At 38.9% G+C, this 72,089-nt stretch overlaps 1 protein-coding gene and 1 pseudogene across 1 annotated transcript; one reads left to right on the forward strand and one right to left on the reverse strand.

Moving 5' to 3' along the window:
• Window positions 1-15,353: 15,353 nt before the first annotated feature.
• LOC137815886 (uncharacterized) lies at window positions 15,354-15,839 on the reverse strand. Its single transcript, XM_068618994.1, has one exon. It carries the CDS (start codon window positions 15,837-15,839, stop codon window positions 15,354-15,356), a length of 486 nt encoding a protein of 161 aa, XP_068475095.1.
• Window positions 15,840-29,214: 13,375 nt separating this feature from the next.
• On the forward strand, window positions 29,215-29,320 carry LOC137816794 (small nucleolar RNA R71; annotated as a pseudogene).
• The last annotated feature ends 42,769 nt before the right edge of the window (window positions 29,321-72,089 follow it).

Raw genomic sequence — 72,089 nt, forward strand, 5'->3', positions numbered from 1 at the left:
AATTTGTTCAAATTATTTTTTTCTATTGTAATGTGTTTGTTATGGCAAAAATTTATTCATTCCTTTTTATTTATAATTAATTTGTGGACTACTAATCTATATAGCATAGATACTGACACGGGGACACAGAGACACAAATCTATATATTATATAATTATGAATTATATAAATTGACAATAAAGATTTATGTGCACAAGTATTAATTTATATGACAAAATGTGACTTCATAATTTAATATGATTTTTGCCTACAATATGTTTCTGGAAGAAACACACATCTTTTTATTACTTTTATTATAACTGTACTTGGTATAATATAATGAATTAATTTTTTATTTGCAATAATTATTCTTTCTGAGAGATTTTTGCATATTAACTTAGCATGAAGTTGGTGAAGAATACTTCATTTTCTTCGTAAATATCTTATGGGAACATAATATTAGATAATTATTTATATAATGTAAATTTGTTTAAATTATTTATAATTGTTACTTTTTTTTATCTAGAAACCTGATAATGTATATATGTTTATTATTGTTGTGTGGTTTTTAAGATCTTTAGTTATTTATATAATAGTATTTCATTGTATTTATATTTCATTATGTTTTATTTGTATTATATTACATTACATTTTAATTTAATTTATATCATAAAAGGTGAATTCATAATTTAATATGATTTTGCCTACAATCTGTTACGAGAAGAAACACACATTTACTGATAGTTTTTTTTGTAATAATTGTACTTGGTATAATCTATTGAATTATATTTTTTAATTGCAAAGATTTTTTGGAAAGTTTTTTTTGCAGATTAAATTATAGTATGAAGATAGCATGAGGTTGGTGAAGAGGACTTCACCATAAATACGTAATAGATACATAGTATTAGATAATTGTTTATATAATAATGTATTTGTTCAAATTATTTTATTATATTGATATTGTATTGTATTTATTATGACAAAAATATATTCATGAATTTTTTATTATTTATGTTATATTATATTAAATTTATTAATATACTAAAAGAAACTTATACTATTGCAATATATTTAATTTCATTTCATCAACTTAATAATTTATATATATTTAAATAAATTTATTATTTTTAATATTAATATTTAAATATAAAATATTAGAAAAATTCACGTGCGTTGCACGGGTCAACGTACTAGTAGTCTAAAAATTCTAGGGAGGCTAACTTTACCTTTTGGTCATCTTGGAAGAAGAAAAGACAAACAAGAAAAGGTGTAAAAAGGAAATAGCTAAACCAAAGTGGAAGTAAGAGATATAACAAAACTTGGAAAAGAATATTGAATGAAAAAGACAATCAAGAAAATAAGGCACTCAATAAAAGATAGTACACAAAGGGAACCTAGAGAATAGGACTAGAATTGGATGAAGAAAACTAAAAAAACAGTACTACTGGAATTTTGGTATAAAATGTGCGTGACTTTAAAGATTTATGCTAAACTGAATAAGGCAAACTGGAAGTTGAAATTCAAACCACAGAAAGTTCAAGATCTTATCTCAAATTTGGCACTGGAATTACACCAAAACAGTGCGCCAATTAATTGTGATAAATTTTTCAAAATCACTGCCGCTTCATTGTTTTTCCAGAGTCAGAATTTTACACTCTGTACGTATTTCATTTACCTTTTTTTTTGTATTTTGAGTTTTTCTATACTTCATTTTTTAACTCTTTTGTAACACTTCAAGCTACTCAAATCCAGAGTTTTAAAATTTTTCGCCAACAAAATAAATTTGCTTAAACCATTTCAGTCAGCACAGATTCACGAAAAACAGAGGAAATCTATTCTGGAATTAAAAAAACAGCATTGAGAACTTCAAAAGACACAATAGAATTGATGTTTATGAACTTGTATGGATCTAACACACAAGTATGAACTAAAATCTAAAAAGAAAAATGCACCAAAGGATCAAAAACAGAACTATAAAACTGCACTCAAATAAAATCAATCAACCAAAATTATCAAGAAAAGTACTATATAGAATTGATGACATTTTGGGAGAAACATGACTTGACAAAACTTATGTGGATTCAAAAATCAAAATGACTCAAACACAATTAATTTGTAGCAATTAAAAACAGCAAGAAAGACTTAAATACAGTAAAAACAGAACAACACACACAAAAAGGAACCTAAAAAAAATTCTGCACAAAATAAGGTGTTGGAAAATAAATTGCTTCAATTAAATGTGTCAAATCAACTCAAAACAAGAACAAACCCATGGCTCATGATACCACATGATGTGAGTTGGTATATGAAAAGACAAGGTAAATGCCACCCCTTTTCAAGTCACTTCTTTATTCTAGAAAAGTGACTTTTCCTACTACTTCCATTTTAATGGTCTATCTTGAAACTATTCTAAAAATATTAGAAAAGATATTAATTGGCTTGGACCTCATCTTTTGAGAAGACTAATAAGAAGAACTTCAAATGCTTTGGGCTTTGTCCATTTCTCATATTAATGAAGTCTTTATTTGCTTGTTGAGATGACCCTTCAAGTGTAGCATCCTTGGTCATCTTTATGTATTTTTGGATCACATCACTAACTTCAGCAAGTGTGGCAGTGCATGTAAGTGCTCCTTTACACAAAAGGAGGTTTGAAGGTTGTTCAAATAGAAGTGTCTTTTCAACTTCAGTTTTTTCAAAAAAAAAATTCTATCCAAATGACCTTGTGGGAAGGAGCACTCTTCTCCCACGCCTCAACATTGTCCTTTAGGACTTTCTCTCAACTATCTAATATTTTTTTTTTCATTTTCTCTCTTTTGTTTCATTTGTACTTGGTCCTTTACCATTTATGAAGGTGTTAAAGCATAAAGTACAAACTTTTTTTTCCTATGGGTAAAAGTAATCTTGTTGATAAGACCATTATGGATAGTTTTCTTGTCAAATTGCCATGGTCTTCCCAATAAGATGTGGCAGGCTTCCATGGGTACTGCATCACATAAAAATTTCATCTTTATAAATCCCCACATAAACTTTTACCAGCTTATCTACAATTAAGTCCTCATCTTCATTTATCCAATGAAGTTTGTATGGTTTTGGGTGGTGTATAACTCTTAGATCAAGCTTTTCAACCAACCTATGCTACAACAATTGTAGCAAGATCCACTATCCACAATGAGAGGACAAGTATTTTCTAAAACTTTACACCTTGTATGAAAGATGTTCTCTCTTTGTGTTTCATGGTTCATGCTAGGTTGATTGTTGAGGGTTTTTCTAATCACCAATAATTCCTCCTCACATGGATATGCCCCCTTACTTTCTTCTTTTTCTTCTCCCCCACTAGACTCATCATCTTGGCTGCTATATTCATCCCTCCCTCTTAAGATCATGGTTCTCCTATTTGGGCATTGGGATGCTATGTGACCTCTACCAAGACACTTAAAACATTGTATGTCTCTACTGTGGGTTTGTGGGGTAGACACATATTTTCCTAAACTTTTGAGAGTTTCTTTTGGATTTATCTTTTGAGACACTATACTTCCTTTCTCTTTTATACTCTTTCTTGGGGTAAGAGTTAGAGTAAGAACTCTCCTTGCAACTTGACCCTTTTCCCAAAATTTGTTGTTCAAATTTTATGCAAAGTTGGATCAAGTCATTCAAATCCATTTATGGCAAGAGTTTCACTTTATCTCTTATCTCAAGATTAAGAACACTAAGGAACCTAGCTATGGTGGCAGTTTCTTCCTCCCTAATAGAGGTTCTCAGAATGTAAAGCTCCATATTTTGCCTATACTCCTCTACATTCATATTCTTTTGTTGGAGTCTTTGGAGCTTGTCCATCAACTTCCTATTGTAGTAAGAAGGAATATGGTAGCATCTCAAGGCTCCCCTAAGATCATTCCAATATTCTATGGGAGGGTTTTTGTGGAGGCACCTATCTCTCTCCAATACATAGCATTTGCTTGAAAGCTTAAAGTGGCTAGGGGTACCTTCCTTTGCAAGCAAAAAGTTGTTCTACTTTCATTTCCCAATCTAAGTAAGCCTCAACATTTTTTTTCCATAAAAATAAGGTAGGTATACCCTAGTATCTTTAGGTTGACTTTCTCTTCTAGTTCTTCTAGGAGGAGGTTGATAATATTCATTAACTTTAAGACTCCCTTCAGCATGTGAGTCCCTCGACCTAGAACACGATGCATGTGATTTTTTAGTTTTCTAATGTATTCATCTTTTTCTCTAATAATTTTCAACTCTTCTTCCAAGATTGAAAGATGGGCATCTTTTTCTTTCTTTTCTTCCAAAATTTGAGCCTCGTGTTGCAATTGTCTAAGTGATAGTGATTGAAAATTTCTAGCCAATTGTTTCAAAAGAGATTTTGTGGATTCCTATTACTTTCACTATGACTTGAAGAATGAGTAGATAAGTTTAAAGCTATGTGATAAAAGTAATTTCCAAAGAGAAAGATAGATGGAGTGAAGTAGGTAAGTTCCCAGGAAAGAGAGGTGGATCACTAGGATCTCTTAAGTACCAAGCCTTTCCTTGCCAGATACTATCCCACAACACTTTCACAAACCTTTCTCTAAGCAATTTACTTTGAGCACAATCAAAGATGAAAAAAAAAGTTTATGCAAGAAAAATGCAAAGCAATAAAAGACACAAATGAAATTTGCTATCTAGAAAGCTTTTAAGCTAGGCATTTCCTAAGGTGAGGCTTCTTGACACTTTGAACCTTGAAGACACACTCACTGACTAAGACGAATTTAAGACACTAATTAATCAAATTTTTTCAAATTACAACTTAAAGAAATACAAAGAAATTTTTGGTCAACAATTTTTTTTATGCACAAAAATTAAAGGCCTATTCTATGCACTCCTTCACTTGTAGCTCCTTTTGGTATTTTTGGTAGGTTGTTGTTGTCCCTTGCTTTGCCTCTTTAGGATATTAAACCTTAGATATTTTGTTTTTACCTGTTTAGTGAAGTCGCTTGCACCAAAAATTTTCAGCTCTACAATCACCAAAGCACATTAGGTCACTTCCACCAAAAGAGGTTAAACAATTTCAAAGCAACAAAACTCAAATTTAAAATTGAGGACTACTGCAAATGGAGTTGGTAATTGACATGACTTGAAAGAGTGTTCAAGAAATTGACAAGCAAAAATTAAAGCTCACAAGAAAAGGTAGCACACAAATTGAATCCTAGAGAATGACACTAGAATAGATGAATAAAACCAAAATAGCACTATAGAATTTTGTGTAAATTTTCTTTTAACTTGTCGAATTTATGTTGGACAGATTACATAAAATTTAAATTTGAATTTTTAACCACAGAAACTTCAATGTTTAAGCTTAATGTAGGCATTGGAATTTCACAAAAACAGTGCGCCAAATAATTGCAATAATGTTTTCAAATTCACGGCCAATTCAAATTTTCCAGAGTCAGATTTTTTTGCACTTTGTCCATTTTTCATTTACCATTTTTTTTTCTATTTTTAATTTTGATATACAATTTTTTTAAAACATAAAAGTTCTCAAATCCAGAATTTCATAATTTTTCACCGAAAAAATTAATTTTGATAAACGTTTTCAACCAAAAACAGAAACTGTAAAACAGGGAAAACCTAAACTGGAATTAAAAACAACATTGGAAACTTAAAAAACATAATGGAATTGAATGGAAAATGAACTTGTATGGAATTAACTACAAGTATGAACTTAAATCTGGAAAATTTAAAAGGCACCAAAGCTTCAACTTCAAAAGTGCTCAAATTATACTCAAATAGCTTGTACTCAAATTAAAAACAAGAAACCAAAATTAACAACAAAAGTGCTACATATAATTGATGACAATTTTGGATGAACATGACATTGACAATACTTGAATGGATTCAAAAATTAAACTGATTCAAATAAAATGTGAATGCACTGATTAAAATAACAAGAACAACTCAAATAAAGTAAAAAAAGAACAACTTAGTCAATGGAAACCTATGCACATTGAAATGGACGGTTAAAGAATTTGGAAGAGTTTGAACCGATTAAAATCGCAAAAAACATCATAAAATGATTTGTAACTTGAATTGAAAACACAAGACAACCAAAACAACATATGAACAACATGGAAATGAAGAAAACATTTATCTCTTGAAGAACCAAAGCTCATGATACCAAAGGATGGTGTTACCTTCATAGCAGATTGATTTCCTTGGAATTTTGAGATGAATGGCTGAAGTAAATGGATGAAGTGAACAAGGATGATTGGTTGGGGCATATCACTTGGAGAGGTGAAAGAGAAGATCAAGATGTCTATCCTGGACAAGGGAGTGAAAAAGCTTGGAAACTTGGGCAACAATTCACTCATATTGATCTTAGAAATTCATGAGCCAAGCACCTCAATATATAGTGATGATGTTAGGCCATTGTACAAAAAAAAATGGGTGGGAAAATTCAAAAGCAACAGGTTTAAAATTGGCGCGTATTTTGGAGTCAGAAGGCAAGCATGATCGAGGTGGGCTTCATGTGACTCTTTTTAGGTGTATGACCGGCCTAGGTTAAGTTAGGAGTCTTCTAGAAACCATAATTTAGCGTAAGTTGGTTTTAGGTTCCTCATTCAACCCTAATTACAATTAAAAAAATTACAAGTAAAATTCCTATTTTACTTTTGGTAAGAAAATAAATTCTTACTCTAAAACTCTACACCAGGTTATGGCATTTTTGAACATGTATAAGAGAGTGTCTTTTGCCATCAGTAGTAGAGTCCCAGTCTTCTTGTATCTTCCTTGCCATGAACCTCGTGATTGGGCCTGAGCTTGGCCTTCTTTCATAAAAAACTGTAAATTATATGAAGATAACAAGTATTTGTAAAAAAAACTCGAGGCTATCAACACAAAGTTTTGTTAAGTCAGTGGACAAATCAGTACCCATAAGACAATCTCATGATATGCACGTTTATATGTTTTGATGATAAAAAATATTATAAGATTTGTTATAAAATGACAAAAGACACTCATGTGTAGTAAAAGATAAGAAAAAATAATAATAGAACAAATGAGTAATACTCATTAGATGATACAATAACAAAAATGGTTGTCAGATGAAATAATAACACATTTTAGTAACGTCAGACAATCCAGTCTTTGTATTTATGATACATAAATATTCTAAGTAGCCAAAAGATTCATAGAGAACTTTGAAATAAAGAAGTTGGGTAGATAAGATCAATCAGATGAAAATACCACATTAGACAAAGCGCTCGCCAGACAAAGGACGTATCAAACAAAGCTCGTGAAAAGCTCACATAAGATGATGAATCAAACGATACAATTAAGAAAGACCCTATTAGACGATCCTCGTGTTGATGAACTTATGAGAAGATAAAATCAATCACACGTTGAAGATTGTACAAATCAGAAGATACAAACACCGTCAACACATAAGATGAATCACTACGTCAGGGAAGTGTTCATTTTAATCTTCTTATTATTTGAATGATCCATGACACAACCCATTCGATTATAAATCTTATTTGATATTATTTTTTTATATTTTTCAAATAAGATTATAGGGATTAAATAATTTTGGGAAGAACTTAAACATTATTTTAGTGATACCCATGATTTAATTTATAAATTATATTGTTCATTGATACTTATTTCGTTTCCATAAGTAATCGAAGGGACCTAAAGACGCGTATAAAGCTGAAAAAAGTGTTTCCTTTCTCAACGTCTGATAGAATGATGATGAAGCTAATGGGTGAGATTTTTGCTAATCAAGAGTGAAACAACATTAAGAGGATTTAAATAATGGAATACATCAAGAGAAATACTCTGAAGATTTTACAAGAGAAGAAACTGCATTAAAGATGCACATGTGAACTTTCCTTTTTCAGCATCTAATACTAAAAAGAATATGAACAATGCAAAATCGAAAATATCCAAGTCCAGAGATGATCAAAGCTTAACCGAAAAAGTTCATACATATTGAGAAAGTATTTGAAAAGTAAATACATGTTAAAGACGCATAAGATCTTATCAAAGCCAAAATTTTCATATTGAACGTCTAACATGAGAAAGTTGATGAATAAAGAATAAGAAGAAATTGAGTTAGGATTAATTAGAGCCTTAATGTTTAAATTAAATAATGATAAGGAGACATTTTGAAATGTTTATGAAGTCTCGAGAACATGCAAATCTCTTCAGAGTATAAATTTCTATATTCAGCGTTTAACGCATTGAAGAGAAAGAACAACATGACATATTGAGCTGATACTCAAAGTAATGAAGATTAAAGTGACAACATTCATATAGAGGAAGATAAAGAAAGTTTTTTGAAAAGCCTTACACGCGAAGATCAATTAGAGCAATAATTTCCGTATCAAGTGTCTAGTGGTTACATGAAGATTGAAGAATCCTAAAGCTACAACGTTCACATTTCAGAAGTGTATATAAAGACCTCAAGGGTGAAGAACACAACAACAAAGTACATAAAAATGTTATACGAAAACATTCAATCTACAAAGAATCCTTTTTCAAGTATGGTTGGAATTGTGCTTATAAATTTTCATATCTGCTAGTGAAAAGTGAACTTATGAAAATTGAGTTTTGAGTGTAACCATTATAAATCCTTCACTATTACCCTATGAGCCTTAATTGTTATCTCTGAACGAGAGTTTTCTCATTATATTGAGAGTTCCTGGATCTTAGGGGGAGATTAGGACATTGTACCTGGAGGGTCAAAATACTTGGAGAACCTACAAAGATTTAGAATACTGGGAGAACTTATAGAGGTTAAGAATACCGTGTGAACCTGAAGAGATTGAGAATACTTGTGTACCTAAAGAGGTGTAAGAATATTGTGTTTGTGAAAAACTCTTGAATGGGTTTCTCAAGGGGATTGGACAATATAATTTTTTTGTGTATCACTTTTTCTATACTCCTTTTGATTATTAGTTTTGTTGGTTAATATTTTGCAAATCGATTTAGGCTCCATTCAAGCCCTTTCTTGAGCCAATTGAACCATCAAGTTTGAAAACCTAAAGAAATAAATGCTGATTAAAACTAAGAGTAATGGAAAAGGCCTAAAGCAGAAGACGATAACAAGACTATAGAAAATTTACTATCTGAGAACATTTATTTGAGAAGGATCCTATCTTAATTTGTTATAGGTGGAACATATCTGGATCTTATAATAAAAAAGTAAAAAAGATCTTATGTCAAAATAGGGATCAAATTTGAAGGAAATCTTACTAGAGTTTTTCAAATTACAATGTCTAGTGGAACTTCAAAAAAATAACTTCCTCATCTAGCAGCCTTTATAAGTTCATCTTTGAGGGAAGACAAATAGAGAAGATTGAAGATAAACAAAACAAACAGACTGAAAATAACAAGAGAATGAAGCCTGCCACTACTGGAAGTGATGGGTTTCACTTCATGACTGATTGTTCTGCTTGGAGATTTGAAAAGGGTGGCAGAAGCAATGGATGTGATGGATAAAGGAGGGCTCATATAGAGAGAGCTATGGGTTCTGTTGATTTTTCTCGGCAAGTGTACCGAATCAACTGTAATATAGTACTCTTTAAAGTACGAATATTGAACCCACAGGGAACAATTCTAATTAAGATGATCTAGTATAAAACTCATCAAGTATAGAAAATAACTTTGAGAACTTTTTCATAACAAAATTAAAGATTGCACAAGAAGGAACTCAAAGGTTTAAGATTTGATTCAAGATGTAACAAAACTAACTTATCAAATATAGATAAAGATACTTTGATGGAAGAGGGCCAAGCACCACTTCAAAGGAGAGCCAAACACAAAGACATATTGGGCCAACTACAAGGGCAATGGCTAAGAGGCTTGATAAGGATTGGGACACTGCCACTGATGGCAGAGAAACTTACCTCTACATGTTCCAAGAGGTCCAAAATCAAGCGTAGCATAGTCTTTAAATTCTTGTCAAAGTAGTATAGGAAATTTTCTTTTGTAAAATTGTTTAAATTGTAAGTAGGATGAATTTTGGCTCCTAAAAACCAACCTAAGTTAGATTAAGGTTTCTAGAACCTCCTAATCTAACTTAGGCCGATCATTTTTGGCGCTAGAAGCATCACAATAGTCACTTTTGGTTCACGCTTGCCATGTGAACTCCTTAGACGTCACATTTGCATTTCATTTGGCTAGCATTCCATTTTCATTGACTCTTCATTTCCGGTTCTCCAAGCCTATATAAGGAGGAGCCTACCTCATGTATTCACAAGATTATTTTGAGTAATGAAATGCTGCCAAAATGTGCCATTCTTACTCCTTGCCTAAACTCTCTTAGGATTTAGGCCTTTAATCTTCCAAAACCGCAACCTCCAAAGAGAGTAGGCCTCACCTCTCTCACTTTCATACTTCTCATGCACCTCCAAGGCTACCATAACTCCTAGGAGAGCCTTGTCCACCAACAATCCAAGGATGCTTCTGCCAATTCCACATAAAAAACGCAAAGATGAAGAGCTCAAGCTATCATACTTGGGATTGAATCAAGTCTATTTCAATCATCTATATTTTGGAATAATACAACACATAATACTCAAAACTACTTATTCTTGATGCTTAATTTAAAGTCATTCACCTTGATTCCTCACAGATGAATATCATAAGATAATTTCTCAAATACTGATTCCTCAGATATCTAACAAATCATCCAACTTTATGAACAAAATTATGATGCAATTAATAACTTGAAATCTATTCCTAGCATTACAAGTTATTAAGTATTTTCATCTATTTCAGATCCTTAAAAGTACTTTCCAGTTAAATTTAAGGATCAAAATCAAGACTCCATTGATCAGATAGAATCAAGCAATAAGCATGAAACGAAAATACCAAGAACAAGTAGAAAAGAGAATATTATATATATATATATATATCACCAAGAATACATTTGATCAAAGTATATTACATTCAATCCCAAGTTAGAAAGCACTTAGCCACTCATGATAGCTCCTCCAATCTTCATTCTTGACCTGGATTGCATAAGAAGGGTTGATCTGAGCAAGTTCTTCTTCTAAGAACAAAGGTTTTCTTCTCCTTCTCTCACTAACTTCTCTCAATCACTTCTTTATTCCACCGCCCCTATTTTAGTTGTGTTTCAAAATTTATATAATGAACTTTAGCTCAAGCGAGCCAATTTAGCTTAAGCTAGATCTTTCGGTGCTTTTTTAGCTTGAGCTAGCAATTCTAGCCTGAGCTAGATTAATACTGCACCATTAATCAAATTTGGACAATTTTAGGTTGAGCTAAATCTTTTTGTGATCCAATTAAGTTTTTGCTTTCTTTCTTTCAATGCTTCATATTCATCTGCAATTTACACAAAAATTGAGATTAAATTTCTTCATTTGTTTCTTGGTTCAAAATATATAATCGGTTTCAATAATTCTCAGATGAGGGTAATTTTCTTAAATTAAGCAACAATTAAGTTCCAAAGTGTTCAATTTTTTTCAATCATAAAAACTACACATTGGCACTTATCAATTTCCCCCCAACCTAGAATCTTGCTTGTCCTCAAGGAAAGTAATTGAATCCAAAAAATAAGAGTTCATTCCTCCCAAAAATCCTTAGAAATCAAATCTACAGTTAAATATCAGAACAACTTCATGAAAAGAGCACACGATAATTCAACAAAAAATTATGGTGTTTCCTATCAATTCAAACCAAGACAGGATAAGAATGTATTCAATTTCCAAGGTAAACAATTGTTACTCTTTACTGAGAATCAAACTAAGGAATTTCTCTCTTCATTCCTCACTCCTGAGTGGTTTTTCTCTCTTTTCACTGATTTCCAAGCTAATTTAAGGTTGCCCTTCATTTCCAGTTAATTACAAACATAGATCTTGAGGTCTTTTTCAGGTTGTAATGAGGTTGGGTTTCAAAGAAAATTTTGTTTTTCCAGGATAACAAAATGCACACTTAACAAAAGATTAACATATTTGCAATTCAATTTCTAATTGTGTTATTCATTACCCCTTCCATAAGATTCATCCACATTGCTTCCCTTTTTATTCTTGTAATCCCCTTTTCTTTTCTTTTACTTTCTCCTTTTTTTTTTCTTTTTTTTAGAATAGAGAATGAGAATGTGGATTATTTTGTAATCCTTTTTTTGTTCATTCTCAAGATCCCAACAGCCACACCAAACTCAATTCTTCTAATTATAGAAATTTGAATAGCACCTATGCTCTCCTTTTGTTAGCATACCACATGGTATGACAAAATATGTATATCAGAAACTAGGGTGCAATAAAACCAATTTCAGCTAAGAAAGGGTTATTTTTCTACACATTTCATTATATATTGCATAGGTTAGCTGTTTGACCCTGGTTTTCTCACATTCAACTCTATTAAACATGCCTCAATCATCTCCATGTTTGGTTTTGTGATGCAATTTGACTAGAAAATTGGGCAACCTTAATTAAATCTTCACTAGTGAAAGTCTATCAAATTGTTTAAAGGTTTCACACTCTCACTTGGTTGGCTAATTTCAATTCCTCATTTGTTCTCAGTCATTGTTTTCAACCGTTTACCTTGTTCTAACTTTTACACATTACCATCCTTTTTCAATTTGAGTGATGGTTTTAGCCACAAATTTTTTTCAAATTGAGTCCTTGATCAATCCAATTGGTTGTTCTAATTTAGAACTATGGTTTGATTTCTTTTTCCAAAAAAATTATACCATCATCTATCTATATACAAGATTTCACAAAATATGCAAACATCAACCACTATACTAACTTAAGCTTGCCATCAACAAATGCTAAAGTAAGAAATATTAAACTAAACTGCTAAAGTCAACTTACTAAACTAAACTACTTAAACTAAATTAGCACTGAAATTAAAGTTAAACAAAAAGATAAAACCAATTTTCTGTTCATTGTGCATGAGAAGTATCAATCTCATCTTGTGATTTTGTTCTGCTCTGTGCCAACATCATCATTCTGAACTTGGTTTGCATCTTCATCTGCTGATGCTCTTGATCGTCCAACTCCCATTTCTTGTGTATCCTCTGCTCTAGTCCCAACTCCAAACACTCCTGCCTCCCTTGAAAAATTGTGCTTGTCTCCAGGCCAAGATAGATAATCATCAAATTCAGTGGGTGTCAACAACAAATTATTTAATACCAGATGTGGATTTGGTGTGACTCATTTTTCTGCACATGTAAGAATAAACATTTCTCAAACCAAAGTGTTTTATTTGATTGGCATTTTAACAAACACTTGGTATGCATGATATAGAATGACATTGAATGAGTAATTTTTGGTATTTAATCCATGGAAGACAATGCTTAACTTTGGATAAACTCAAAATAACAATCATATTCAACATCAAACATTCAAATATTAACAAGATTGAATCTTTGAGTTTATAGTAATTTAGCAATGAAATCTTAAAATGAATGGATGGCTATAGAGATGATAGATTTATACATAGAGCACTTACCTTGATAATAGAAATGTAAATGAAATGATTGAATGAATATGAAAGCTTTGGGAAAGAAGTTTTAAAACTGGATAGCAGGGGTTTTGAATGGGATTTTAAAATGGTGCAGGTTTTTTTTTAAACCCTAGCCTAGGCTAGGTCTTTTTAGCTCAAGCTAAAATTTGACAGAGAACAACACATTTGTCTAGCTCAAGCAGGATCAGTTTAGCTCAGGCTAAATTTTGCTGAGAGCAACAATTTTGTTTAGCTCAAGTTAGGCCTTTTTAGCTCAAGCTAAAATTTGGCCGAAAGCAACAAATTTGTTTAGCTCAAACTAAATCATTTTAACTCAGGCTTAAATTTGGCCGAGAGCAACAAAGTGGTTTAGCTCAGGCTAGCTCATTTTAGCTCAAGCTAAAGTTGCATAACATAATTTCTTTATTTTTCTGCATATCTAGCTTAGGCTAAAAGTTCTAGCTTAATCTAAAATTACCATGCAATGAATTTTTCTTTGAAAATTTTCATTTTGTCTTTGCCAATAGTTTCAAACCTTTTTAGGCTTTCTTTCATCCATTCATTTCACCAAACATTTCAATCCAACATGACCATTTCACATATCAAACTAGTTTTAAAGACATCAAATATTAAAATGTACTACTAAATCAAAACAAAAATTAAAGACACACTTCAAAACAAAACACCGGGTTGCCTCCCAGCAAGCGCTCGTTTAACGTCATATAGCTTGACACCTGATTTATGTCATTAAAGGTTCAATAGCAATTGTACCGACCAGGTCGTAAGGTGTGATGACGTGTCTTGCACGTGACTATGTGGGTTGGCGTTCTGCAATGAGCATGGCCGGTTGTCGCCGGGTTTGCTTGTCATCGACGTGTTTGGCGATTGACGATCAGGTAGCTTGATATTGCCGCAGGAAGCACGTCGTCGGATTTCCCGACAAGCTCAGATTGAAGCTGATGAAGGCCCAGAAGTGTAAGTTTAAGTGTACAACTCCAGTGAGGCGATTGTTGCGCCTGCATAGGGCGTGAAGGGCGTTTGGGTTGAGGGGACAACTTGCCTATCAGCGACAGGATTCCCAGAGTGGACATTCATTGAAGGCAAGGTTTCCTCAGCCAGAACATGCATGGCGCTGCGATAAGGAGGGATCATCAAGCGACAAGCGATATCACAGAGATGGTGCACTTTGCTGCACCCGATACTCGCCTTGTCAGGTGGTGTTCTAGAGCATGTCGCGTGCTAGTTCACTCCTTGAGTAGAGAACTTAGCCGCGCGACTAGTTACTACACAGAAATGACATTCAAGTTGCCCCAACCCAGATGACGACACGTGTAGGGTTGGATGCTATCAGTTACTCCAACCCAGGTGATGACACGTGTAGGGCTGGGTACAACCTGCGACCCCAGCCCAGATGGTGACACGTGCAGGGTTGGATGCAAGCCACGCGTCCAAAAGCATAACGGCCTGGAGAGAGATGAAACCTAGCTATAAAGGTAAACTTAACAGAATTTGCAGAGGTACGTTTTTCATTACGGCTCATTCTGCTAGGGTTGTGTGCTTTTAGTACGGTCCTACAGAGCATATTTTCTCTCAGTTTCTTGGGTGTTCTTGTCACTGACTTGAGCGTCGGAGCGGCACCGGCCGCAGAGGTGCCACCTTGTATTTTTTAGGTTCTTAGAGAGGCTATCTGTGGTGTGGATTTGAAGGGCACGTGGTGTCAAGCTGGTGAGGAAGATCGTGACGAGGCAACGCTCTTGCGCTAGGTCAACCGGCAGGATAAACAATCACATCCACTCTGAAACACTCTTTTTCATTATTTGAATATTTCATTGCTTCAAAAACATTAAAGCTTACTTCTTCATCTTGAGCACAAACCTTCAATCTTCCTTTGTCTACATCAATTATAACTTTGACAGTTTTCATGAATGGTCTTCCCAATATAAAGGTCCTTCAACATCTTCTTCAATATCCATAACAACAAAATCAACTAGGAATAGAAATTTATCCACCTTTACCAATAGATCTTCAACTATTCCATGTGGATATTTGATTGATCTATCAGCCAACTCCAAAGTCATTCTTGTTGGGCTCACTTCTACATCTCCAATTTTCTTCAGCGTTGATAAAGGCATCAAATTAATACTAGCTCCAAGATCCAATAATGCCTTTCCAACAGTGAGATTTCCTATGGTAATTGGCAAAGTGGAACTCCCAGGATCTCTAGATTTCTGTGGTAATGATTTTTGAATTATAGCACTGCATCCAGCTTCCAATTCAATTATCTCCTGGTCATTGAATTTTCTTTTCTTTGTCAGTAATTCCTTCATGAATTTAGCATATGTAGGCATCTGCTCTAAAGCCTTAGTAAATGGAATGCTAATTTTCAATCTTTTGAGAATATCCATAAATCTTGAAAATTGTCTTTCCTTGCATTTCTTTGTAGGAGCTTGAGGATAAGGTACATCTTTTATAGGAACACTCCTATCTTGTTTTTCACTTTTTTGATTTTTTTCTATTTTCTCTCCAATATCTACAACATCTTCCTTATTCCTTCTTTCTCCTCCCTCACACTCAATTGGTTGTTTTCACTCTCTCTATCTTTTAAAACTTCCTCAACAACTAAATTATCTCCAATTCCTTTTTCTATAACTTTCCCACTTCTGGTAGTGATAGACTTGCAATGCTCTTTGGGATTGGTTTGTGTATTGGCTGAAAATTGACTTCCTTGATTATTAGCCAACTGTTTAGCCAGCTGCCCCACTTGTGTCTCTAAATTTCTTATTGATGCTTCAGTATTTTGCTGATTTGATAGAGAGGCTTGCATGAACTTTTCAAAAGTATCCTCCAGTTTGGATCTTCTCTCATGAATGGAAGGATAATGTGGTTGCTGCTGATAAGGAGCTTGCCTGTTAGATGATCCAACCTCTTACTTCCACCCAAAACCTTTATTAGGATTATTCCTCCACCCATGAGCCATGTTATTTGGATAGTTAGATCAAAAGCCACCTTGCCCTCCTTGATTATTCATATACTGAACTTCTTCCTCTGATGGATTTTGGTAAGAGCATTGGCCATTAAGATGATCTCCCCCACAAAAATCACACTTCAAAGCTTGATTCTAAGTGTACCGCCCTGGTAGTCGGAAGTGATGACGTGGCATCCAGCTACAGTATAGGCGTGTTGACAAGGTGCCAGGTTGGCAGAAGGGAAGGAAGTCGGGGGGCTCGTGAAGTCGCCAGTTATTAAGTTGGCGTGTTCCGATCTCCAGCATACCAGAATCGGCGATCACCGGGTTAAAGATGAAGTCGCCAGATGTAAACTCAGGCGACCTAGTGATTGGAGATCGCCAGAGCAAGCACATCGCCAAAGATGAAGGTGGTGCAGATTATGAAGGCGGCCGGCGAGACCACAGGGAAGGTGTACGAAGGCACCCTAACTCGCCAATTCCAGTAGAGATCGCGCTCCCAAGTTAGCTATGCACTGGGCAGTACCATGCATAAGTAACTTAGCAAAATGAGAGTAGAAGCAGCGCCCAAGTCAAGGAGGCTCCAGATGAAGGCACGTGTACGACTAGATGCGAGCCACGTGTCCAAGTCTGTAACTGCCAGGAGAGAGAAAGTAACCAGGTATATAAGAGTTCTCAACGAACTTTCTGAGGTACGCGCGTTTAGATTACACTCTTTACGCTTGCGAGTTATAGAGCTTACTGTGAGAGAGAATTTGCACGGTTCCTGTTCTCTTAGTATTTGGTGATTCGGTCACTGACTTGGGCGTTGGAGTGCGATCGGCCGCAGCGGCGCCGTTCTATTCCTTTGCAGGTTCTTGAGGTGGATCTCGAAGAAGAACGGAGGTTTGAAGCAGTGCGCACGTCGATCCTTTGACGAGGCAGTTTCCAGCGTTCCGGTCAACAGGCAGGATCATCAGGCGCCCACCGTGGGGCCGTGTAAAACTTGCTCCCATCCACAGCGTGAGTTCTTGAAGGTTTTCGAAGTTTTCTGCGTGGTTGTGTGCTGGTGCAACCATCGTTCGCTGTTTGCTTGAAATTTGTTCGGTGAATTCGCGTTTTATACCGTTCGTTTGGGTTTTCGATCGGTGAAGGGAGGTTTTCCTGCTGTTTACGCATAATTTGTTCGGTGGAGTTGAGTTCTTTCGCTCGATTAGTTATCCGTGGGAAGAGCAGTGGTTTCTGGTGGAGTTGCAGGTTTCTTTGGAGGTTGCGGTGTTCTTGAATTTTCTTGCGGAGTTTCGCACAGTTTTTTCCGATTGATCGCTGAGTCAATCGTAGCTGAAGTAAGTGTTGTTCGCTGCATTCTGTGATTCGCTGAGTTTCATGAGAAAAATGAGAAGCAATCGTTCAAGTCCAGTTGCGCCCGTCGCTGCTGAAGGCGCCGCTGCCATGACCATGGCGTAGATGGCAGAGATGATGCGTTCGTTGCAGGCAACTGTGGAAGCCTCGCGCATAGAGCAGGCGAGAATGCATGAGGACCTGGTCGCCTCTCGCGCCAGGGAGGAGGAGCTCAGCAAGGTGACTGAGGAGCTGCGTCAAGCTCTTCAGGAGCAGCAAGGGCGTTCTTCTGCTGAAGAGGTTGCGCCGTCGTCGCCACCTCGTGTTTTTCCTATGCCTTTCACTCAGGCGATTACTGACACGCCTATTCCTACGAGCGTGGTCCCTGTCAAGGCTGTCTTTACCGGCGTGGAGGATCCAGAGGCTCATCTAACCACGTTCCATACGTAGATGATGCTGTCGGGAGGGTCAGACGCCGTGTATTGCAAGATGTTCGTGAGCACGCTCCAGGGAACGGCGTTGGAATGGTTTGTGAGCCTACCTAACGGTCACATAACCAATTTTCAGCAGTTCTCGAAGGTTTTCGTCGAGCAATACATCGTGAACAAGGCACCGCCCAGGGTGTCTTATGATTTGTTTGATATAAGGCAGTACCAGGGAGAGTCCCTCAGAGACTACCTGAATCGCTTTGGAGCGCAGATGGTCAGATCGTCGGCTAAAGATGAAGAAATGCTGGTCTATGCATTCAAGAAGGGCGTGCTGCCAGGACCATTCTGCGAGGCCTTGATCAGGGCTCACCCTGCAACGTTTGCTGAGGTCAGGCGACTTGCGGTGGCTCACATCGCCGACGAGAGTGAGGTCGCCGAGAAGAGAGGGAGCGTGGCTCCCGCTAGGCCACGCGCCCAGACCAGGATCCAGCCGCAAAGGGTGCTGGAGACAGCGGCGGCGGCCAGGAAGGACCAGAGGACTCGCCATCCTTATGATAGGAGGAACAAGGGGAGGGGCCAGGGACGCCAGCAACCAGCACGCCGGGAATACAATCGCCCGCCTAAGCACAAGTTTGTTATGGGATTGGCGGACCTGATCGCCATTCCCAATATATCTGCTAGGTTGAAAGCGCTTGAGAAGGTGGGCGACAAGGTGTTGGGACCAAAGCCAGACGCCTGGTGTGAGTTTCACCAGGGCTTTGGCCACACTTTGGACTCGTGTTTGTCCTTAGGGTATCAGCTCGATGATCTGGTTAAGAGCGGGTTCCTAAATGACTATCTGCTGGACATGAGGACGGGGGGAGCGTCGAGTTCCCAGTCAGCGGGTGGAGAAGCCCAGCAACACGAGATGCCTATCCACGGGGAAATCCACACCATTGCAGGAGGCTTCTCAGGTGGTGGATGCACCGCATCACAGAGGAAGAAGTACGCGCGGTCGGTGATGACAGTGGATATGTTTGAAGATCACTCGCCGGAGGTGGACATTACGTTCACCAAGCAGGATCTTCGGGACGTTGTGCCCCATGACAACGATCCCATAGTCATTTCGTTGATTACGGCGGGAAGGAAGGTCCACAGAGTTCTGGTGGACCAGGGAAGCTCGGCAGACGTGATGTTCTGGCCGACTTTCACGCAGCTGGAGTTGCCCCTTGACCAGCTAAGGCCCTATGGAGGGTGCCTATATGGGTTCGCTGGTGACCAGGTGGAGGTCAGGGGGTACATTGAGTTGAGAACCACGTTTACAGATGAGGCTGGTTCGAGGACTGAGAAAATCAAGTACCTCATTGTAAACGCTCCTTCAGCATACAACATCCTGTTGGGGAGGCCCACGCTTAACAGGATAGGCGCTATACCGTCGACTCGGCACATGAAGGTGAAGCTGCCGTCTATGGAGGGGGTGGTGATCACGATCAAGTCTGATCAGAAAGAAGCAAAAAAGTGCTATGAGAATAGCCTGAAAAACAAGAGATCAGTGAGTTATGTAACAACCACCCCACCTCCCGGTGTGAAGCCCAGATCGACGGTAACAGAAGAGACCGCCGGAAGGGACGTGGAGATGGTGGACGCTGAGCTGGGGGAGGGGAACGCTGGTCTGGAGGAGGAAGAGGCGCGGAATCGCCCTGAGGAAGCGAGAGAGCAGGGAATCGCCAGGGCGGTGATCGCCAGAGAATCCAGGCCAAAACCTGTCGAGCAGTGGCTCGAGAAAGAGATCGGGGGAAAGATCTTCAAGCTGGGAAGATCTCTGGGGGTCGAGCTCCAGGACCAGATCGCCAAGGTGATGTAGCGGCATCTGGACGCGTTTGCATGGTCCGCTTCGGACATGCCCGGGATTGATCCCGACTTCTTGTGCCATCATCTGGCGATGGACAACTTGGTGAGACCAGTGCGACAAAGAAGAAGAAAGTTCAACGAGGAAAGGAGGCAGGCGATTAGAGATGAAACACAGAAACTCCTTGCTGCAGGCCACATCAGGGAAGTCCAGTACCCTGAATGGCTGGCGAATGTTGTGCTGGTGAAGAAGAGTAACGGGAAATGGCGCATGTGCGTCGATTTCACCGACCTGAACAAAGCTTGCCCAAAGGATTCGTATCCTTTACCAAGCATAGACGCCCTGGTAGATAGTGCTGCAGGGTGTAAGTTGCTGAGTTTCCTGGATGCCTTCTCGGGGTATAACCAGATCAAGATGCATCCCATGGATGAAGAGAAGACAACCTTCATGACGGAGAGGTCGTGCTATTGCTATAAGGTGATGCTGTTTGGGCTGAAGAACGCGGGGCCACGTACCAGAGGCTGATGGATCGAGTGCTTGCACCGATGCTGGGAAGGAACGTGCAAGCGTATGTTGATGACATGGTCGTGACCTCGCCGGAAAAGAGCAAGCACGTCGCGGACTTGGAAGAATTATTCACGATGATCGCCAAGTTCAGATTAAAGCTTAATCCAGAGAAATGCATTTTCGGCGTGGAGGCTGGAAATTTTTTGGGTTTCCTCTTGACTGAAAGAGGCATAGAGGCCAACCCCGACAAGTGTGCTGCCATCTTGGCGATGAGGAGCCCAACTACGGTGAAAGAGGTCCAACAGCTAACAGGTCGGATGGCAGCCCTGTCTCGCTTCGTGTCAGCTAGCGGAGAGAAGGGACATCCCTATTTTCAGTGCTTGAGGCGCAATAACAAGTTTGCCTGGACGAAGGAGTGCGAGGAAGCCTTCGTCAAGCTGAAGGAGTATCTGGCGAGCCCGCCGGTTTTGTGCAAACCGCTGGTGGGAACCCCTCTCAGGTTGTATTTTGCTGTAACTGAGAGGGCGGTGAGTGCGGTGCTCGCCCAGGATCAAGATCAGGCTCAGAAGCCTATTTATTTTGTTAGTAAGGTGTTGCAGGGCCCCGAAACGAGATATCAGGCCCTGGAGAAGGCTGCGCTGGCTGTGGTGTTTTCGGCGAGGAGGTTGCGCCACTATTTCCATAGCTTCACCATATTGGTGATGACTGACCTGCCCATCCAGAAAGTTTTGAAGAAGCCTGACGTTGCGGGAAGGATGGTGAAATGGGCAGTGGAGCTGTCAGAGTTTGACATCAAGTATGAGCCCCGAGGCCCGATCAAGGGGCAAATCTTTGCAGATTTCGTGGTCGAGCTCTCGTCTGAGGCGACACGAGTTGAAGGGGACGGCTTCCGTTGGGTACTCTCGGTGGATGGATCTTCGAACCAGCAGGGTAGCGGTGCTGGAGTCATTTTAGAAGGGCCCAATGGCGTGCTGATCGAGCAATCTTTGAGGTTCGCCTTCAAAGCCAGTAACAATCAAGCAGAGTATGAGGCGCTGATCGCCGGAATTTTGCTGGCCAAGGAGATGGGAGCTAGGGTGCTGATGGCTAAGAGTGACTCGCTGCTAGTCACAGGGCAAGTAACGGGCGAGTTCCAGGCTAAAGATCCACAAATGGCGGCCTATCTGGAATATGTGCAGGAGTTGAAGAGTTCCTTTGCCTCCTTTGAAGTAGTGCATGTGCCCAGAGAGCAGAATGCCCGAGCTGACTTGCTAGCTAAGCTCGCCAGTTCAGGCAAGGGGGGTAGGCAGAGGACGGTGATTCAAGAAACTCTGAAGACGCCGAGAGCATTTGTGGCAGATCACCTGGTCCTTCAGATAAGCAAGTCGACGGAGAAAGCAGCGAGAAGCCATAAGTCCCTGACGCAAGAAACTCTGAGATCGCCGGGAATTAGAGCATGTCGGGGAGAGAAGGTAAACGTGATGCAGGTCTGCGCTACCCATGAGCCAGACACTTGGATAACACAATACAAGCGGTGCCTGGCAGATGGCCTTCTCCCACTGGATCCGACTGAGGCTAGGAAGGTAAAGAAGAATTCTAGCAAGTACACCCTGATTGATGGCGATCTGTACAGGTTTGGGTTCACTCACCCGCTCCTGGAATGTATACATGGCGAGAAGTGCACGAGAATCATGGCGGAGCTCCACGAAGGTATATGCGGAAGCCACGTCGGGGGTCGAGCTCTGGCCGCGAGGACTCTCCGTGCAGGCTACTACTGGCCAACGATGAGAGAAGACTGCAAGAAGTATGCGCAGTGTTGCAAACAGTGCCAACAGCATGCCGATTGGCACAAGGCGCCTCCTGAGGAGTTGAAGTCGATCTACAGCCCTTGGCCGTTTCATACCTGGGGAATCGACATCCTGGGACCTTTTCCGCTGGCGATCAGGCAGATGAAGTACTTGGTGGTGGCGATTGAATATTTCACCAAGTGGATCGAAGCAGAACCAGTGGCCCAGATCACCGCACACAAGATCGAAGGTTTCGTGTGGAAGAACATCGTGTGCCGGTTTGGAGTGCCTAAGCGCTTGGTGTCGGACAATGGGACTCAGTTTGCAAGCCACCTGTTGAAGAAGCTTTGCGAAGGGGTGGGAATTCAACAAGTGTTTGCATCCGTCGAGCACCCTCAGACAAATGGCCAGGTGGAGTCAGCTAATCGGGTGTTGTTGAGAGGTTTGAAGAGAAGGCTAGAAAAAGCCAAGGGAAGCTGGGCTGAGGAGGTGCCCCGTATAGTCTGGGCATACCACACCACCGAGCAGTCAGGAACCCATGAGACCCCGTTCAGTTTGGTCTATGGGTGTGATGCGATGATTCCAGTAGAGATCCAGGAGAGCTCGCCGAGATTCCAGAACTTTGTAGAGGAAGACTCGAATGAAGAGAGAAGGCTGAACCTGGACCTACTGGATGAGGTCAGGGAAGAGGCGAGACTGAAAGCTGAGGCGGTGAAGAGAAGGATTGAACGAAGGTACAACTCGAAGGTGATGCTAAGGCAATTTAGAGAAGGCGACCTGGTGATGAGAAAAGCCCACCAGTACGAGATGGAGAATAAGCTGTCACCCAAATGGACTGGACCGTTCAGAATAACCGAGGCGCTCGGGAACGGCGCCTACCGCTTAGAGACATTGGAAGGAGGGGCTATTCCTCGCACCTGGAACGCCACGCACCTGAAGTTGTATTACAGTTGAGAACTTTGTAAGTAAAGATAAACACAAAGTTACATTACAATGTCTCCGTTAAAACAGTTTGAAGGGGGCACTCTTTTTTCCCTAAGGAGAGTTTTTAATGAGGCCACCCAATAAAGAGAAGTTTTCAAAGTACAAGTTGTTTTAGATTGCGTGCCTATTGTTTTCAGAAAAGTTTTGAAGAAAGACCTTGTCACTTGTACGTGACTCAAGGCGAGTTAAAGATATATTGCATGCTTTCTAAAAAGTTTTAAGTCCTCATCGTTTTTCGGCGATCGGAGGCATCAGTTAAAGTTTTTAAGTCCTCATCGTTTTTCGGCGATTGGAGGCATCAGTTAAAGTTTTTAAGTCCTCATCGTCTTTCGGCGATCGGAGGCACCAGTTAAAAGACCTCAACGCCCTCGCGCGTCCTGAGGCGAGTTAAAGACCTCCTCGTCGCTGAGCGAGTGCAGGTAAGGAAGAGCGAAAAGTCCTCAGTGTTTCTGGGGGCGAGAAGATGTAACCCCTGGGGCATTGTAGAGGCAAGTAAAAGACCTCCTCACCGTCGAGCGAGTGCAGGCGAGAAAGAGTAAAAGTCCTCAGTGTTTTTGGGGGCGAGAAGATGTAACCCCTGGGGCAATGTAGAGGCACCAGTAAAAGTCCTCAGTGTTTTTGGGGGCGAGAAGATGTAAGCCCTGGGGCAATGTAGAGGCACCAGTAAAAGTCCTCAGTGTTTCTGGGGGCGAGAAGATGTAACCCCTGGGGCAATGTAGAGGCACCAGGAAAAGTCCTCAGTGTTTCTGGGGGCGAGAAGATGTAACCCCTGGGGCAATGTAGAGGCACCAGTGAAAAGTCCTCAGTGTTTCTGGGGGCGAGAAGATGTAACCCCTGGGGCAATGTAGAGGCACCAGTGAAAAGTCCTCAGTGTTTCTGGGGGGGGGAGGAGATGTAACCCCTGGGGCAATGTAGAGGCACGATTTAAAGACCTTCTCGCCTATGAGCGAGTTCAGGCGAGTTAAAGACCTTCTCGCCTATGAGCGAGTTCAGGCAAGATAAAATCCTTCTCGTCTCGAACGAGTTCAGGTATGGTGTAGAGGGTGGAAGAAGTTCTGAGGGTGGCTAAGGTAGGTTCGAAGAGAACGCCTAGCCACCCGGTCTCTTGCTCTGAATCACAAGGAGGTAGAGAAGGATCCGAAAGGCGCCTCTACCCCCAGATGAAAGAGCAATGGCCAAGGTGTGAAGGCAGGAAGAAGCTGGTGTCGCCAAGAGTCTCTGGCGACCAGGAAACGTTCAAGCAATGGCGAGAAGTCAAAGACCCGTTTGATGAAGCAGATCGGGTGTAACGACGTCATAAAGCCAGGGGTTGAGTTAAAGTCCATTGCTTGGAGTATCATTTTACGCTAAGGTTCATTGCCTTAAGTTTACGAGTTGATAAATGTGATTATTATTCGAAGTTGAGATGGTTTGAAACGGCTAAGTACAAGATCGTGCCTACGAGATTACTAAGTTATTTCTTCGACGTAAATCACGCAAGGAAAGTTAAAGGTAGACGAAGAGGTTACAAGAAGAAATGCAAAGGTAATTTCATTAAGTAAAGTATCAGCTCAAAAATACGTGTACAAGAAAATACGAGTTTATTACAGAATTATATACAAGGGAAAGGCACGAAGTTAGCAGATGGAGAGAATCGATTAGTCTTCAGCGGGAACCACTTTTCCATCCACTACCTCGTTATCAAGAGACACCATGCTGAGGTCCAGGTCGGGGAACAAGCAGGCAAATTGTTCCCGCGCAGCTTCGAATCCAGCAGCCAGAATTTGAGCAGAATTCAGCTTGAGTTCTTCAATCTGCTTCTGAAGTTCCTCAATCCGTTTCTTGAGATCTTCAGTCTGTTCTTTCAGCTCCTTATTCTGCTGCTCCAGCTCTTCAACTTGCTTCTTGAGTTGTTCATTGGTTTCTTGAGCCTGGAGAAGGTCTTCAGCAACCTTCTTGGATTCTGCTTGCGCTTGTCCCAATTCGGCAGCGAGCTCAGCCATGGCGTCATCCCTCGCCTTTTCCACCTTTCCAAGGAGGGTCTCTCGGTCGGCTGACCTTTGCTCCAATTTCTTCACCCTGGCGGCGTCAGTTTTTATGAGAGCCTCCAGGTCAGCCACCTTGACGCGATAAGGCACAATCTTGCTCTCCAGTTCAATCTTTTCTTGAGCCAGTTGCTGCACCTTATGGCGGAGATCAGTGGCCTCCTTGCGCGCCAATCTGAGCTCGGTGCTCATTGCGTCTTCTACTCGGGAGTGTTCAATCTCCGCGAGCGTCAGATTAAAGGACAACTTCTCCACCTCAACCTTCATGGTGCTGTTCTCTGTTAAAAGGTTGAAGAGGTCGTCCTGGAGCTTCCTGGTGGAGCTCTGCACCGCCCTAGTTATGATGGCAGGAATGTCTTCTGCTATCGTCTTCAGCTTAGCAGATAAAGGCTCCCACATCCTCGTGACCTCGAGAGGGAGGTTTGCTGCTTGGAGAGGCGCTGGTGGGGCCTGTTGTTGGTTTCCGTTGCCACCCTCTTTAGTTGGTTCTTCAGTGGGTGTTTCTGCTCGTGGTGGCGACGTCGGGGACTCTGTGATCAGAATCGGAGAGGTGTGGGCAACCTCATCCCCGATTGGAGCGACATTTGCAGTTGAGGCGTTAGAAGGAGGACCCCCTCCAGCTGATACATATGGCGTGGAGGCGCTTGGGGGGTCCTCGAAGAAATTGTCTTCGGCGGCCTCGACCGCGGGTGGCGCAGTTGCCAACGGAATGGCTTGGACTGGGGAAGCGGGAGCTGGTGGAGATGGCATTGTTGGAGGTGGAGCAGGCGTGGATGGCGGTGTTGAGATTGGAAGAGGGGGTGGGGCAGGTGGTGAAGAAGGTGCCACCCTCTTCCTCTTTGTAACGAGGCCATCTTCGGTGACCTCGTCATCTTCTTCCTCCTCCTCGTGGACTATCTGGGGAGCTTTCCTCTTAGGCCTTTTGAGGACAAGCTTCTTACGTTGGGCGGCGGGCTGGACATCGGAGGGAGCTGGGCCCTTAGGTGGCGATCGACCCTGGGCGACGGCGATCTCCACCACCGAATTCGGTACTGTTTGAGAGCCCGTCGCCAGCCCGTGGGTTCGGGCGAGCGCCCTCAATTCAGCGAGCATACCCTTGCCCAACATGTTATCTGCATAGAACGAAAATGCATGGGTTAACTCAGAGAGAAAATAAGTGCATAAGGCAGTATGCAGCAAAGCAGATGATCGGTGCAGAAAAATAAAACCAAAGTCTTGCGCATAACGCACAAGACGCCCAGAAACAGTTAAACAGAAGCAGCATTAAAACAACAGTTTAAATGTTCTAACTTATTCGAATTTCGAGTTGGTCCTCGTAGAATTCGAAGCAGATCAGGGTGGTGGTAAGGAAAGTGATGTTGGCATCCGCCACCCTTTTCCAGAAAAAGCAGAGATCTCTGTCTAACGCTCCCATGCTATCAGGACTTCTGGGTCTCCTGAAGCAGCTCTTGGACTCTTTCTTCCCCTTGTCCACCCAGTACAAGGGGAAGCCGTCGAGTAGGGAGGCGTCCTTGTCGTTAGGGCGCACTTGGACGAACTTCCCTTTCCAGTCTTTATAGGATTGCTGGAAGATGGCGAAGATTGACCTCCCAGCAATCCCATTCAAGCTAACCCACAGGCGGTCTCTTGGGTGCTTGGCTTCGAAGAGAAATAGAAATACGTCTACGGATGCGGGCAACCCCAGATGGTCGCACATCACTTGGAACGCTCGCACAAACGCCCAGCTGTTGGGATGGAGCTGGGCGGCGGCGATGTTGAGCTCGGTAAGGAGCTCCCTTTCGAAACGGGTGAAAGGGAACTTGAGCTTCACCTTCTTGAATAAGGTTGTGTAGACGAAGCAGAAAGGCCCGTCAGCGCTCACCTTATCGTCGGCACAAACGGGCAGATCGGGGGGGGGGGGGGGGCAAGGTAGCACTATCATCTTTTCATCGTGCTCCTTATGAAATGTTTGGTGAGGCTCATCCCCCTTTGTCAATCGCAAGACTGCTCCAGCAGTGTTCACGGAAGACGTTTCCCTCAACAGGGTCGAGTTGGCCCAGGGGTAGAGTTTTTTGAAGTCTGGCAGGGGAACGGGGGCTCCTCCGGCGATAGGTGGAGTCGCCTGGGCCAGGTTGGGGCGGGAAGGTGCAGGCCTCTCAGCCTGGGAAGATGAAGCACCGCGTGCTCGCGGTGGGATGAGTGCTTGAGAAGAGGGGTGTCGCGATGAAGGAGGAGGATTCGGGGTGATCTTTGAGCAGCTCATTCTCGAAGCTGCAAAGGAAGAAGAAAAGGAAAAATGGTCAGGGTTCGCAGAGGCTGACTCGATCGTGGGAGAAGGGTGAAAAGCGAATGAACGAAGGTTCGTTGCGACGATTGACGAAGCCCTAAGTTACGCAGAAGGAGAAATGGAAAAAGCAACCCACAGCGTATGCACCAGACAGTTACAGGATGATGCGAAACGGTTAAAATGCAAGAAAAACCAGTAGAAGAAGGAAAGTAGGTACCTTTTGATGATCAGGAAGACGACGAAGGATGATGGTGATTCAGAATGTTGGAGAGCGCTGAGAGTTTTTTGCAGGAGGAAGTTAGAGCGTTTGTGAATATGAAGAAAAGTGATGGAACATTGTGGAGTGAAAATGGGTTTAAGAGTTTTTTCGAAATGGGTTTGGGAAGCGCAAACGGTAACTGAAGGTAACCGTTGATGAAGCCACGTGTCGAACGATGGGTGAGGGGTTTGGTGGAGCGTCAGAGAAGCAGAAGGTACAACCGCTTGGAATTCTGCGTCAGTGCCACGTAGACCGGTGTTGACGTGACTCTTCTAGTCTTTTCGCTGGACAAGTCTTCGCTTAAGACTGGGGGGCTTGTGTACCGCCCTGGTAGTCGGAAGTGATGACGTGGCATCCAGCTACAGTATAGGCGTGTTGACAAGGCGCCAGGTTGGCAGAAGGGAAGGAAGTCGGGGGGCTCGTGAAGTCGCCAGTTATTAAGTTGGCGTGTTCCGATCTCCAGCATACCAGAATCGGCGATCACCGGGTTAAAGATGAAGTCGCCAGATGTAAACTCAGGCGACCTAGTGATTGGAGATCGCAAGAGCAAGCACATCGCCAGAGATGAAGGTGGTGCAGATTATGAAGGCGGCCGGCGAGACCACAGGGAAGGTGTACGAAGGCACCCTAACTCGCCAATTCCAGTAGAGATCGCGCTCCCAAGTTAGCTATGCACTGGGCAGTACCATGCATAAGTAACTTAGCAAAATGATAGTAGAAGCAGCGCCCAAGTCAAGGAGGCTCCAGATGAAGGCACGTGTACGACTAGATGCGAGCCACGTGTCCAAGTCTGTAACTGCCAGGAGAGAGAAAGTAACCAGGTATATAAGAGTTCTCAACGAACTTTCTGAGGTACGCGCGTTCAGATTACACTCTTTACGCTTGCGAGTTATAGAGCTTACTGTGAGAGAGAATTTGCACGGTTCCTGTTCTCTTAGTATTTGGTGATTCGATCACTGACTTGGGCGTTGAAGTGCGATCGGCCGCAGCGGCGCCGTTCTGTTCCTTTGCAGGTTCTTGAGGTGGATCTCGAAGAAGAACGGAGGTTTGAAACGGTGCGCACGTCGATCCTTTGACGAGGCAGTTTCCAGCGTTCCGGTCAACAGGCAGGATCACTAAGTTAAAGGAAAATTTACTGCATGTAATTGTTGAGCCAGTTTTGACATTTGCTTGGTTAATGCCTCAATTTTTGGAGTTTAAATCTTATTTTGTGCTAAAATTTTATCTAAAGTACAAAGATCCAACACCCCTTCTTTTGCATTGTATATCTATCGTGTTGAGCTTGGTAATCCGTTGAGGCTAAGGCATCAATGATTCTTAAAGCTTGTTCTACATCAAGAGTCATCATTGTCCCTCCTGCTACAACATCCAAGATCATTTTAGTATCAGGCCTCAAACCATTATGGAATATGTTCAACTGAGCAATATCCTCAAAGCCATGATTAGGACACCTTCTTAACATTACTTTAAAACGTTCCCAAGTTTCACAAAAAATTTCATCTGGCCCTTGCCTGAATGTGGAGATATCAGACTTAGCCTTGATATATCGAGAGAGTGGGAAAAATCTATGTAGGAATTTCTCTTCTACATCATTCCAACTACTTAGACTCTGGTTTGGATGCGACTTTAACCATTCTTTTGCTTTGCTTGCAAGTGAGAAAGGAAATAGATGCAAATAAATAGATTCAATATCATTTTCCTCGAAGCCCATGGTTCCAACCAACTGATAGAATGTGGATAGATGAGTATAAGGGTCTTCATGATCCATTCCAGTGAATTGATGAGTACTGATTAACCTAAGAAAAGCTGGCTTCATTTCTAATGATTTTGTGGCAGGAGGTATGGCTATGGTGGAGAAATGCCTTGGTTCTTGTTTCATGGCATAGTCTCCAAATGCCCTTTTAGGTGGATTTTTTCAATTATCAGCCATTTGTAACTCTGTTCGATTGTGTGAGTTGAGAGTGTTGGAAGATTCTCCTTTTGCTTGTCCTTGCTTCTTCTTTTTTTCTCTCTTCTTGCTATGATTTTTTCTAGTTGTCTTCTTAATTTCTGGATCAAATTCCAATTGATCTTCAGGAACCTGTCCTTTTAATAACATGTATCTAAGACAACTCAAGCAAGGATTAGCACATGATAAAAAAAAAAGATCTAAACAAGTGTCTATTAAAAAAGAAAACAAACTATTCATAATACTCAATAAGTTATACTTCAGAAATTCCTAAAAGAAATTGTTCCCCGACAATGATGCCAAAAACTTGTTGATTTTTCTCGGCAAGTATACCGAATCAACTGTAATATAGTACTCTTTAAAGTACGAATGTCGAGCCCATAGGGAACAACTCTAATTAAGATATTCTATTATAAAACTCATCAAGTATAGAAAATAACTTTGAGAACTTTTTCATAACCAAATTAAAGATTGCACAAGAAGTAACTCAAAGGTTTAAGATTTGATTCAAGATGTAACAAAACTAACTAATCAAATATAGATAAAGATACTTGTGATTGAATTAAGTCTATTTTAATCATCTGTATTTTGAAATAATACAATACATAATACTCGAAACTACTTATTCTTGATGCTTAATTTAAAGTCGTTCACCTTGATTCCTCACAGATAAAATTCATAAGATAATTTCTCAAATATTGATTCCTCATATATGTAACAAATCATCCAGCTTTATGAACAAAATTATGATGCAATTAATAACCAGAAATCTATTCCTAGCATTACAAGTTATCAAGTATTTTCATCTATTTCAGATCCTTAAAAGTACTTTACAGTTGAATTTAAGGATCAAAATCAAGAGTCCATTGATCAGATAGAATCAAGCAATAAGCATGAAATGAAAATACCAAGAGCAAGTAGAAAAGAGAATATTATATATATATGTATATATCACCAAGAATACATTTGATCAAAGTAGATTACATTCAATCCCAAGTTAGAAAGCCTTTAGCCACTCATGATAGCTCATCCAATCTTCATTCTTGATTTGGATTGCATAAGATGGGCTGATATGAGCAAGTTCTTATCCTAAGAACAGAGGTTTTCTTCTCCTTCTCTCACCAACTTCTCTCTAAAAATCACTTATTTTTTCCACCACCCTTGTTTTAGTTGTGTTTCAAAATTTATATAATGAACTTTAGCTCAAGCGAGCCAATTTAGCTTAAGCTAGATCTTTCGATGCTTTTTAGCTTGAGCTAGCAATTCTAGCATGAGCTAGATTAGTACTGCACCATTAATCAAATCTGGACAATTTTAGCTTGAGCTAAATCTTCTAGCTTGAACTAAATCTTCTTGTGATCCAATTAAGTTTTTGCTTTCTTTCTTTCAATGCTTCATATTCATATGCAATTTACACAAAAATTGAGATTAAATTTTTTCATTTGTTTCTTGGTTCAAAATATATAATCGGATTCAATAATTCTCTGATTAGGGTAAATTTCTTCAACAATTAAGTTCTCAAAGTGTTCAATTTTCTCAATCATAAAAACTACACATTGACACTTATCAGGTTCCTTGTAGGTGCATGAAAGGTATGTAGAGTGATTAGTTGGGCCATATCACTTGGAGAAAGGTGGAGGTGAAGATTAAAGTGTCTAACCTAGAGAGACTAGACAAGGGAGTAGAAGCTTGCAATATTTGGCAGCATTTTACTCATTAAATTGATCTTACAAAACATGAGCCAAAGCACCCTATTTATAGGAGATGGTGCCTTGGAGAGCAAGGAGCAAGGGTAGGATGGGAAATACACAAAAGAGGGGCTGCTAGGTGTTGACTAAAGTCAATGCCGCACCCTAGGAGCAAAGTTCTGGAAGCTAGGTTAACTTCTTACCCTAAAAGGCTCTACCCAAACTACAATGATAAGCACACCTCCCCTATTATGCTAAAGGAACCCTATTCTATTGAAATTACAAATAAAGAAACTAGCTCCCATGGCCTGGGCTTTACTTCTTGTGGTCCTTTTTGAACATAGAAAGAAAAGTGTCTCTACCATGAGTAGTAGAGTCCCAATCTTCTTGAATCCTCTTTGCCATGGACCTAGTTGTTGGGCCTGAACTAGGGCATGAGCTTGGGCCTCTTCCATCATCCCCTCCCTCTTGAAGAGGATTTGTCCTTAGATCACATGTTGCTGCCTCTTCATCTTCATTACTTGCAAAAGGTGTTAGATCCATAACATTGAAGGTAGTATGTACTCTATATTCTTCAGGTAGGTAAATTTGATATGCATTATTATTGATTCTTTTGCGAACTTGGAAGGGACCATCACCTCAGGGACTAAGTTTAGACATCCTCTGATTAGGGAATCTATCTTCTGAGGTGAAGCCAAACCCAGTTCCCCTCCTAAAAAATTACCTTTTTATTCCCTTTATTGCTATGTTTCCTGTATTTCTCTGTTTGTTGTTGTATTTTGTTCTTAATCCTCTCATGCATTTTCTTTAAAAATTCAGCCTTTGTTACTCCTTCCTTATGCACAAAATCTTCTGGATTAGGTAGAGGTAACAAATCCAAAGGAGTAAGAGGATTGAACCCATACACAACCTCAAATGGAGAAATGTTAGTAGTTTTATGAACTGCTCTATTATATGCAAACTCAATATGAGAAAGGTACTCATCCCAAGATTTGTGGTTTCCTTTAATGATTGACCTAAGCATAGTGGAAAAAGATTTATTTACAACTTCAGTTTGTCCATCCGTTTTGAGGATGACAAGAAGTTCAAAAATTCAACTTAGTTCTAAGCCTTTCCCAAAGAGTTCTCTAGAAATGGCTTACAAATTTATGATCTTTATCCAAAACAATTGTCTTAGGTTAACCATGTAGTCTTACCACTTCCCTAAAGAAGAGCTTAGAGATGTTGCTAGCATCATCCACTTTATGGAAGGGTATACAATGAGTGATCTTGTTAAAACTATCCACTACTACAAAGATGGAATCAAGGCCTCTTTGTGTCCTAGGAAGTCCTAATATGAAATCCATGCTTATATATTCCCAAGGAGCACTTGCAAAAGGTATATGAGTGCAGAGTCTGTGAGGCATTGTCGTAGATTTAGCTTTTAAACATGAAATGCATCTATGACAATGTGTTTGGACATCTTTTCTCATGTGTGGCCAAAAGAATTTTCTTTTTAAAAGCTTAAGAGTTTTATCAACTCCAAAATGGCCCATGAGTCCTCCTTCATGTGCTACTTTTACAAGGAGTTTTATGTGTTCCTTAGGGTATGCAAAGTTTCCCTTCTTTAAATAAGTACCCCTCAGAAACATAAAAACCTCCTTGTGCTCTATGTTGGCATTCAGTAAAAGTGGGTGCAAAATCTTGATCTTCTTTATAAAGTTCAGGTATGTTTTCAAATCCAAAAATTTAGGCTCCAAGTTTAGAAAATATGTATTCTTGATAGAGCACTTGCCGTAATATTTGTATTGCCTTTCTTGTATTTGATAACATATGGAAATTGCTCAAGAAATTCCATCCACTTTGCATGTCTTTCGTTCAACTTGTGTTGACCCTTCAAATATTTCAAAGACTCATGATCACTATGTATGACAAATTCTTTTGAGACTAGATAGTGTTCCCAAGTTTGCAGGCCCCTCACAAGTGCATAGAGCTCTTTGTCATAGGCGGGATAGTTGAGGGCGATACCATGAAGTTTTTCATTAAAATATGCAATTAGGTACCCACCTTGTAACAACACAACACCTATTCCAACTCCCGATGCATCACACTCTAGCTCAAAAGTTTTTGAAAAGTTTGGTAAAGCTAGAATTGGTGCATTATTGAGTTGAGCTTTCAACCTTTGAAAGGCTAGCTCATGCTTCTCCGTCCAACAAAATGCAGTGTCTTTCTTCACTAACTCATTGAGTGGTGAAGCTAGACTCAAGAAGTTAGTAATAAATCTCCTATAGAAACTTCCTTGACCATGAAAGCTCCTAACATCTCCTACATTTTGTGGGGTTAGCCACTTTTGGATGGCTTTGATTTTCTCGGGGTCAACATGTACCCCATTTTTGTTTACTATAAAACCTAAAAACACTACACTATCTACACAAAAAGTGCACTTATCTATATTAGCAAACAAACTATTTTTCCTAACCACTAAAAGAACCTCCCTAAGGTAACTTAGGTGAGACTCTAGGCTTTGACTATATACTAATATATCATCAAAATAAACTACTATATATTTACCTATGCAATCCCTAAGGACATGATTCATAAGCCTCATGAAAGTGCTAGGTGCATTAGTGAGTCCAAAAGGAATGACTAACCACTTATATAGTCCAAATTTGGTCTTAAAAGAAGTCTTCCACTCATCACCTTCTTTGATTCTTATTTGGTGGTATCCGCTTTTGAGATCAATTTTAGAAGATATAGTGGACCCATGCAATTCATCAAGCATATCATCAAGTCTAGGAATTGGATCCCTGTATTTGGTGGTTATATTGTTGATGTCCCTACAATCATAACACATTCTCCACTTGTCATCTTTCTTTGGCACAAAGAAAAGAGGTACAACACAAGGACTTAGACTCTTTTGAACCCAGCCTTTCTCCAACAATTCTTGAACTTGTGACTCTATCACCTTAGTCTCCTCAGGATTAGTTCTATAAGCCGATCTATTTGGTAGACTAACTCCTGGAACTAAATCTATTTGGTGTTCAATACCTCTAACAGGTGGAAGTCCAATAGGACCTTTCTTAGGGAATACATCACCAAATTATTTTAAAAGTTTTTTTGACTTGAGGAGGTAGCCCACAAACTTCAGAAAGTGTTGCAGTTCATGGAAGTGTTCATTTACAAAGAAGGAGGCCTGAAGCTTGTTCAGATAAAAGTATCTTTTCAATTTTATTTTCAATTTTTTCTTCTTTCTAAATGACCTTGTGGGAAGGAACACTCTTCTCCCATGCCTCAGCTTTCTTTGTAAGGTCTTTTTCTGGTTTTTCTATTTTTTTTTTCATTTTCTCTTTTTTGTTTCATTTGTACTTGGTCCTTTACCACTTGTGAGGGTGTTAAAGGATAAAGTACAAATTTCTTTTCCTTATGAGTAAAAGTAATCTCGTTGGTAAGACCATTATGCATAACTTTCTTATCAAATTGACATGGCCTTCCCAATAAGACATGACAGGCTTCCATGGGTACTACATCACATAAAATCTCATCTTTATAGTTCCCCACAGAAAGACTGACTTTTACTCGCTTGTCTACAATTAGTTTCCCATCTTCATTGATCCATTGAATTTTGTAAGGTTTTGGATGAGGTACTAATTGTATATTAAGTATTTCAACCATCCTAGTGCTACAACAATTGCAGCAAGAACCACTATTCACAATGAGAGAACAAATGTTTTCTAAAACTTTACATCTTGTATGAAAGATGTTCTCTCTTTGTGTTTCATGGTTCACAGTAGGGTGATTGTTGAGGGTTCTTCTGATCATCATTAATTCTCCCTCACAAGGATATGACCCCTCAATATCTTCTTTCTCTTCTTCCCTACTAGACTCATCATCTTGGCTGTTATACTCATCCATCTCTATTAAGATCATGGTTCTCCTATTTGGGCATTGGGATGCTATATGGCCTCTAGCAAGACACTTAAAGCACTGGATATCTCTACTGCGGGGTTGTGAGGTAGACAAATCTTTTTCCTACACTTTTGGGATTTTCCTTGGGTTTATCTTTTGAAAGACTATCCTCTTTTTCTCTTCTATACTCTTTCTTGGGATAAGAGTTAGAGTAAGAACTCTCCTTATGACGTGATCCTTTTCTCAAATTTTGTTGCTCAACTTTTATACAAAGTTGGATCAAGTCATTCAAGTCCCTATAGGGCAAGAGTTCCACTTTATCCTTTATCTCAAGATTGAGACCACTCAGGAACCTAGCTATGGTGGTGGTTTCTTCCTCCTTAATAGGGACTCTCATCATGTAAAGCTCCTCCATCTTTTGCCTATACTCCTATACACTCATGTTCTTTTGTTGGAGTCTTTGGAGCTTGTCCATTAACTCTCTATTATAGTATGAAGGAATATGGTGGCGTCTCAAGGCTCCCCTAAGGTCATTCTAATATTCTATGGGAGGGTCCTTGTGGAGGCACCTATCTCTCTCTAGGGTTGTCCACCAATACATAGCATTTCCTTGGAAACTTAAGATAGCTAGGGGTACCTTCCTCTCTTCACTAACATGATGGCAAGAAAAAAGTTGTTCTACCTTCATCTCCCAATCTAGATAGGTTTCAACATTTTCTTTCCCATAAAAATGAGGCAAGTCTACCCTAGTCTCCTTTAGATGTTCCCTTCTAGTTCTTCTAGGTGGAGGTTGATAATAATCATTAACTCTCAAACTCCCCTCAGCATGTGAATCACTTGACCTAGAACTAGATGCATGTGATTTTTTGAAGTTTCTAATGTACTCATCCTTTTCCCTGACAATCTTTAAGTCCTCTTCCAAATCGCAAGATGAGCATCTCTTTCTTTTTTATCTTCCAAAATTTGAACCTCATGTTGCAATTGTCTTAGTGATAGTGATTGAAAATCTCTAGCCAATTGTTTCAAAAGAGATTTTGTGGATTTTCTATTACTTTCACTATGACTGGAAGAATGAGTAGACATGTTTAGGGTTTGTGATAAAAGTAATTTTCAAAAACAAAGATAGGTTGAGTGAAGTAGGTAATTTCCAAGAAGGGAGGTGGATCATTAGGATCTCTTAAGTACAAAGCCTTTCCTTAGCTATATACTATCCCACAACACTCTCACAAACCTTTCTCTAAGCAATTTACTTAGAGCACAATCAAAGATGAAAATTTCTATCTAGAAAGCTTGTGAACTAGTCGAATCCTAAAGTGAGGCTTTTTGCACTTTGGAACCTTGAAGACACACTCACCGACTAAAGCGTATTAATTCACTAATTAATCAAAGTTCTTGCAAATTACAACTTAAAGAAATACAATGAAATTAGGTCAACAATTATTTTTTTTATGCACAAAAATTAAAGTCCTATTCTATGCACTCCTTCACTTGTAGCTCCTTTGTATATATTTGTGTATTTTTTAAATGAGGTTGTTGTTGTCCCTTGCTTTGTCTCCTTAGGTTATTCAACCTTGAATGTTTAATCCAGCTCCTTTTTAGCGATATAGCTTTCACAAAAACAAAATTTTAGCTCCACTACTCACCAAAACACTTTTTAGGTAAATTCCACCAAAGAAAGGTCAAACAACTTTTAAAGCAACAAAACTCAAATTTAAAATCAAGGACTACAACAAATGGAGTTGATATTTGACAAGACTTGAAAGAGTATTCAATAAAATTGACAAGCAAAAAATTAAGGTACAGAAGAAAAGGTAGCACACAAAGTGGAATCCTAGAGAATGGAACTAGAATAGATGAATAAACCAAAACAACACTACAAAAATTGTGTAAACTTTTCACAACTTTCCGAATTTATGCTGGACAAAATACTTCAAATTTGAGCTTTAAATTTTAACCACAAAAACTTCAGTGTTTTAGCTCAAAATAGGCGTTGGAATTTCACCAAAACAGTGAGCCAAATAAATTTAATATTTTCTTTAAGATCACTTCCACATCACCGTTTTTCCAGAGTAAGAACTTTTGCACTTTATTCGTATTTCATTTATCATTTTTTTTGTATTTTGAATTTTGATGTACTTCTTTTTTTTTCAATTTTTCTCAACACATCAAACACTCAAATCCAAAATTTCAGAATTTTAAACCCATAGAATTAATTTCTGGGAAAGATTCCAGCCATCACAGTTGTTCCTGCCGCTTTGACTCGGACACCTTCACACGTCTCTACGAGCTTCGCTTCACGAACGCCTTTGCTCTTACTCCAACGATGTTCTTCCTCTGCTGCTAACACCTGAAACAGATAGACAAATGGGCGCCCTCGTGGCCGTTTGCGCTCCGACGCTCAAGTCAGCTATGGCAGAAAACACCTTGACATTTCCTGTCACAGAACACCACCAGCTCAGTGCTCAGAGAAGTGCGTAACTGAATTCTCTCAAAATTGAGTTCACTTGTTTGTAAGTGTGTGAAAACATACCTTGTTCTGTTTACCATAAGCCTTATATACCTTCCTGGTGTTTCTGTCCATGCGTCAGCCTGAGACTCGCGTATTCTGTAGGCGCTCCTTAGTAGCACTGTTCCCAGTCTTAGGACCTTCTCAGCGTGTAAGATTGCCTCGCCAGAGTGCAACTCACGCGGGGATGACCACTTGGGTCCTAATTCGTGCACCCAAGCTCTGAGTCATTCGCCCTGGGAGTACCTCGCCTTCCTCACGTGCCATGCATGCAGATCACCCGTTTGTGGCTTACACAGCATGGGAGGAGCGACCAGATACTCCTTAAGCTTGAGGAATGCCGCCTCGCACTCCTCGGTCCACACGAACCGACTGTTTCTTTTTAAATAATGGAAGTAGGGGTGCCCCTTATCTCCTCCAGCATATACGAATCTAGACAGGGTCGCCATCCACCCTGTCAATTGTTTTACCTCTTTCATCGAGGCGGGGCTCCTCATTGCAAGGATCGTCGCACACTTGTCTGGGTTCGCCTCTATCCCACGCTCAGTGAGTAGGAACCCCAAGAATTTACCCACCTCAACCCCGAATACACACTTTTTGGGGTTCAGCTTCAAACGATACTTGGCTATGGTAGCGAACAACTCTTCCAAATCAGCTATGTGCTCCCCTTTCCTGGGAGGTCACCACCATATTGTCCACATAGGCCTGCACATTTCTTCCCAACATAGGTGCCAGGACCTTATCCATCAACCTCTGATAGGTGGCGCCTGCGTTTTTCAGGCCGAACAACATCACTGTGTAACAATAGCAGGATGTCTCGGTCATGAATGTCATTTTGCACGCGTCGCTGGGGTGCATCTTAATCTGATTGTACCTAGAGAACGCGTCCAAAAAACTAAGCATCTTGCAGCCCGAGGCGCTGTCCACCAACGCATCGATGCTTGGTAATGGGTACGAGTCCTTCGGGAACGCTTTGTTGAGGTCAATGAAGTCTACGCACATCCTCCACTTCCTGTTGGCCTTCTTAACTAAGACCACGTTAGCCAACCACTCGGGATATTGAATCTCCCGGATGTGGTCGGCGTTTAATAGCTTCTTCGTCTCTTCTTGCACGACCAGTATCCTTCGTTGAACTTTCTTCTTCTCTGGCACACGGGTCGGATCTTAGGGTCCATGGTGAGACGGTGGCATAGGCAGTGCACCCTCCACCCGAGAATCCACCAAAGAGGTGTGGATTTCCCCGTGGATGGGCATCTCGTGGGCCTGGTCCCCCACTGATGTTGTCAAGGCCTCGGTCTCTGATGACCCCGCCATGTAGTCATTCAAGAAACCGCTCTTCACAAGCTCATCCAGCTGATGGCCTAATGCCAAGCAGCTGTTGATCGGATGTCCGAACGCCTGATGGAACTCGCACCACGCATCCTTGTGCGGTCCCAACACCTTATCCGTCTTCGCCGGCATCTTCAACCTATCCGCTGTGTTGGGCACAACGATAAGGTTTTTTAGCTCCACGACAAAGTTCTGCCTCAACGACTTGTTTCCCCCTGGGAGCCTCTTGGCCTTGGGCTTTCCGGCCTCGTAAGGCTGCTTCCTTCCCCGAGCCTTCTTACCCGCTGCGGCATCATGCACTCCCATGGGCTGTGCGCGCGGCGGTGCACGAGGGCGCGCAAGGATCATGCATGCACGCTTTTCGACTACCTCTCATTCTGTTACGATGTGCGCCACTGCACGATGCCTGATTTCAGCAAAAGACTTGGGGTGACATCTGATGAGCGATTCGCTAAACGGTCCAGGGCAAATTCCCTTTTTGAACTATCATCGACTCATCAGTGGTGTTGACCCTCACCACCTGTGCCCCAAAGCGATTAACGAACTCCTTCAACATTTCTCCCTGATATTGCTTCAAGTCGAAAAGATCATACGAAACGGGTGGGGGAGTGCGGTTTACGATGTACTGTTCCCTGAACAGCTATGACAGCTGCGCAAACGAGGTCACGTGGCCATCTAGGAGACTGATGAACCAGTCCATCGCCACCCCCACCAAGGTGCTCACCTCACGGCGTCAGAACCGCCAACCAACATCATCTGCGTGTGAAACGCAGTGAGATGCGCCTCTGGATCCTCCACTCCAGTGAACGTAGCTTTCGGCCCTACGAACATGGGTGGTATTACTGCTTCCATGATAGCCTGCGAGAAGGGCATGGGGAACTCTCTGGGAGGCGTGAAGCATTCTCAATCCTCTGTTTCACGACTTCCAAACTGGTGGCGCAACCCACGACGTAACTCTTCGTTAGTGCGGTGCAGCAATTCATTTCTAGCTTGCGAAGCCGCAAGATCTTGCTGGATGCGCTTCTACTCCGCCCTCGATGCCGCCATTGCCTCTTGCAGGCCCTGCATCACCCCCATCACCTGCTGTAGGGTCAAAGCTTCCTTCCCTGCGCACGCTGTAGCACTTTGCCTGGTATTCCTCATTCTTGGAGGTTTCTTGGAGAATCTTACACTGTCTTGCAAATCTTGGAGCTTTCTTTGATGAACCTGAGCAAACCTTGAAGATTCTTGATGAACTTTTCAAGAATCTTGAAAAACCTTAACGAACCTCCACAACTTTCACTAGATCTTCTACTTCCTATAGTGGGACAAATGTTTTAGATCAGGCCCCACGGTGGGCGCCAAATGTTCCTGCCGCTTTGACTCGGACACCTTTGATGTGATTCCAATAGCCACATAGAGAAAGGTTCTTGACCTTCTTAGGAATCAACTTGAGTTGGACAATATTTAGGCACTTTTTCTTAGAATTGGATCATTGTTCTAAGTCAAGAACTCTCCAAAAACTAGCACCAATTCCAAACTCATATGGAAGTTCCAATTATAGTCAAATTGAACCGAACAAAATGGAACAAAAGATAACCAAACTGAATTAGAAGTGCTGGAAATTAAAATGCACCGAACCAAAACAGAAAAGAATAAGAACAGCTGTTGGAAAATGAAAAATAACCAAACCAAAACTCAAGAACACAAGCTAAACATGAACAATTGAAAGAGTAGGAAGAAAGGAGAAGAGAAAAGCTTATGGAGATGGAAGAGAAGATGAGTGATCACGCCACTAGAAGGATGGTTGCTCCTAGATGAGTGTGCTGCCGCCACTTGAGGACACCGTGGATCTTCAAGATAAGACTAGAGAAGAAGGCTCAAAAGCTCTCCAATGCTCACTCAAAAATTGAGTATAGTTTCTTTACTCTCATTTCAATTCTGAAAAATACAAAGAGAGCACCTCTATTTATAGCCTAAGGTGCTGAAATATAAGCTACACAAATTCAAAAACTCCCTCCCAAAAAGCTTCTAGAATTTGCGCCTAAAACAAAGCATGAGGAAGGTGTGACCTCTTCCTTCACTTTGGCACCTCCTTTTCTACTCCTACACCTATCTACTAACACCCCCCCCCCCCCCCCCCCCTTAAGACTCCTAACTAAAGACTAAAAGATGCTTTAACAATAGAGGTTTCTAATGTTTCCCTCTAAGCACCTTTCTAAACAATATTTATTTAATACTTGGCCTTGCCCTTCATGGGATGGACTTTGGGCTTTGGCCTTCTTGGGCTTGGGCTTGGGCTTTATCTTTTGCAAACATTAACAAGAAAAACTTTAAGTATGAAGGCGAATGATCTTGTTCTTCCTTATAAAAAGCCACCTTTAGTTGATTCTTATCATACTTCCCGAGTTGGAGAGAATTCGCCCACGAATTCTGAATCCCTGCATATAACAAAGTCAGTTTACTTTTACAAGCAAAAGAGTAAGAAAAAGGAATACATGACTTAGCAGAGGGAACCAAAGGGATTGCAGAAAAGGAAGTCCTACAAATCGACCAAGTTGGAAAAATGTGTTTGGGAATGATGATATTTTTGGGAAAAAGACCTCTTAAATGGTGAAACCCATTAAGAGGTATGAAAAAATCATCCCTAACATATTTTAACCAAGGGGGTGTTGAAATAGGAACCTTGGGTAATGAAAAAGATAAAGAAGAAGAAGACCTTGGAGGGTCCATTTGAGGCATAGCACGAGTCAACATGATGGATTTAGAGGAGAAAATGGTGTGACTCGGTGTAGTACTTACTTCTTTTTCTTTCTCATTTTCTCTTTTAGTTTTCATTTTTATTTGGTCCTCATGAACCTCTTTGGGTGAGAGGGGTTTTAATATAACCTTGCGCCCTAGGAAGGAAATAGACATTGTATTGGATAGGCAATCATGTAAAACATGTCTATCATATTGCCAAGGCCTTCCTAAAAGAAGATGAGATGCTTCCATGGGCACAACATCACATAAAACCTCATCTTTATACTTTCCTATTGCAAAGTTAATGAGGACTTGTTTATTCACCATGATTTCACCTACTTCACTAAGCCATTGTAATTTGTAGGGCTTGGTATGAGAGATAGTGGGTAAGGCTAACTTCTCCACAACTCTTGTACTAGCCACATTAGTGCAACTTCCCCCATCAATAATCAAGGAACATAACTTGTTGTTGATAAGACATCGGGTGTGAAAAATATTTTCTCTTTGAGTATCATTCAAAGATTTTGGAATTGTGCCCAACATACGTCTTACAATCAATAAGTCACCTTCACAAGGACTTTCACTCTCATTTTCACTTGATGGTCTAGAAGGTGAAGAATGCCTAGGTGAATTGGAATCATGCTCACTAACTACAATGCCTTCATGCATGTACATACTTCGTTTAGAAGGGCAATTAGCAGCAATGTTACCATATCCCAAACATTTAAAACACTTTTGACTAGACGATTTAATTGGGGATTTAGGCCTAGAAGTAGATGGCGTAGGATCCTTGGTTTTGAAAGAAGAATCTTTGGAAGGATGTTTAGAAAAAGATTTTTTGTTTCTCCAAGACTTGGAGTAGTATCCATCATTGGAAGCATTTTTGAAAGAGTTTTTCTTAGCAAGTTGGGCTTCCACCTTCATTGCAAGATGAACTAAAGAGCCCAATGATGAATACTCTTGTAACTCAACAATGTCTTGAATATCCTTCCTAAGACCACTCACAAACCTAGCAATTATAGCTTCCTCACTTTCTTCTAATTCAATTTTAAGCACAAGCGTCTCTAGCTCCTTATAATATTCATCCACATTTAGCGTGCCTTGTTGAAACCGTTGGAGTCTCAACATGAGGTCTTTCCTAAAATGTGGGGGTACAAACCTAGCGCGCATTTGATCCTTTAAAGAGTTCCAAGAGTCCACGGGAGGACCCTTGTGATAGATAATGTCCTTTACAATTCCATGCCACCATTTCATGGCATAATCACTAAACTCTAAGGTGGCTAGCTTAAGCTTATGCTCATCTTGGATCTCATGGATCTCAAATATTTGTTCACACTTAGCCTCCCAATCTAAATATACATTAGGATCACTTGAGCCATTGAAACAAGGAAGCTTGACCGAAGGTAGCCTAGCCTTTGCATCTTGGTAGTAGCCATTGTCATAGTGAGGTCTCTCCCCTTGGTTGTGATGTCTATGTCCAAGGAATTGGGGTGGAAATCTCCTTCTCCTATGGTCCTCTTCACGGCCTATGTCATTTGAAGAACCTCTTGTTGAAGGTCTATGTGAATGATGCCCATCATGGATAGAAGGAGATGGTCTAGCTTGTTGGACCTCCATCTTTTGCATTTTCTCTTCCAAGCGTCTAATAGTTCTTTGTGCTTCATGTAATTCACCAAAGATTGAAGCTTTGGAAGGAGAATTCTGCTTGTATGATGCATCACTTGAAAATCCAGCCATTTGAAATTAAAAACAGCAAACACACAAAACAACAAACAAGTCAAGAAACAAAATTAGCAAAAACAGTGAGTGTTTTAAGCAAAAATGCCGAAGTGAATTGAGGCAGAAAAATAGGTCACTCTCAAAGAAATAATGTCCTTGCACCAATCTGATCTTGAGGCCTTGGAATCCTCATATGAAAGATGTCAAAGCAAGCACACCAATCTCAAAGGCAACCACCACAAAACCAATGAAACAATAAAGACAAACAAGAAAAGGTATAAGCAAAGAAAGGTAATGGCAAAAGGAATACTATATGTAAGACAAACTCAAAGATTAAAGAATGAAAGACAAGCAAGAAAATAAAGAACTCAATGAGGAAAGAAGGCACACCAAAAGAGTCCTAGAGAAAAGTACTAGAGTAGATTTAAAAAACAAAAACAGAACTACAAGAAAACAATGTTGTATGCAAACTGTGCTATGTTTACAGATTTAACTGGAACGATTGAAAGCGAAATGGAATGTGAAAAATTAACCACACAAACTTCAATGTCTCAACTCAATAATGGCACTGGAACGAACTAAAAACAGTAAGCCAATTGAGAGAAATAAATTTTTCAAAATTGCTGCCCAATTACCGTCTTTTTTTCGGCAGTAATGTACACTTTTCGTATTTTATTTATCATTTTTTGTGTACTTGGAATTTTTTTGTACTTCTTTTTGCTATGCTTTTGTAACACTTTGAAGAATGTAAATCCAAATTTTCACAATTTTCCGATTGTTACATGCTTCTATTGCATGAAAAGAGGTCATTCTGTGAGGTTCTGTAAAATCAGAAAATATGTTGTTCCTAAGGGCTTTATGATGTGGATTCCTAAGTGCAATAAAGATTCAATTGATGAATATAAACAAAATGGACCCACATTCATAAGGGGACCAAATCTTTGTACCTGAAAATCTTTTTTGTAGGAAATCTTAGAGGAGAGCAACCAACAATGGTACTTGGACAGTGGGTGTTCCAAGAACATGACAGGAGACAAATCAAAGTTCCTGAGCATCTCCTTTAAGCAAGAAGGGCATGTCACCTATGGGGACAACACAAAGGAAGGATTCTTGGGAGAGGATTCATAGGAGACAAAGACATCTTGGTCATCCATGATGTGCTCTATGTAGAAGGTCTAAGGCACAATCTTCAAAGCATTAGCCAACTATGTGACAAGGGATATCAAGTGATGTTCAAGTCAAACACATGTGAAATTTGTCTACCCAACACCAAAGAGGTAATATTGGTAGGTAAGAGAGTCAATAATGTGTATCTTCTAGATATCTCTTCACCATGTTCAATTGAATGTCTTCTATCCAAGCAAGATGAATCTTGGCTTTGGCATAGAAGAATTGCTCATATTCACATGAATCACATGAACAAGTTAATTTCAAGGGATCTTGTGATTGGGCTACCAAAGCTCAAGTTTGAGAGTGATCACAAGTGAAAAGTTCTTTTAAAATAAAAAATTTTGTTTCTTCTTTAAAACCCCTTGAACTTCTTCACATGGATCTCTTTGGACCCTCAAGAACTATGAGTCTTGGTGGAAATTATTATGCTCTTGTTATTGTTGATAACTTTTCAAGGTTCACTAGGACTCTTTTCTTGGAATCAAAGAGTGATGCCTTTTCTGCATTCAAGAAGCTAGCAAGAAGGTTGCAAAATACAAAGAACTGCAACATAGGCTCTATTAGAAGTGACCATTGTGAAGCATGCCAAAAAGGGAAACAAGTGAAAAGTTCTTTTTAATGTTGTTTCTTCTTTAAAAACCCTAGAACTTCTTCACATGGATCTCTTTGGACCCTCAAGAACTATTAGTCTTGGTGGAAATTATTATGCTCTTTTTATTGTTGATAACTTTTCTAGGTTCACTTGGACTCTTTTCTTGGAATCAAAGAGTGATGCCTTTTCTGCATTCAAGAAGCTAGCAAGAAGGTTGCAAAATACAAAGAACTGCAACATAGGCTCTATTAGAAGTGACCATTGTGAAGCATGCCAAAAAGGGAAACAAGTGAAAAGTTCTTTTTAATGTTGTTTCTTCTTTAAAACCCCTAGAACTTCTTCACATGGATCTCTTTGGACCCTAAAGAACTATGAGTCTTGGTGGAAATTATTATGCTCTTTTTATTGTTGATAACTTTTCTAGGTTCACTTGGACTCTTTTCTTGGAATCAAAGAGTGATGCCTTTTCTGCATTCAAGAAGCTAGCAAGAAGGTTGCAAAATACAAAGAACTGCAACATAGGCTCTATTAGAAGTGACCATTTAGAAGCATGTCAAAAAGGGAAACAAGTGAAAAGTTCTTGTTAATGTTGTTTCTTCTTTAAAACCCCTTGAACTTCTTCACATGGATCTCTTTGGACCCTCAAGAACTATGAGTCTTGGTGGAAATTATTATGCTCTTGTTATTGTTGATAACTTTTCTAGGTTCACTTGGAATCTTTTCTTGGAATCAAAGAATGATGCCTTTTCTGCATTCAAGAAGCTAGCAAGAAGGTTGCAAAATACAAAGAACTGCAACATAGGCTCTATTAGAAGTGACCATTGTGAAGCATGCCAAAAAGGGAAACAAGTGAAAAGTTCTTGTTAATGTTGTTTTTTCTTTAAAACCCCTTGAACTTCTTCACATGGATCTCTTTGGACCCTCAAGAACTATGAGTCTTGGCAGAAATTAATATGCTCTTGTTATTGTTGATAACTTTTGTAGGTTCACTTGGATTCTTTTCTTGGAATCAAAGACTGATGCCTTTTCTGCATTCAAGAAGCTAGCAAGAAGGTTGCAAAATACAAAGAACTGCAACATAGGCTCTATGAGAAGTGACCATTGTGAAGCATGCCAAAAAGGGAAACAAGTGAAAAGTTCTTTTTAATGTTGTTTCTTCTTTAAAACCCCTTGAACTTCTTCACATGGATCTCTTTGGACCCTCAAGAACTATGAGTCTTGGTGGAAATTATTATGGTCTTGTTATTGTTGATAACTTTGCTAGGTTCACTTGGACTCTTTTCTTGGAATGAAAGAGTGATCCCTTTTTTGCATTCAAGAAGCTAGCAAGAAGGTTGCAAAATACAAAGAACTGCAACATAGGCTCTATTAGAAGTGACCATTGTGAAGCATGCCAAAAAGGGAAACAAGTGAAAAGTTCTTGTTAAAGTTGTTTCTTCTTTAAAACTCCTTCAACTTCTTCACATGGATCTCTTTGGACCCTCAAGAACTATGAGTCTTGGCGGAAATTAATATGCTCTTGTTATTGTTGATAACTTTTCTAGGTTCACTTGGACTCTTTTCTTGGAATCAAAGAGTGATGCCTTTTCTGCATTCAAGAAGCTAGCAAGAAGGTTGCAAAATACAAAGAACTGCAACATAGGCTCTATTAGAAGTGACCATTTAGAAGCATGCCAAAAAGGGAAACAAGTGAAAAGTTCTTGTTAATGTTGTTTCTTCTTTAAAACCCCTTGAACTTCTTCACATGGATCTCTTTGGACCCACAAGAACTATGAGTCTTGGTGGAAATTATTATACTCTTGTTATTGTTGATAACTTTTCTAGGTTCACTTGGACTCTTTTCTTGGAATCAAAGAGTGATGCCTTTTCTGCATTCAAGAAGCTAGCAAGAAGGTTGCAAAATACAAAGAACTGCAACATAGGCTCTATTAGAAGTGACCATTGTGAAGCATGCCAAAAAGGGAAACAAGTGAAAAGTTCTTTTTAATGTTGTTTCTTCATTAAAACCCCTTGAGCTTCTTCACATGGATCTATTTGGACCCTCAAGAACTATGAGTCTTGGTGGAAATTATTATGCTCTTGTTATTGTTGATAACTTTTCTAGGTTCACTTGGACTCTTTTCTTGGAATGAAAGACTGATGCCTTTTCTGCATTCAAGAAGCTAGCAAGAAGGTTGCAAAATACAAAGAACTGCAACATAGGCTCTATTAGAAGTGACCATTGTGAAGCATGCCAAAAAGGGAAACAAGTGAAAAGTTCTTTTTAATGTTGTTTCTTCTTTAAAACCCCTTGAACTTCTTCACATTGATCTCTTTGGACCCTCAAGAACTATGAGTCTTGGTGGAAATTATTATGGTCTTGTTATTGTTGATAACTTTGCTAGGTTCACTTGGACTCTTTTCTTGGAATGAAAGAGTGATCCCTTTTTTGCATTCAAGAAGCTAGCAAGAAGGTTGCAAAATACAAAGAACTGCAACATAGGCTCTATTAGAAGTGACCATTGTGAAGCATGCCAAAAAGGGAAACAAGTGAAAAGTTCTTTTTAATGTTGTTTCTTCTTTAAAACCCCTTGAACTTCTTCACATGGATCTCTTTGGACCCTCAAGAACTATGAGTCTTGGTGGAAATTAATATGCTCTTGTTATTGTTGATAACTTTTCTACGTTCACTTGGACTCTTTTCTTGGAAACAAAGAGTGATGCCTTTTCTGCATTTAAGAAGCTAGCAAGAAGGTTGCAAAATACAAAGAACTGCAACATAGGCTCTATTAGAAGTGACCATTGTGAAGCATGCCAAAAAGGGAAACAAGTGAAAAGTTCTTTTTAATGTTGTTTCTTCTTTAAAACCCCTTGAATTTCTTAACATGGATCTCTTTCGACCCTCAAGAACTATGAGTCTTGGTGGAAATTAATATGCTCTTGTTATTGTTGATAACTTTTCTAGGTTCACATGGACTCTTTTCTTGGAATCAAAGAGAGATGCCTTTTCTGCATTCAAGAAGCTAGCAAGAAGGTTGCAAAATACAAAGAACTGCAACATAGGCTCCATTAGAAGTGACCATTGTGAAGCATGCCAAAAAGGGAAACAAGTGAAAAGTTCTTTTTAATGTTGTTTCTTCTTTAAAACCCCTTGAACTTCTTCTCATGGATCTATTTGGACCCTCAAGAACTATGAGTCTTGGTGGAAATTATTATGCTCTTGTTATTGTTGATAACTTTTCTAGGTTCACTTGGACTCTTTTCTTGGAATCAAAGAGTGATGCCTTTTCTGCATTCAAGAAGCTAGCAAAAAGGTTGCAAAATACAAAGAACTGCAACATAGGCTCAATTAGAAGTGACCATTGTGAAACATGCCAAAAAGGGAAACAAGTGAAAAGTTCTTTTTAATGTTGTTTCTTCTTTAAAACCCCTTGAACTTCTTAACATGGATCTCTTTGGACCCTCAAGAACTATGAGTCTTGGTTGAAATTATTATGCTCTTGTTATTGTTGATAACTTTTCTAGGTTCACTTGGACTCTTTTCTTGGAATCAAAGAGTGATGCCTTTTCTGCATTCAAGAAGCAAGCAAGAAGGTTGCAAAATACAAAGAACTGCAACATAAGCTCAATTAGAAGTGACCATTGTGAAGCATGCCAAAAAGGGAAACAAGTGAAAAGTTCTTGTTAATGTTTTTTCTTCTTTAAAACCCCTTGAACTTCTTCACATGGATCTCTTTGGACCCTCAAAAACTATGAGTCTTGGTGGAAATTATTATGCTCTTGTTATTGTTGATAACTTTTCTAGGTTCACTTGGACTCTTTTCTTGGAATCAAAGAGTGATGCCTTTTCTGCATTCAAGAAGCTAGCAAGAAGGTTGCAAAATACAAAGAACTGCAACATAGGCTCTATTAGAAGTGACCATTGTGAAGCATGCCAAAAAGGGAAACAAGTGAAAAGTTCTTTTTAATGTTGTTTCTTCTTTAAAACCCCTTGAATTTCTTCACATGGTTCTCTTTGGACCCTCAAGAACTATGAGTCTTGGTTGAAATTATTATGCTCTTGTTATTGTTGATAACTTTTCTAGGTTCACTTGGACTCTTTTCTTGGAATCAAAGAGTGATGCCTTTTCTGCATTCAAGAAGCTAGCAAGAAGGTTGCAAAATACAAAGAACTGCAACATAGGCTCTATTAGAAGTGACCATTGTGAAGCATGCCAAAAAAAGATACAAGTGAAAAGTTCTTGTTAATGTTGTTTCTTCTTTAAAACCCCTTGAACTTCTTAACATGGATCTCTTTGGACCCTCAAGAACTATGAGTCTTGGTTGAAATTATTATGCTCTTGTTATTGTTGATAACTTTTCTAGGTTCACTTGGACTCTTTTCTTGGAATCAAAGAGTGATGCCTTTTCTGCATTCAAGAAGCTAGCAAGAAGGTTGCAAAATACAAAGAACTGCAACATAGGCTCTATTAGAAGTGACCATTGTGAAGCATGCCAAAAAGGGAAACAAGTGAAAAGTTCTTTTTAATGTTATTTCTTCTTTAAAACCCCTTGAGCTTCTTCACATGGATCTCTTTGGACCCTCAAAAACTATGAGTCTTGGTGGAAATTATTATGCTCTTGTTATTGTTGATAACTTTTCTAGGTTCACTTGGACTCTTTTCTTGGAATCAAAGAGTGATGCCTTTTCTGCATTCAAGAAGCTAGCAAGAAGGTTGCAAAATACAAAGAACTGCAACATAGGCTCAATTAGAAGTGACCATTGTGAAGCATGCCAAAAAGGGAAACAAGTGAAAAGTTCTTGTTAATGTTTTTTCTTGTTTAAAACCCCTTGAACTTATTCACATGGATCTCTTTGGACCCTCAAGAACTATGAGTCTTGGCGGAAATTAATATGCTCTTGTTATTGTTGATAACTTTTCTAGGTTCACTTGGACTCTTTTCTTGGAATCAAAGAGTGATGCCTTTTCTGCATTCATGAAGCTAGCAAGAAGGTTGCAAAATACAAAGAACTGCAACAGAGGCTCTATTAGAAGTGACCATTGTGAAGCATGCCAAAAAGGGAAACAAGTGAAAAGTTCTTTTTAATGTTGTTTCTTCTTTAAAACCCCTTGAACTTCTTCACCTTGATCTCTTTGTACCCTCAAGAACTATGAGTCTTGGTGGAAATTATTATGCTCTTGTTATTGTTGATAACTTTTCTACGTTCACTTGGACTCTTTTCTTGGAATCAAAGAGTGATGCCTTTTCTGCATTCAAGAAGCTAGCAAGAAGGTTGCAAAATACAAAGAACTGCAACATAGGCTCTATTAGAAGTGACCATTGTGAAGCATGCCAAAAAGAGAAACAAGTGAAAAGTTCTTTTTAATGTTGTTTCTTCTTTAAAACCCCTTGAATTTCTTAACATGGATCTCTTTCGACCCTCAAGAACTATGAGTCTTGGTGGAAATTAATATGCTCTTGTTATTGTTGATAACTTTTCTAGGTTCACTTGGACTCTTTTCTTGGAATCAAAGAGTGATGCCTTTTCTGCATTCAAGAAGCTAGCAAGAAGGTTGCAAAATACAAAGAACTGCAACATAGGCTCCATTAGAAGTGACCATTGTGAAGCATGCCAAAAAGGGAAACAAGTGAAAAGTTCTTTTTAATGTTGTTTCTTTTTAAAACCCCTTGAACTTCTTCTCATGGATCTATTTGGACCCTCAAGAACTATGAGTCTTGGTGGAAATTATTATGCTCTTGTTATTGTTGATAACTTTTCTAGGTTCACTTGGACTCTTTTCTTGGAATCAAAGAGTGATGCCTTTTCTGCATTCAAGAAGCTAGCAAAAAGGTTGCAAAATACAAAGAACTGCAACATAGGCTCAATTAGAAGTGACCATTGTGAAGCATGCCAAAAAGGGAAACAAGTGAAATGTTCTTTTTAATGTTCTTTCTTCTTTAAAACCCCTTGAACTTATTCACATGGATCTCTTTGGACCCTCAAGAACTATGAGTCTTGGCGGAAATTAATATGCTCTTGTTATTGTTGATAACTTTTCTAGGTTCACTTGGACTCTTTTCTTGGAATCAAAGAGTGATGCCTTTTCTGCATTCAAGAAGCTAGCAAGAAGGTTGCAAAATACAAAGAACTGCAACATAGGCTCTATTAGAAGTGACCATTGTGAAGCATGCCAAAAAGGGAAACAAGTGAAAAGTTCTTTTTAATGTTGTTTCTTCTTTAAAACCCCTTGAACTTCTTCACATGGATCTCTTTGGACCCTCAAGAACTATGAGTCGTGGCGGAAATTAATATGCTCTTGTTATTGTTGATAACTTTTCTAGGTTCACTTGGACTCTTTTCTTGGAATCAAAGAGTGATGCCTTTTCTGCATTCAAGAAGCTAGCAAGAAGGTTGCAAAATACAAAGAACTGCAACATAAGCTCCATTAGAAGTGACCATTGTGAAGCATGCCAAAAAGGGAAACAAGTGAAAAGTTCTTTTTAATGTTGTTTCTTCTTTGAAACCCCTTGAACTTCTTCTCATGGATCTATTTGGACCCTCAAGAACTAGGAGTCTTGGCGGAAATTAATATGCTCTTGTTATTGTTGATAACTTTTCTAGGTTCACTTGAACTCTTTTCTTGGAATCAAAGAGTGATGCCTTTTCTGCATTCAAGAAGTTAGCAAGAAGGTTTCAAAATACAAAGAACTGCAACATAGGCTCTATTAGAAGTGACCATTGTGAAGCATGCCAAAAAGGGAAACAAGTGAAAAGTTCTTGTTAATGTTGTTTCTTCTTTGAAACCCCTTGAACTTCTTCTCATGGATCTATTTGGACCCTCAAGAACTATGAGTCTTGGTGGAAATTATTATGCTCTTGTTATTGTTGATAACTTTTCTAGGTTCACTTGGACTCTTTTCTTGGAATCAAAGAGTGATGCCTTTTCTGCATTCAAGAAGCTAGCAAAAAGGTTGCAAAATACAAAGAACTGCAACATAGGCTCTATTAGAAGTGACCATTGTGAAGCATGCCAAAAAGGGAAACAAGTGAAAAGTTCTTGTTAATGTTGTTTCTTCTTTAAAACCCCTTGAACTTATTCACATGGATCTCTTTGGATCCTCAAGAACTATGAGTCTTGGCGGAAATTAATATGCTCTTGTTATTGTTGATAACTTTTCTAGGTTCACTTGGACTCTTTTCTTGGAATCAAAGAGTGATGCCTTTTCTGCATTCAAGAAGCTACCAAGAAGGTTGCAAAATACAAAGAACTGCAACATAGGCTCTATTAGAAGTGACAATTGTGAAGCATGCCAAAAAGGGAAACAAGTGAAAAGTTCTTGTTAATGTTCTTTCTTCTTTAAAACCCCTTGAACTTCTTCACATGGATCTCTTTGGACCCTCAAAAACTATGAGTCTTGGTGGAAATTATTATGCTCTTGTTATTGTTGATAACTTTTCTACGTTCACTTGGACTCTTTTCTTGGAATCAAAGAGTGATGCCTTTTCTGCATTCAAGAAGCTAGCAAGAAGGTTGCAAAATACAAAGAACTGGAACATAGGCTCTATTAGAAGTGACCATTGTGAAGCATGCCAAAAAGGGAAACAAGTGAAAAGTTCTTGTTAATGTTGTTTCTTCTTTAAAACCCCTTGAACTTCTTCACATGGATCTCATTGGACCCTACAGAACTATGAGTCTTGGTGGAAATTATTATGCTCTTGTTATTGTTGATAACTTTTCTAGGTTCACTTGGACTCTTTTCTTGGAATCAAAGAGTGATGCCTTTTCTGCATTCAAGAAGCTAGCAAGAAGGTTGCAAAATACAAAGAACTGCAACATAGGCTCAATTAGAAGTGACCATTGTGAAGCATGCCGAAAAGGGAAACAAGTGAAAAGTTCTTGTTAATGTTGTTTCTTCTTTAAAACCCCTTGAACTTATTCACATGGATCTCTTTGGACCCTCAAGAACTATAAGTCTTGGCGGAAATGAATATGCTCTTGTTATTGTTGATAACTTTTCTAGGTTCACTTGAACTCTTTTCTTGGAATCAAAGAGTGATGCCTTTTCTGCATTCAAGAAGCTAGCAAGAAGGTTGCAAAATACAAAGAACTGCAACATAGGCTCAATTAGAAATGACCATTGTGAATCATGCCAAAAAGGGAAACAAGTGAAAAGTTCTTGTTAATGTTGTTTCTTCTTTAAAACCCCTTGAACTTATTCACATGGATCTCTTTGGACCCTCAAGAACTAGGAGTCTTGGCGGAAATTAATATGCTCTTGTTATTGTTGATAACTTTTCTAGGTTCACTTGAACTCTTTTCTTGGAATCAAAGAGTGATGCCTTTTCTGCATTCAAGAAGTTAGCAAGAAGGTTTCAAAATACAAAGAACTGCAACATAGGCTCTATTAGAAGTGACCATTGTGAAGCATGCCAAAAAGGGAAACAAGTGAAAAGTTCTTGTTAATGTTGTTTCTTCTTTGAAACCCCTTGAACTTCTTCTCATGGATCTATTTGGACCCTCAAAAACTATGAGTCTTGGTGGAAATTATTATGCTCTTGTTATTGTTGATAACTTTTCTACGTTCACTTGGACTCTTTTCTTGGAATCAAAGAGTGATGCCTTTTCTGCATTCAAGAAGCTAGCAAAAAGGTTGCAAAATACAAAGAACTGGAACATAGGCTCTATTAGAAGTGACCATTGTGAAGCATGCCAAAAAGGGAAACAAGTGAAAAGTTCTTGTTAATGTTGTTTCTTCTTTAAAACCCCTTGAACTTCTTCACATGGATCTCATTGGACCCTACAGAACTATGAGTCTTGGTGGAAATTATTATGCTCTTGTTATTGTTGATAACTTTTCTAGGTTCACTTGGACTCTTTTCTTGGAATCAAAGAGTGATGCCTTTTCTGCATTCAAGAAGCTAGCAAGAAGGTTGCAAAATACAAAGAACTGCAACATAGGCTCTATTAGAAGTGACCATTGTGATGCATGCCAAAAAGGGAAACAAGTGAAAATTTCTTGTTAATGTTGTCTCTTCTTAAAACCCCTTGAACTTCTTCACATGGATCTCTTTGGACCCACAAGAACTATGAGTCTTGGTGGAAATTATTATGCTCTTGTTATTGTTGATAACTTTTCTAGGTTCAGTTGGACTCTTTTCTTGGAATCAAAGAGTGATGCCTTTTCTGCATTCAAGAAGCTAGCAAGAAGGTTGCAAAATACAAAGAACTGCAACATAGGCTCAATTCGAAGTGACCATTGTGAAGCATGCCGAAAAGGGAAACAAGTGAAAAGTTCTTGTTAATGTTGTTTCTTCTTTAAAACCCCTTGAACTTATTCACATGGATCTCTTTGGACCCTCAAGAACTATAAGTCTTGGCGGAAATTAATATGCTCTTGTTATTGTTGATAACTTTTCTAGGTTCACTTGAACTCTTTTCTTGGAATCAAAGAGTGATGCCTTTTCTGCATTCAAGAAGCTAGCAAGAAGGTTTCAAAATACAAAGAACTGCAACATAGGCTCTATTAGAAGTGACCATTGTGAAGCATGCCAAAAAGGGAAACAAGTGAAAAGTTCTTTTTAATGTTGTTTCTTCTTTGAAACCCCTTGAACTTCTTCTCATGGATCTATTTGGACCCTCAAGAACTATGAGTCTTGGTGGAAATTATTATGCTCTTGTTATTGTTGATAACTTTTCTAGGTTCACTTGGACTCTTTTCTTGGAATCAAAGAGTGATGGTTTTTCTGCATTCAAGAAGCTAGCAAGAAGGTTGCAAAATACAAAGAACTGCAACATAGGCTCTATTAGAAGTGACCATTGTGAAGCATGCCAAAAAGGGAAACAAGTGAAAAGTTCTTTTTAATGTTGTTTCTTCTTTGAAACCCCTTGAACTTCTTCTCATGGATCTATTTGGACCCTCAAGAACTATGAATCTTGGTGGAAATTATTATGCTCTTGTTATTGTTGATAACTTTTCTAGGTTGAGTTGGACTCTTTTCTTGGAATCAAAGAGTGATGCCTTTTCTGCATTCAAGAAGCTAGCAAGAAGGTTGCAAAATACAAAGAACTGCAACATAGGCTCTATTAGAAGTGACCATTGTGAAGCATGCCAAAAAGGGAAACAAGTGAAAAGTTCTTATTAATGTTGTTTCTTCTTTAAAACCCCTTGAACTTATTCACATGGATCTCTTTGGACCCTCAAGAACTAGGAGTCTTGGCGGAAATTAATATGCTCTTGTTATTGTTGATAACTTTTCTAGGTTCACTTGAACTCTTTTCTTGGAATCAAAGAGTGATGCCTTTTCTGCATTCAAGAAGCTAGCAAGAAGGTTTCAAAATACAAAGAACTACAACATAGGCTCTATTAGAAGTGACCATTGTGAAGCATGCCAAAAAGGGAAACAAGTGAAAAGTTCTTTTTAATGTTTTTTCTTCTTTGAAACCCCTTGAACTTCTTCTCATGGATCTATTTGGACCCTCAAGAACTATGAGTCTTGGTGGAAATTATTATGCTCTTGTTATTGTTGATAACTTTTCTAGGTTCACTTGGACTCTTTTCTTGGAATCAAAGAGTGATGCCTTTTCTGCATTCAAGAAGCTAGCAAGAAGGTTGCAAAATACAAAGAACTGCAACATAGGCTCTATTAGAAGTGACCATTGTGAAGCATGCCAAAAAGGGAAACAAGTGAAAAGTTCTTGTTAATGTTGTTTCTTCTTTAAAACCCCTTGAACTTCTGCACATGGATCTCTTTGGACCCTAGAGAACTATGAGTCTTGGTGGAAATTATTATGCTCTTGTTATTGTTGATAACTTTTCTAGGTTCACTTGGACTCTTTTCTTGGAATCAAAGAGTGATGCCTTTTCTGCATTCAAGAAGCTAGCAAGAAGGTTGCAAAATACAAAGAACTGCAACATAGGCTCAATTAGAAGTGACCATTGTGAAGCATGCCAAAAAGGGAAACAAGTGAAAAGTTCTTGTTAATGTTTTTTCTTCTTTAAAACCCCTTGAACTTATTCACATGGATCTCTTTGGACCCTCAAGAACTAGGAGTCTTGGCGGAAATTAATATGCTCTTGTTATTGTTGATAACTTTTCTAGGTTCACTTGAACTCTTTTCTTGGAATCAAAGAGTGATGCCTTTTCTGCATTCAAGAAGTTAGCAAGAAGGTTTCAAAATACAAAGAACTGCAACATAGGCTCTATTAGAAGTGACCATTGTGAAGCATGCCAAAAAGGGAAACAAGTGAAAAGTTCTTGTTAATGTTGTTTCTTCTTTGAAACCCCTTGAACTTCTTCTCATGGATCTATTTGGACCCTCAAGAACTATGAGTCTTGGTGGAAATTATTATGCTCTTGTTATTGTTGATAACTTTTCTAGGTTCACTTGGACTCTTTTCTTGGAATCAAAGAGTGATGCCTTTTCTGCATTCAAGAAGCTAGCAAAAAGGTTGCAAAATACAAAGAACTGCAACATAGGCTCTATTAGAAGTGACCATTGTGAAGCATGCCAAAAAGGGAAACAAGTGAAAAGTTCTTGTTAATGTTGTTTCTTCTTTAAAACCCCTTGAACTTATTCACATGGATCTCTTTGGATCCTCAAGAACTATGAGTCTTGGCGGAAATTAATATGCTCTTGTTATTGTTGATAACTTTTCTAGGTTCACTTGGACTCTTTTCTTGGAATCAAAGAGTGATGCCTTTTCTGCATTCAAGAAGCTACCAAGAAGGTTGCAAAATACAAAGAACTGCAACATAGGCTCTATTAGAAGTGACAATTGTGAAGCATGCCAAAAAGGGAAACAAGTGAAAAGTTCTTGTTAATGTTCTTTTTTCTTTAAAACCCCTTGAACTTCTTCACATGGATCTCTTTGGACCCTCAAAAACTATGAGTCTTGGTGGAAATTATTATGCTCTTGTTATTGTTGATAACTTTTCTACGTTCACTTGGACTCTTTTCTTGGAATCAAAGAGTGATGCCTTTTCTGCATTCAAGAAGCTAGCAAGAAGGTTGCAAAATACAAAGAACTGGAACATAGGCTCTATTAGAAGTGACCATTGTGAAGCATGCCAAAAAGGGAAACAAGTGAAAAGTTCTTGTTAATGTTGTTTCTTCTTTAAAACCCCTTGAACTTCTTCACATGGATCTCGTTGGACCCTACAGAACTATGAGTCTTGGTGGAAATTATTATGCTCTTGTTATTGTTGATAACTTTTCTAGGTTCACTTGGACTCTTTTCTTGGAATCAAAGAGTGATGCCTTTTCTGCATTCAAGAAGCTAGCAAGAAGGTTGCAAAATACAAAGAACTGCAACATAGGCTCTATTAGAAGTGACCATTGTGATGCATGCCAAAAAGGGAAACAAGTGAAAATTTCTTGTTAATGTTGTCTCTTCTTAAAACCCCTTGAACTTCTTCACATGGATCTCTTTGGACCCACAAGAACTATGAGTCTTGGTGGAAATTATTATGCTCTTGTTATTGTTGATAACTTTTCTAGGTTCAGTTGGACTCTTTTCTTGGAATCAAAGAGTGATGCCTTTTCTGCATTCAAGAAGCTAGCAAGAAGGTTTCAAAATACAAAGAACTGCAACATAGGCTCTATTAGAAGTGACCATTGTGAAGCATGCCAAAAAGGGAAACAAGTGAAAAGTTCTTTTTAATGTTGTTTCTTCTTTGAAACCCCTTGAACTTCTTAACATGGATCTCTTTGGACCCTCAAGAACTATGAGTCTTGGTTGAAATTATTATGCTCTTGTTATTGTTGATAACTTTTCTAGGTTCACTTGGACTCTTTTCTTGGAATCAAAGAGTGATGCCTTTTCTGCATTCAAGAAGCTAGCAAGAAGGTTGCAAAATACAAAGAACTGCAACATAGGCTCTATTAGAAGTGACCATTGTGAAGCATGCCAAAAAGGGAAACAAGTGAAAAGTTCTTTTTAATGTTGTTTCTTCTTTAAAACCCCTTGAACTTCTTCACATAGATCTCTTTGGACCCTCAAGAACTATAAGTCTTGGCGGAAATTAATATGCTCTTGTTATTGTTGATAACTTTTCTAGGTTCACTTGAACTCTTTTCTTGGAATCAAAGAGTGATGCCTTTTCTGCATTCAAGAAGCTAGCAAGAAGGTTGCAAAATACAAAGAACTGCAACATAGGCTCAATTAGAAATGACCATTGTGAAGCATGCCAAAAAGGGAAACAAGTGAAAAGTTCTTGTTAATGTTGTTTCTTCTTTAAAACCCCTTGAACTTATTCACATGGATCTCTTTGGACCCTCAAGAACTAGGAGTCTTGGCGGAAATTAATATGCTCTTGTTATTGTTGATAACTTTGCTAGGTTCACTTGAACTCTTTTCTTGGAATCAAAGAGTGATGCCTTTTCTGCATTCAAGAAGCTAGCAAGAAGGTTTCAAAATACAAAGAACTGCAACATAGGCTCTATTAGAAGTGACCATTGTGAAGCATGCCAAAAAGGGAAACAAGTGAAAAGTTCTTTTTAATGTTGTTTCTTCTTTGAAACCCCTTGAACTTCTTCTCATGGATCTATTTGGACCCTCAAGAACTATGAGTCTTGGTGGAAATTATTATGCTCTTGTTATTGTTGATAACTTTTCTAGGCTCACTTGGACTCTTTTCTTGGAATCAAAGAGTGATGCCTTTTCTGCATTCATGAAGCTAGCAAGAAGGTTGCAAAATACAAAGAACTGCAACATAGGCTCTATTAGAAGTGACCATTGTGAAGCATGCCAAAAAGGGAAACAAGTGAAAAGTTCTTTTTAATGTTGTTTCTTCTTTGAAACCCCTTGAACTTCTTCTCATGGATCTATTTGGACCCTCAAGAACTATGAGTCTTGGTGGAAATTATTATGCTCTTGTTATTGTTGATAACTTTTCTAGGTTCACTTGGACTCTTTTCTTGGAATCAAAGAGTGATGCCTTTTCTGCATTCAAGAAGCTAGCAAGAAGGTTGCAAAATACAAAGAACTGCAACATAGGCTCTATTAGAAGTGACCATTGTGAAGCATGCCAAAAAGGGAAACAAGTGAAAAGTTCTTTTTAATGTTGTTTCTTCTTTAAAACCCCTTGAACTTCTTCACATAGATCTCTTTGGACCCTCAAGAACTATGAGTCTTGGTGGAAATTATTATGCTCTTGTTATTGTTGATAACTTTTCTAGGTTCACTTGGACTCTTTTCTTGGAATCAAAGAGTGATGCCTTTTCTGCATTCAAGAAGCTAGCAAGAAGGTTGCAAAATACAAAGAACTGCAACATAGTCTCTATTAGAAGTGACCATTGTGAAGCATGCCAAAAAGGGAAACAAGTGAAAAGTTCTTTTTAATGTTGTTTCTTCTTTAAAACCCCTTGAACTTCTTCACATAGATCTCTTTGGACCCTCAAGAACTATAAGTCTTGGCGGAAATTAATATGCTCTTGTTATTGTTGATAACTTTTCTAGGTTCACTTGAACTCTTTTCTTGGAATCAAAGAGTGATGCCTTTTCTGCATTCAAGAAGCTAGCAAGAAGGTTGCAAAATACAAAGAACTGCAACATAGGCTCAATTAGAAATGACCATTGTGAAGCATGCCAAAAAGGGAAACAAGTGAAAAGTTCTTGTTAATGTTGTTTCTTCTTTAAAACCCCTTGAACTTATTCACATGGATCTCTTTGGACCCTCAAGAACTAGGAGTCTTGGCGGAAATTAATATGCTCTTGTTATTGTTGATAACTTTGCTAGGTTCACTTGAACTCTTTTCTTGGAATCAAAGAGTGATGCCTTTTCTGCATTCAAGAAGCTAGCAAGAAGGTTTCAAAATACAAAGAACTGCAACATAGGCTCTATTAGAAGTGACCATTGTGAAGCATGCCAAAAAGGGAAACAAGTGAAAAGTTCTTTTTAATGTTGTTTCTTCTTTGAAACCCCTTGAACTTCTTCTCATGGATCTATTTGGACCCTCAAGAACTATGAGTCTTGGTGGAAATTATTATGCTCTTGTTATTGTTGATAACTTTTCTAGGCTCACTTGGACTCTTTTCTTGGAATCAAAGAGTGATGCCTTTTCTGCATTCATGAAGCTAGCAAGAAGGTTGCAAAATACAAAGAACTGCAACATAGGCTCTATTAGAAGTGACCATTGTGAAGCATGCCAAAAAGGGAAACAAGTGAAAAGTTCTTTTTAATGTTGTTTCTTCTTTGAAACCCCTTGAACTTCTTCTCATGGATCTATTTGGACCCTCAAGAACTATGAGTCTTGGTGGAAATTATTATGCTCTTGTTATTGTTGATAACTTTTCTAGGTTCACTTGGACTCTTTTCTTGGAATCAAAGAGTGATGCCTTTTCTGCATTCAAGAAGCTAGCAAGAAGGTTGCAAAATACAAAGAACTGCAACATAGGCTCTATTAGAAGTGACCATTGTGAAGCATGCCAAAAAGGGAAACAAGTGAAAAGTTCTTTTTAATGTTGTTTCTTCTTTAAAACCCCTTGAACTTCTTCACATAGATCTCTTTGGACCCTCAAGAACTATGAGTCTTGGTGGAAATTATTATGCTCTTGTTATTGTTGATAACTTTTCTAGGTTCACTTGGACTCTTTTCTTGGAATCAAAGAGTGATGCCTTTTCTGCATTCAAGAAGCTAGCAAGAAGGTTGCAAAATACAAAGAACTGCAACATAGTCTCTATTAGAAGTGACCATTGTGAAGCATGCCAAAAAGGGAAACAAGTGAAAAGTTCTTTTTAATGTTGTTTCTTCTTTAAAACCCTTGAACTTATTCACATGGATCTCTTTGGACCCTCAAGAACTAGGAGTCTTGGCGGAAATTAATATGCTGTTGTTATTGTTGATAACTTTTCTAGGTTCACTTGAACTCTTTTCTTGGAATCAAAGAGTGATGCCTTTTCTGCATTCAAGAAGCTAGCAAGAAGGTTTCAAAATACAAAGAACTGCAACAAAGGCTCTATTAGAAGTGACCATTGGGAAGCATGCCAAAAAGGGAAACAAGTGAAAAGTTCTTTTTAATGTTGTTTCTTCTTTGAAACCCCTTGAACTTCTTCTCATGGATCTTTTTGGACCGTCAAGAACTATGAGTCTTGGTGGAAATTATTATGCTCTTGTTATTGTTGATAACTTTTCTAGGTTCACTTGGACTCTTTTCTTGGAATCAAAGAGTGATGCTTTTTCTGCATTCAAGAAGCTAGCAAGAAGGTTGCAAAATACAAAGAACTGCAACGTAGGCTCTATTAGAAGTGACCATTGTGAAGCATGCCAAAACGGGAAACAAGTGAAAAGTTCTTTTTAATGTTGTTTCTTCTTTGAAACCCCTTGAACTTCTTCTCATGGATCTATTTGGACCCTCAAGAACTATGAGTCTTGGTGGAAATTATTATGCTCTTGTTATTGTTGATAACTTTTCTAGGTTCACTTGGACTCTTTTCTTGGAATCAAAGAGTGATGCCTTTTCTGCATTCAAGAAGCTAGCAAGAAGGTTGCAAAATACAAAGAACTGCAACATAGGCTCTATTAGAAGTGACCATTGTGAAGCATGCCAAAAAGGGAAACAAGTGAAAAGTTCTTTTTAATGTTCTTTCTTCTTTAAAACCCCTTGAACTTATTCACATGGATCTCTTTGGACCCTCAAGAACTAGGAGTCTTGGCGGAAATTAATATGCTCTTGTTATTGTTGATAACTTTTCTAGGTTCACTTGAACTCTTTTCTTGGAATCAAAGAGTGATGTCTTTTCTGCATTCAAGAAGCTAGCAAGAAGGTTTCAAAATACAAAGAACTGCAACATAGGCTCTATTAGAAGTGACCATTGTGAAGCATGCCAAAAAGGGAAACAAGTGAAAAGTTCTTTTTAATGTTGTTTCTTCTTTGAAACCCCTTGAACTTCTTCTCATGGATCTATTTGGACCCTCAAGAACTATGAGTCTTGGTGGAAATTATTATGCTCTTGTTATTGTTGATAACTTTTCTAGGTTCACTTGGACTCTTTTCTTGGAATCAAAGAGTGATGGTTTTTCTGCATTCAAGAAGCTAGCAAGAAGGTTGCAAAATACAAAGAACTGCAACATAGGCTCTATTAGAAGTGACCATTGTGAAGCATGCCAAAAAGGGAAACAAGTGAAAAGTTCTTTTTAATGTTGTTTCTTCTTTGAAACCCCTTGAACTTCTTCTCATGGATCTATTTGGACCCTCAAGAACTATGAATCTTGGTGGAAATTATTATGCTCTTGTTATTGTTGATAACTTTTCTAGGTTGAGTTAGACTCTTTTCTTGGAATCAAAGAGTGATGCCTTTTCTGCATTCAAGAAGCTAGCAAGAAGGTTGCAAAATACAAAGAACTGCAACATAGGCTCTATTAGAAGTGACCATTGTGAAGCATGCCAAAAAGGGAAACAAGTGAAAAGTTCTTATTAATGTTGTTTCTTCTTTAAAACCCCTTGAACTTATTCACATGGATCTCTTTGGACCCTCAAGAACTAGGAGTCTTGGCGGAAATTAATATGCTCTTGTTATTGTTGATAACTTTTCTAGGTTCACTTGAACTCTTTTCTTGGAATCAAAGAGTGATGCCTTTTCTGCATTCAAGAAGCTAGCAAGAAGGTTTCAAAATACAAAGAACTACAACATAGGCTCTATTAGAAGTGACCATTGTGAAGCATGCCAAAAAGGGAAACAAGTGAAAAGTTCTTTTTAATGTTTTTTCTTCTTTGAAACCCCTTGAACTTCTTCTCATGGATCTATTTGGACCCTCAAGAACTATGAGTCTTGGTGGAAATTATTATGCTCTTGTTATTGTTGATAACTTTTCTAGGTTCACTTGGACTCTTTTCTTGGAATCAAAGAGTGATGCCTTTTCTGCATTCAAGAAGCTAGCAAGAAGGTTGCAAAATACAAAGAACTGCAACATAGGCTCTATTAGAAGTGACCATTGTGAAGCATGCCAAAAAGGGAAACAAGTGAAAAGTTCTTGTTAATGTTGTTTCTTCTTTAAAACCCCTTGAACTTCTGCACATGGATCTCTTTGGACCCTAGAGAACTATGAGTCTTGGTGGAAATTATTATGCTCTTGTTATTGTTGATAACTTTTCTAGGTTCACTTGGACTCTTTTCTTGGAATCAAAGAGTGATGCCTTTTCTGCATTCAAGAAGCTAGCAAGAAGGTTGCAAAATACAAAGAACTGCAACATAGGCTCTATTAGAAGTGACCTTTGTGAAGCATGCCGAAAAGGGAAACAAGTGAAAAGTTCTTGTTAATGTTGTTTCTTCTTTCAAACCCCTTGAACTTATTCACATGGATCTCTTTGGACCCTCAAGAACTATAAGTCTTGGCGAAAATTAATATGCTCTTGTTATTGTTGATAACTTTTCTAGGTTCACTTGAACTCTTTTCTTGGAATCAAAGAGTGATGCCTTTTCTGCATTCAAGAAGCTAGCAAGAAGGTTGCAAAATACAAAGAACTACAACATAGGCTCTATTAGAAGTGACCATTGTGAAGCATGCCAAAAAGGGAAACAAGTGAAAAGTTCTTGTTAATGTTGTTTCTTCTTTAAAACCCCTTGAACTTATTCACATGGATCTCTTTGGACCCTCAAGAACTAGGAGTCTTGGCGGAAATTAATATGCTCTTGTTATTGTTGATAACTTTGCTAGGTTCACTTGAACTCTTTTCTTGGAATCAAAGAGTGATGCCTTTTCTGCATTCAAGAAGCTAGCAAGAAGGTTTCAAAATACAAAGAACTGCAACATAGGCTCTATTAGAAGTGACCATTGTGAAGCATGCCAAAAAGGGAAACAAGTGAAAAGTTCTTTTTAATGTTGTTTCTTCTTTGAAACCCCTTGAACTTCTTCTCATGGATCTATTTGGACCCTCAAGAACTATGAGTCTTGGTGGAAATTATTATGCTCTTGTTATTGTTGATAACTTTTCTAGGCTCACTTGGACTCTTTTCTTGGAATCAAAGAGTGATGCCTTTTCTGCATTCATGAAGCTAGCAAGAAGGTTGCAAAATACAAAGAACTGCAACATAGGCTCTATTAGAAGTGACCATTGTGAAGCATGCCAAAAAGGGAAACAACTGAAAAGTTCTTTTTAATGTTGTTTCTTCTTTGAAACCCGTTGAACTTCTTCTCATGGATCTATTTGGACCCTCAAGAACTATGAGTCTTGGTGGAAATTATTATGCTCTTGTTATTGTTGATAACTTTTCTAGGTTCACTTGGACTCTTTTCTTGGAATCAAAGAGTGATGCCTTTTCTGCATTCAAGAAGCTAGCAAGAAGGTTGCAAAATACAAAGAACTGCAACATAGGCTCTATTAGAAGTGACCATTGTGAAGCATGCCAAAAAGGGAAACAAGTGAAAAGTTCTTTTTAATGTTGTTTCTTCTTTAAAACCCCTTGAACTTCTTCACATGGATCTCTTTGGACCCTCAAGAACTATGAGTCTTGGTGGAAATTATTATGCTCTTGTTATTGTTGATAACTTTTCTAGGTTCACTTGGACTCTTTTCTTGGAATCAAAGAGTGATGCCTTTTCTGCATTCAAGAAGCTAGCAAGAAGGTTGCAAAATACAAAGAACTGCAACATAGGCTCTATTAGAAGTGACCTTTGTGAAGCATGCCGAAAAGGGAAACAAGTGAAAAGTTCTTGTTAATGTTGTTTCTTCTTTCAAACCCCTTGAACTTATTCACATGGATCTCTTTGGACCCTCAAGAACTATAAGTCTTGGCGAAAATTAATATGCTCTTGTTATTGTTGATAACTTTTCTAGGTTCACTTGAACTCTTTTCTTGGAATCAAAGAGTGATGCCTTTTCTGCATTCAAGAAGCTAGCAAGAAGGTTGCAAAATACAAAGAACTACAACATAGGCTCTATTAGAAGTGACCATTGTGAAGCATGCCAAAAAGGGAAACAAGTGAAAAGTTCTTGTTAAAGTTGTTTCTTCTTTAAAACCCCTTGAACTTATTCACATGGATCTCTTTGGACCCTCAAGAACTAGGAGTCTTGGCGGAAATTAATATGCTCTTGTTATTGTTGATAACTTTGCTAGGTTCACTTGAACTCTTTTCTTGGAATCAAAGAGTGATGCCTTTTCTGCATTCAAGAAGCTAGCAAGAAGGTTTCAAAATACAAAGAACTGCAACATAGGCTCTATTAGAAGTGACCATTGTGAAGCATGCCAAAAAGGGAAACAAGTGAAAAGTTCTTTCTAATGTTGTTTCTTCTTTGAAACCCCTTGAACTTCTTCTCATGGATCTATTTGGACCCTCAAGAACTATGAGTCTTGGTGGAAATTATTATGCTCTTGTTATTGTTGATAACTTTTCTAGGCTCACTTGGACTCTTTTCTTGGAATCAAAGAGTGATGCCTTTTCTGCATTCATGAAGCTAGCAAGAAGGTTGCAAAATACAAAGAACTGCAACATAGGCTCTATTAGAAGTGACCATTGTGAAGCATGCCAAAAAGGGAAACAAGTGAAAAGTTCTTTTTAATGTTGTTTCTTCTTTGAAACCCCTTGAACTTCTTCTCATGGATCTATTTGGACCCTCAAGAACTATGAGTCTTGGTGGAAATTATTATGCTCTTGTTATTGTTGATAACTTTTCTAGGTTCACTTGGACTCTTTTCTTGGAATCAAAGAGTGATGCCTTTTCTGCATTCAAGAAGCTAGCAAGAAGGTTGCAAAATACAAAGAACTGCAACATAGGCTCTATTAGAAGTGACCATTGTGAAGCATGCCAAAAAGGGAAACAAGTGAAAAGTTCTTTTTAATGTTGTTTCTTCTTTAAAACCCCTTGAACTTCTTCACATGGATCTCTTTGGACCCTCAAGAACTATGAGTCTTGGTGGAAATTATTATGCTCTTGTTATTGTTGATAACTTTTCTAGGTTCACTTGGACTCTTTTCTTGGAATCAAAGAGTGATGCCTTTTCTGCATTCAAGAAGCTAGCAAGAAGGTTGCAAAATACAAAGAACTGCAACATAGTCTCTATTAGAAGTGACCATTGTGAAGCATGCCAAAAAGGGAAACAAGTGAAAAGTTCTTTTTAATGTTGTTTCTTCTTTAAAACCCCTTGAACTTATTCACATGGATCTCTTTGGACCCTCAAGAACTAGGAGTCTTGGCGGAAATTAATATGCTGTTGTTATTGTTGATAACTTTTCTAGGTTCACTTGAACTCTTTTCTTGGAATCAAAGAGTGATGCCTTTTCTGCATTCAAGAAGCTAGCAAGAAGGTTTCAAAATACAAAGAACTGCAACATAGGCTCTATTAGAAGTGACCATTGGGAAGCATGCCAAAAAGGGAAACAAGTGAAAAGTTCTTTTTAATGTTGTTTCTTCTTTGAAACCCCTTGAACTTCTTCTCATGGATCTTTTTGGACCGTCAAGAACTATGAGTCTTGGTGGAAATTATTATGCTCTTGTTATTGTTGATAACTTTTCTAGGTTCACTTGGACTCTTTTCTTGGAATCAAAGAGTGATGCCTTTTCTGCATTCAAGAAGCTAGCAAGAAGGTTGCAAAATACAAAGAACTGCAACATAGGCTCTATTAGAAGTGACCATTGTGAAGCATGCCAAAAAGGGAAACAAGTGAAAAGTTCTTTTTAATGTTGTTTCTTCTTTAAAACCCTTGAACTTATTCACATGGATCTCTTTGGACCCTCAAGAACTAGGAGTCTTGGCGGAAATTAATATGCTGTTGTTATTGTTGATAACTTTTCTAGGTTCACTTGAACTCTTTTCTTGGAATCAAAGAGTGATGCCTTTTCTGCATTCAAGAAGCTAGCAAGAAGGTTTCAAAATACAAAGAACTGCAACATAGGCTCTATTAGAAGTGACCATTGGGAAGCATGCCAAAAAGGGAAACAAGTGAAAAGTTCTTTTTAATGTTGTTTCTTCTTTGAAACCCCTTGAACTTCTTCTCATGGATCTTTTTGGACCGTCAAGAAATATGAGTCTTGGTGGAAATTATTATGCTCTTGTTATTGTTGATAACTTTTCTAGGTTCACTTGGACTCTTTTCTTGGAATCAAAGAGTGATGCTTTTTCTGCATTCAAGAAGCTAGCAAGAAGGTTGCAAAATACAAAGAACTGCAACGTAGGCTCTATTAGAAGTGACCATTGTGAAGCATGCCAAAACGGGAAACAAGTGAAAAGTTCTTTTTAATGTTGTTTCTTCTTTGAAACCCCTTGAACTTCTTCTCATGGATCTATTTGGACCCTCAAGAACTATGAGTCTTGGTGGAAATTATTATGCTCTTGTTATTGTTGATAACTTTTCTAGGTTCACTTGGACTCTTTTATTGGAATCAAAGAGTGATGCCTTTTCTGCATTCAAGAAGCTAGCAAGAAGGTTGCAAAATACAAAGAACTGCAACATAGGCTCTATTAGAAGTGACCATTGTGAAGCATGCCAAAAAGCGAAACAAGTGAAAAGTTCTTTTTAATGTTCTTTCTTCTTTAAAACCCCTTGAACTTATTCACATGGATCTCTTTGGACCCTCAAGAACTAGGAGTCTTGGCGGAAATTAATATGCTCTTGTTATTGTTGATAACTTTTCTAGGTTCACTTGAACTCTTTTCTTGGAATCAAAGAGTGATGCCTTTTCTGCATTCAAGAAGCTAGCAAGAAGGTTTCAAAATACAAAGAACTGCAACATAGGCTCTATTAGAAGTGACCATTGTGAAGCATGCCAAAAAGGGAAACAAGTGAAAAGTTCTTTTTAATGTTGTTTCTTCTTTGAAACCCCTTGAACTTCTTCTCATGGATCTATTTGGACCCTCAAGAACTATGAGTCTTGGTGGAAATTATTATGCTCTTGTTATTGTTGATAACTTTTCTAGGTGCACTTGGACTCTTTTCTTGGAATCAAAGAGTGATGGTTTTTCTGCATTCAAGAAGCTAGCAAGAAGGTTGCAAAATACAAAGAACTGCAACATAGGCTCTATTAGAAGTGACCATTGTGAAGCATGCCAAAAAGGGAAACAAGTGAAAAGTTCTTTTTAATGTTGTTTCTTCTTTGAAACCCCTTGAACTTCTTCTCATGGATCTATTTGGACCCTCAAGAACTATGAATCTTGGTGGAAATTATTATGCTCTTGTTATTGTTGATAACTTTTCTAGGTTGAGTTGGACTCTTTTCTTGGAATCAAAGAGTGATGCCTTTTCTGCATTCAAGAAGCTAGCAAGAAGGTTGCAAAATACAAAGAACTGCAACATAGGCTCTATTAGAAGTGACCATTGTGAAGCATGCCAAAAAGGGAAACAAGTGAAAAGTTCTTATTAATGTTGTTTCTTCTTTAAAACCCCTTGAACTTATTCACATGGATCTCTTTGGACCCTCAAGAACTAGGAGTCTTGGCGGAAATTAATATGCTCTTGTTATTGTTGATAACTTTTCTAGGTTCACTTGAACTCTTTTCTTGGAATCAAAGAGTGATGCCTTTTCTGCATTCAAGAAGCTAGCAAGAAGGTTTCAAAATACAAAGAACTACAACATAGGCTCTATTAGAAGTGACCATTGTGAAGCATGCCAAAAAGGGAAACAAGTGAAAAGTTCTTTTTAATGTTTTTTCTTCTTTGAAACCCCTTGAACTTCTTCTCATGGATCTATTTGGACCCTCAAGAACTATGAGTCTTGGTGGAAATTATTATGCTCTTGTTATTGTTGATAACTTTTCTAGGTTCACTTGGACTCTTTTCTTGGAATCAAAGAGTGATGCCTTTTCTGCATTCAAGAAGCTAGCAAGAAGGTTGCAAAATACAAAGAACTGCAACATAGGCTCTATTAGAAGTGACCATTGTGAAGCATGCCAAAAAGGGAAACAAGTGAAAAGTTCTTGTTAATGTTGTTTCTTCTTTAAAACCCCTTGAACTTCTGCACATGGATCTCTTTGGACCCTAGAGAACTATGAGTCTTGGTGGAAATTATTATGCTCTTGTTATTGTTGATAACTTTTCTAGGTTCACTTGGACTCTTTTCTTGGAATCAAAGAGTGATGCCTTTTCTGCATTCAAGAAGCTAGCAAGAAGGTTGCAAAATACAAAGAACTGCAACATAGGCTCTATTAGAAGTGACCTTTGTGAAGCATGCCGAAAAGGGAAACAAGTGAAAAGTTCTTGTTAATGTTGTTTCTTCTTTCAAACCCCTTGAACTTATTCACATGGATCTCTTTGGACCCTCAAGAACTATAAGTCTTGGCGAAAATTAATATGCTCTTGTTATTGTTGATAACTTTTCTAGGTTCACTTGAACTCTTTTCTTGGAATCAAAGAGTGATGCCTTTTCTGCATTCAAGAAGCTAGCAAGAAGGTTGCAAAATACAAAGAACTACAACATAGGCTCTATTAGAAGTGACCATTGTGAAGCATGCCAAAAAGGGAAACAAGTGAAAAGTTCTTTTTAATGTTGTTTCTTCTTTGAAACCCCTTGAACTTCTTCTCATGGATCTATTTGGACCCTCAAGAACTATGAGTCTTGGTGGAAATTATTATGCTCTTGTTATTGTTGATAACTTTTCTAGGTTCACTTGGACTCTTTTCTTGGAATCAAAGAGTGATGCCTTTTCTGCATTCAAGAAGCTAGCAAGAAGGTTGCAAAATACAAAGAACTGCAACATAGGCTCTATTAGAAGTGACCATTGTGAAGCATGCCAAAAAGGGAAACAAGTCAAAAGTTCTTGTTAATGTTGTTTCTTCTTTAAAACCCCTTGAACTTCTTCACATGGATCTCTTTGGACCCTCAATAACTATGAGTCTTGGTGGAAATTATTATGCTCTTGTTATTGTTGATAACTTTTCTAGGTTCACTTGGACTCTTTTCTTGGAATCAAAGAGTGATGCCTTTTCTGCATTCAAGAAGCTAGCAAGAAGGTTGCAAAATACAAAGAACTGCAACATAGGCTCTATTAGAAGTGACCATTGTGATGCATGCCAAAAAGGGAAACAAGTGAAAATTTCTTGTTAATGTTGTCTCTTCTTTAAAACCCCTTGAACTTCTTCACATGGATCTCTTTGGACCCACAAGAACTATGAGTCTTGGTGGAAATTATTATGCTCTTGTTATTGTTGATAACTTTTCTAGGTTCACTTGGACTCTTTTCTTGGAATCAAAGAGTGATGCCTTTTCTGCATTCAAGAAGCTAGCAAGAAGGTTGCAAAATACAAAGAACTGCAACATAGGCTCAATTAGAAGTGACCTTTGTGAAGCATGCCGAAAAGGGAAACAAGTGAAAAGTTCTTGTTAATGTTGTTTCTTCTTTCAAACCCCTTGAACTTATTCACATGGATCTCTTTGGACCCACAAGAACTATAAGTTTTGGCGAAAATTAATATGCTCTTGTTATTGTTGATAACTTTTCTAGGTTCACTTGAACTCTTTTCTTGGAATCAAAGAGTGATGCCTTTTCTGCATTCAAGAAGCTAGCAAGAAGGTTGCAAAATACAAAGAACTGCAACATAGGCTCTATTAGAAGTGACCATTGTGAAGCATGCCAAAAAGGGAAACAAGTCAAAAGTTCTTGTTAATGTTGTTTCTTCTTTAAAACTCCTTGAACTTCTTCACATGGATCTCTTTGGACCCTCAAGAACTATGAGTCTTGGTGGAAATTATTATGCTCTTGTTATTGTTGATAACTTTTCTACGTTCACTTGGACTCTTTTCTTGGAATCAAAGAGTGATGCCTTTTCTGCAATGAAGAAGCTAGCAAGAAGGTTGCAAAATACAAAGAACTGCAACATAGGCTCTATTAGATGTGACCATTGTGAAGCATGCCAAAAAGTGAAACAAGTGAAAAGTTCTTTTTAATGTTGTTTCTTCTTTAAAACCCCTTGAACTTCTTCGCATGGATCTCTTTGAACCCTCAAGAACTATGAGTCTTGGTGGAAATTATTATGCTCTTGTTATTGTTGATAACTTTTCTAGGTTCACTTGGACTCTTTTCTTGGAATCAAAGAGTGATGCCTTTTCTGCATTCAAGAAGCTAGCAAGAAGGTTGCAAAATACAAAGAACTGCAACATAGGCTCTATTAGAAGTGACCATTGTGACGCATGCCAACAAGGGAAACAAGTGAAAAGTTCTTGTTAATGTTGTTTCTTCTTTAAAACCCCTTGAACTTCTTCACATGGATCTCTTTGGACCCACAAGAACTATGAGTCTTGGTGGAAATTATTATGCTCCTGTTATTGTTGATAAATTTTCTAGGTTCACTTGGACTCTTTTCTTGGAATCAAAGAGTCATGCCTTTTTTGTACCATAGGCTCTATTAGAAGTGACCATTGTGAAGCATGCCAAAAAGGGAAAGAAGTGAAAAGTTCTTTTTAATGTTGTTTCTTCTTTAAAACCCCTTGAACTTCTTCACATGGATCTCTTTGGACCCTCAAGAACTATGAGTCTTGGTGGAAATTATTATGCTCTTGTTATTGTTGATAACTTTTCTAGGTTCACTTGGACTTTTTTCTTGGAATCAAAGAGTGATGCCTTTTCTGCATTCAAGAAGCTAGCAAGAAGGTTGCAAAATACAATGAACTGCAACATAGGCTCTATTAGAAGTGACCATTGTGAAGCATGCCAAAAAGGGAAACAAGTGAAAAGTTCTTATTAATGTTGTTTCTTCTTTAAAACCCCTTGAACTTCTTCACATGGATCTCTTTGGACCCACAAGAACTGAGTCTTGGTGGAAATTATTATGCTCTTGTTATTGTTGATAACTTTTCTAGGTTCACTTCGACTCTTTTCTTGGAATCAAAGAGTGATGCCTTTTCTGCATTCAAGA

Source organism: Phaseolus vulgaris, chromosome 1 (genome assembly GCF_051622355.1).
Source record: "Phaseolus vulgaris cultivar YP4 chromosome 1, ASM5162235v1, whole genome shotgun sequence".
In the NCBI taxonomy this organism is placed as follows: domain Eukaryota; kingdom Viridiplantae; phylum Streptophyta; class Magnoliopsida; order Fabales; family Fabaceae; genus Phaseolus; species Phaseolus vulgaris.

Coding starts and splice junctions, on each gene's coding strand:
- LOC137815886 (XM_068618994.1), bottom strand. CDS start 15,839: ATGGATATTCTCAAAAGATTGAAAATTAGCATTCCATTTACTAAGGCT.